Raw genomic sequence first — 65,556 nt, forward strand, 5'->3', positions numbered from 1 at the left:
AAAGTATCCAAAAGATGGACCTGGTACAGCCCAAATGGAGAATACCATAGCCAGACTGATTATATCATGGTTAGGAGGCGTTTCATGTGGAGTGTAAACACCGCAAAGACAAGAACTTCCAAAGAGCTGACGTAGGACGCGACCATGATTTAGTGATGATGTCTTTTCGGCTGCGTTTCAAGAAGATAAAAATGCAGGGCCCCACAAGGATTAAGTTTGATCTTGAGAAGCTCAAAGACCCTCAAGTTGCAGATGCCTTCCAAGCAATGATTGGTGGTAAATTTGCACCACTTATCTTGCTCGATGCAGATGACACAGAAGTGGACACACTAGTGAACTGAATTGACTGAATCAGCTGGTGAAATCTTAGGCAAACGCAGAGCAGTCAAAAGACCGTGGGTCACAACTAGCATACTGGATCTATGCGACGAACGAAGAGCACTGAAGAAGGGGAGACACGAAGCAACAGAAGGGGCAAGAAAGTACAGGGCAATTAACCAGGAAATTAAGAAGAGCAAAAAAAAGGCAAAAGAGTCTTGGATTGATGCACAGTGTCAAGACATTGAAGATCACATCAGGAAGAACGATACCAAGAAGGCATATCAGCTAGTTAAAACTCTAACTAGCACAAAACAAGGAAAAACCATCACCATACAGGACAAAGACGGGAATTGCCTCACTGAAACCAACGACATTCTAAACGGGTGGACAGAATACTGTGCGGAACTGTACAGCCACACAGTCGTAGGTGACCCTGAGGTGTTGACTGTCCCACAAGTTACCGACACTGACAAATACCCAATCTTGCGGGAGGAGGTCGAAGCAGCTGTAAAATCGCTCAAGAAGGGAAAATCTCCAGAGATAGACAATATCCCAGGGGAGCTGGTACAGGCGGGAGGAGATGCCGTGATAAGTGCCTTGCATAAAAATTTGCAATAAGATTTGGCAGAGAGGAGAGTGGCCCATACCATGGACCCAGTCTCTTATCATCACAGTGCAAGAACTACCGTACAATCAGCCTTATACTCCACCCAAGTAAAGTCCTGCTGAAGGTGCTCTTAAATAGGCTGAAGGCTCAGGCAGAATCAATCATCGCGGGAGAACAGGCAGGTTTCCGATCAGTTCGCAGTACGGCAGAACAGATCTTCAATCTCAGGATACTGTGCCAGAGGTACCTCCAACATCAACAAGGCCTGTACCACGTATTTATTGATTTCATGAAGGCGTTTGACAGTGTATGGCATAAGGCCCTTTGGTCTACTATGAGGCCTTATAACATCAACGCCAACCTAATCCAGGTCATTGCAAACCTCTACAACAAGGCCACTAGTGTATTCTACCTTAATGGTGACATAGGAGACTGGTTCAGAACTACAGTCGGAGTCAGACAAGGGTTTCTACTCTCACCAACTCTTTTCAGCATCTTTCTGGAGAGAATTATGACTGACGCTTTAGAAGATCAACAAGGAACAGTTAGCATTGGAGGGAGAACAATTACCAACTTAGGTTTTGCTGATGACATTGACGGCCTGGCAGGAAAGGAGGAGGAGCTAGCCTACCTGGTGGATCGCCTGAATAAGACCTCTGCAGCCTTTGGCATGGAAATCAGTGCGAATAGAAGACCAAACTGATGACCAATAACGCGAATGTTATCAGCACTGACATCAGAATCAACGGTGAAAAATTGGACAAGTTTAATAGCTTCAAGTATCTGGGCGCAGTCGTCACAGATCAGGGTTCCAGGCCCGAAGTACTGTCCAGAACTGCACAGACAACAGCAGCACTAGCGAGGCTGAAGACCATCTGGAGTGATAAGCGTATCTCTCTAAGCTCAAAGATCAGACTAATGCGCTCCCTAGTTATCTCTGTACTAATGTATGCCTGCGAAACCTGGACATTGGCAGCGGACATCCTGAAAAAATTGCAGGCCACTGAGATGAGATGCTTTCGGAAACTGCTTGGCATCTAATACAGAGATCACATCACTAACGATGCAATCAGAGACAGAATTAGGCAAGCCATTGGGCCCTATAATGATATCTTAACCACGGTAAAGAAACGCATGTTAAAGTGGTTTGGGCATGTATCAATATCATCAGGGCTTGCCAAGACGATTTTACAAGGAACAGTGCAAGGAGGGAGAAGGAGAACCGACAAAAGAAGCGTTGGGAAAACAACATCGCTGAGTGGACAGGGTTGAAGTTTTGCCATGCCGTAAGGGAAGCTGAAAACAAAATAAAATGGAGGGGGAGGGTTGCAACGTCAGGTGTAGGTGCAGGTGCACCTTCACAAATTTCAAATTGGCTTTTGCCAAATAACTGCACAGCAGAACACGTATTTGCACCCCGAACCTTGATAGCTAAGTACGTTCATAATCACAAGGAAAAGATGTATGCTTGCTTTGTGGGTTTCAAAAAAGCTTTTGACTAGATCTGGCATGTCGGGCTCCTGCATAAGTTACTGCAAATTAGTGTTAGTGGGTGTTTTCACAACTTGATTAAAAGCATTAATTTATTATTCATTCAAAATATTTCCCTGATTCAGATTGGCTAAAAGCACACGCATAGTTCCCCATAACCAGCTACTGATGATTCAAATTTGGAAGAATTTTGCGATTAATCAACCGATGACGTTAAAAGTGCAGCATTCTTGCAGGTTAATGCACCGTTAACCAAGAAGACCTGGGGACGAGGTTGAGTTGTTTTAGTTCTGAAAAAAAAAACTGTCCGACATTTCATTCGTTTCAAGAGTAAGAACTAGCCGAGATAATAGCTAAAAACATGGCAAGAACAACAAGAAGACAACTCGAAAGGCGACATCTGCTATTTGGAGAACGTTATTGCAGCTGAACAACCTTAAACGTGCGCTATCGAAGATGAACTTAACATCGATGGAAGTAAGCTTGTTTTAGCTATGTTTTTAAACTAGGAATTATTTTGAACGAATAATATAATAAAACAATTATCACATTCGGTTTTTGTATCATATGAAGAATTATCGAGATCTCGGAGGGTGCTATCCGCCGAATTCATTAATTGTTAAATATTTCAACTCTACAAGCGCAATCAAAATTTCCCAAAAGCAAACACGACCCTTCCGTTATCCAAGAGGTGTGCGGCAAGGCTGTATATTAAGTCCATTGCTTTTTAATCTTTATATAAACGACCTGCCTTCCGCATTTGAAAATACGTTATCTGATCCTTTTGCTTTGCCAAACGGTGCAAAATTAAATTTTCTTAAACAAGATTACAAAATTGCCTTCATTGATAAGCTGTCTTCCCACTGTTCTTCGTGGATGATGTAAAATCAACCTAAAGAAAACTAAGATCATGGTCTTTCAGAAACGTGCTAGGAAAAATGCTGAACTTCGCTTTCCACAGATGGTCAAATTGTTGATGTTGTACAAGAATACACTTATTTAGGAACTCGAATCTCCTCTTCAGGAAATTTCTGTGTCAGTCACCGCGCACGTGAAAATATCAAAGAAAAAGCCCTTCATGCCCTATTTAGCACGAGACGACATACGAATCTCAGCAAACTAAGAACATCTCTTGCTTGTAAAATATTTGATACGACAATCTCTTCTATTCTGACATATAATAGTGAAATTTGGGGCATGTATACCAAACCAGATTTTAAGACCTGGGACAGCTCACAAATCGAAAAGACACACCTCCAATTTTGCAAACGTTTTTTCAGAGGTAAGCAACAAGGCTTCTAATTTTGCTTGTAAAACTGAACTTGGTCGCTTACCTTTAAATATCACTATCAATCAAAAAATCCTTAAGTACATTGTATATATTAAGTCATCTTTCGTTGAGCAATCTTTTTTTAAAGCCATTTGATTTATACTGAAATGGTAAGAGTAGCTTTCGCTCTCCTTTGATGGAGATGTCAGAGTATTTCAACCTACCTGACTTCAACACTGATTTGTTCGATACCTTCACAGTAAAAAACTTCGTACGTTTAAAATAAGAATGTATACCATATTGGCAAAACACCCTTCACCACTCGCAAGACTAGAATTTTTCAGATCTTTTAAAGGCGATCATACCACTTTTAATTACTTAGCCGTAACGAGAAGAACAGCTGAGAGAAAGAAATTAGTAAAACTGCGAACAAGTAACCACAAACTAATGATAGAACTTAGTACATACAATCAAACTACCAGAGATAATAGGAATTGCCCTTTTTGTTGATCCAGTCAAATAGAAGACAAAATTGTCTTTCCTTTCAATTGTTCTAAATACTCATGGGCTTTGATTAGAAATAACTTTCACAATTAAGTTAAGATTCTGATTCCAAATATTACCAAGTTACCTGTGAACGGTTTGATCAATGAACTGATGAACACATCTAATTACCATATTAATTTACAATTCAGGAAATATATTTTATCTTGCTTTGACTTTCGCGAGGAATTATTAACAAAGTAGTATAATTGGCCAGTGATTAAATTTTAGTTCTTATTCTTAAAAATGATTATAAATAGCTTTTGCATTACTGTATGTACTTGTATGGTCCTGCAAATAAAGCTTGTTGTTGTTGTATCAGATATTTCCATCGCTTTCGTTTTGGGCTTAAGGGTGTGCCATTAAATAATCGATAAATCCTTTCAAATATGAATGACGCACAGCCAATTTTAAATTCAAAGAAACAGTGGTAAGCAACCTGATGAATTGCGAAAACAATTTGCTAGAAAATTTTTGCTAACAAGATCGATCCTGGACATAAGTGAACTGATGGAGGCTCAATATGGAAAATGGTTAGTATGATGTTATTTTGGTCTCCTGGCGGAATTGATAAAGAAGTTACCTTTATTATCGTGGATGTGAAGTATTTAATCCTAATTTGTAGTTTTTATTAATAGTTTGTAATTATATTTAGCTTAGTCAGGACTAGTTTTAATTAACAATTAATGAATGAGGCTGAGTAGCTTATGAAGAATTATGGACATCGAGGAGGGTGTTATCCGTCGAGGCCGTAGGCCGAGGCGGATAACACCCTCCGAGATCTCCATAATTCTTCATATGATACCAAAGCCGAATTCAATAATTGTTTTATTATTCATTCAAAATAATTCCTAGTTTAAAAACATGGCTAAAACATGCTTACCTCCATCGATCCATCGATGTTAAGTTCATCTTCGATAGTGCACCTTTAGGTTTGTGCAGCTCCGCAAATATTCTCCAAATAGCAGATGTCGCCCTTCGAGTTGTCTTCTTGCAGTTCTTGCCATGTTTTTAGCTATTTTTTCGCCTAGTTCTTACTCTTGAAACGAGTGAAGTGTCCGCCATATTTCAAGTTCACAAGAAAAACAACTCAACCTCGTCCCCAGGTCTTCTCGGTTAACGGTGCCTTAACCTGCGAAAACGCTGCATTTTTGACGTCATTTCCTCGTTAAACACAAAACTCTTCCACATTTGGTCATTAGTAACTGGTTATGGTGAATTAAAGGGTGCTTTTAGCCAATCAGAATCGGGAAAATATTTTGAATGAATAATAAGTATTTTTAACAAATTTTTATATTTCTTTTTTATATAGGGTCTTTAAGGATATCAGTTTTTGTAACCGTAGGAGTTACCCTAGCTAAATAAAAGTATCTTCTTCTTCTTCTTCTTCTTCTTCTTCTTCTTCTTCTTCTTCTTCTTCTTCTCTCGCATTTCTGACTAAACAATGCATGTCCAACGTTGCCTTGCACATCACCAATGAGTGACCGAAATAGATGGTAGCCAAATACGGAGTACTAGGGCACTCTATACTAATTTCATTGTCAGTTTCTTTTGTTGACTTGTATCTATTTGGCACCTTATTGTGTTACATACTGTTTCACGGGTTGAGGAAGAGTAAAGTCGCTCTATACCCTTAGTCGCAAAATTCAGGAACGCATTAACCTAAGCCAAATTTTTCGTGTTTTGCGCAGTGCGTGGAGTTCTCGATACGATAAACAAGCTAAAAAAAATTAAAAACACGACTGTGAGCCCAATTTGTCATCCGTGTTATCAATAGCTAATTAAATGGTAAACTAATAAAATTAGGGGAAAATTTCACTTGTGTTTTGTCCAAATTCTGATAATTTCCCTCGCCTAATTAGCGGATTAGACATCGAAAATATTGATATTATCGGAGTCCGGCTTTGGGTGAGTTCTGTTTGCTGGTATACCAAATAATTACAAATCTACTTTGGAATGAATTTGGCCACCGAATGGCCGTTTATTTGATCCAAGCATGTGTAAAGCTATGAAAATACAGACCGACAAGAAGATTATCCCAGCAAAGGTGAGGGTACACCTGCCATCCGGAAGAGTAAAGTGCACCAAAACGGAAGGATGAGGAGGGAAAAATGTTTTCTAACTTTATTGTCGCAGTGAACAGAGAGGCTAAATGCCTTGCTTTCGCCAACGTTGATTAGACACATTAAGCATAAACTTTTTTTTTCTTTTAAAAACAAATTCACTTATTTCAATAGACACACCATAGGATTTCATACATTAACGTAAATGTTAAAACTACATGTTTTGTCCATTGTTTTATTGACCCTGGGAGTAAGAAGAAATCAAGCAATGATCGATATCAGTTTAAATGGTAACAGGACATGGGGAGAGAGGTAATCTTAATTTGTAAGAATGCTTCCTTTGCATATTATACTTTTCAATAATCAAGAAGCGTCCATAGCTCGATGGTTGCACGTTTCACATTTTCATTCCTTAATTTTCCTTTTCTTCATGACATTTTTTCCATCCAGTCGAACAACGCCGGGAAATAACTGCTTCCTTTCAAACAAAGAGAGCATACACATTAACACATACTGTTCCTCCATTGTCTTCTTCGCTAAAATTCACCAAGTCCTCACCGTACCACAAGAGTAATTCCTGCTCTGAAGATATCCAGTTGGGAGTCGACAGAACTGACAAGATCAGCTCTGGCGAGACAGAGTTATATCCGGGAATCTTGTACCACTCTAAGGAAGGAATCGTGAGGAATTGTTTCGGTGGCAGAAGAATCCGATTGGCAGTGGTTGTTATGGTAACGCTGACTTGAGCCTGCATCTTGTCACCGCAGCCCCAGTAAGACCAATTAGAGGTGTGACGTGTATCACAGGACACGTATCCATACAGATGAACGAGCTTAATGGCAGCCAATCTACTCATTGGAACGTAGAATCTTCCGAAGTGGTTGTTTTTGGCCCCAAAACAAACTGGTGACGAATTCAGCTTGCGCCAGCGCACTGAAAGAAAATAGAGAAAAGAAATATTCACCGCTTATGCAAACAGGAAATTATGTTCCTTAAACCATTCAGTACACTGAATTGACAATAATAAACAATAGGAGTCCAAAGATGGAACCCTGAGGCATTTTAGAAGTAATGGCAAGCTCTTCAAAGGACTGAGAATTGATGCAGATCAGCTGTTTTCTTTCCGAGAAATAGTCCTTAAGCTTTGGAAGGCTTTCATGGCATACGTAATAATAATTTAATTTATTACTAATATAAATGTCGTGGTTAACTGTGTCAAAAGCCTTATTCAGGTCGATGAACATGGAACCCACGACTGGGCCCTTTTCGCATTCATGAGACTCTCATCAGCGAGAAGTGCGACAGCTGTCTCAGTTGAGAGCATTCTTCCAAACCCAAGTTGCATTTCGCGAGAGGGTGAAGGTAATTTTCGGAGGCTACTCCCCCAGGGAACTACTTAGTAAAGTTTTACCAAAGAGGAGCTGTCTAAGGATCCAACTCCTTACCCTTTTATATACCATTTTAAAAAGATATACCTCCCTTTAAGAAGTGGTACCACTCATAAACCCACTAACCAGACGTCTCCTTATGAGTTTTATTTAGCGTTGGAATTAAATTCTACAGCCATAAGGTGCGTCTGTTCAAAAAAATTTAAGCAAAGGCCCTTTAAATACAGTGGAACCTCAATTCCCTTGGGACCGACGCAAGTGACCCTTGAACAAAAATTTGTTGGAATAATTCTCATTCATCCATACAGTGTTGCCTGTTTACCGCAAAAAGCTACGACACTTATATTTACATAACCTAAGATGCACAAAATGTTATGAGAACATTACTTAGCTTAATGGAAGAAAATGAAATGGAATATACGGAGGCTGTCGAAGCTGCCGTCAGTAAGCGAAAATAACTTTTGAACAGTCTGTTTGACCTGAAAGATATTCCCAAAGACACATCGACTGAAGACGACAACTTAACATATGAGGCACCAAAGAGAAAGTTTTGCGTAAGTTTGAACACTTGATCAGTTGAAACATTTTTAAATAAGATCTGCAATGACTGACTTCATATGTTACTAAACGTCAGGAGCCAATTTCCATACTCAGTTGTAATATTGCGCTTAATAAAGTTGGGAAATTTCAGGTTGAGAAATGATGATCAATTACTTTGAACAGAAATTTGTTGGAATAATTCTTTCTCATCTGTTCAATGGTGAGGGCAATTTTGGGCAACCAATGTGCAACATTGCTGTGAGTCAATAGAGCTTTCCGGGCGAGACATCGACCAATTAACTGGTTAATTATACTCAGAGCCAGAGTAGTTTGCTAGCCCCTTTGCAGCTAACGCAGAGCAACTCTGAGTTATTAAAGAGTAGCTCCCAGCAACATTGAGTAAACAGAGAGTACTTTTGAGTTCTGTGAGTAGATCATGATCAGTCAATTGTATTTCGTTGAGTGCGCAGTGAATGTCGGGTGTGGGTGTGGTTTTTGTAGACTCTGAGGTTGATGTGACGATTGCTTATCTCTCAAATGCAGGTGAAGGTTGACAATACATGCTCAACCTCACACGCTGGCGGCTTTGTAAGAAAACGTCTTTGGTACGTGTTTTGACGTTAAAATGCACATACTTACTATCCGATGTTACTACTACAGGTTAGCCTCTTCGTACAAACACGTTTTGGGTACGTCTTTTTTTGACAAGATGTTTCAATGTGTATGAGGGGACATAAAATTCACTTCCACATAAATACGACTTGGGTTTCTTTTGTTAATAAAATGCTGGTAAATATCTTTCCACCAAAGTTCGCATGCGTACTTAAGTAAATATTCGCATAAGTTAACAGAAATTCTAGTCCCACATATGTGATGACAAGTGTTTAACGTCCTGTTGTAATGTGCATGCGTGCTCTCGTGAGGGTCCGTATGAGGGGACAGAAATTCTACTCCCACATGTGGGCGATTTGACAAGAGTTGACTAAAATAAGATCAAAAGAACTACATAATGAGTAACGGCCTACTAATCATCCTATGCTAATTAATGATACATGAGTCAGTCAACCACTTTTATAGTCATAGCAACTTTGTCCCGACCATTTCAGACCCTTTCCGAAGAGGTCCAGCCTTTTCCGAAGAAATTCCCACCCCTTCCACGCAACCAAGCGCGATTCCCACGCCACCTGATCACGTGACTCCACCTCCAAGAGCGATCTCACGCAACTCCACGCAACCAAACCGCTGACTGCAGGCTCATAAAAAACGCTGACCGCTGACCATTGTGTAACGCGGGCTTAAAACAAGAGAAAGCAGTTTGCGTTTAAGGGTAGCTTTACGATGATAGGTAATTAGCAGAGAATACCACTTCATGATACACATTACCATTAATTAACCCGTAGAATCAAACTCTATTCTGCGTAAATCAATCTGTCTATTCATTACCCAACAAAATAAATAATTATTCGGGAAATTGACGGATTACTTAGGCTATTCTTTTAACCTATTTTTATTTATGACATCACCGAAACGGTAGATCCACAAGATCTACCCTGATCCACCAGGCTCAGAACCTCGCTTTTAAAGACTACTCCTCCCGCCCCGTGTTTTGCTCACTCTTCTTTTACGGCTGGAATCAATCAAAGAAATGCTTGAAGTAGACTAAGCCGAGCAAAAAGAGTAAAAGAGTTTCTTCACGCACGGTCGATAGACTTTTGTGATCATTTTACTATCTGACTATCGTAAGACACTGAAGAATCCAAGAATTGACAGTAACACAATTCAACCAACCTGAGCCGGCTTCTCTCTTCACGCTGTTTTGCGAACCAAAACGGCAGCAATTTATCTTGGCTTTATCATTCTTCATTGCAGATCCTTCTTCAACGCTGTCTTCTACCTGTTGAGGGATTTTCTCGCCCAAAAGTGTGAAAACGCCAAAAGAAAGGTCAAACAGGAAGACTAAAGCCAACTTCATCGCTATATTGAAGATGCGAATCGTGTACGATCGAATAGCAACTGGTAGATCGGAATTCATAGACGCCTGTGACAGCTCTTTTTGATGCGGACGTCAACAAGTTTGCAATATGTCCAGAATTGCAGGTAGCACTGAGGAAGTGGCGAAAATGGTAAATTTAGCGACATTTTATCAAGAGTTTTCTAGATACTGTGAGTATTATCTTGACAAGAGGGACCGAATATGCAAGGGGGTGATGTACGGCGAAATTTGCAGAAGGCGGTTAGCTTCAATTACGCCAATCCTATGGTGACATTCAAAGAAGTAGGTACTAATCGGGTCAATGGTTCGTCAACAACGTCAAGCGCACCCTAAAATGCACCAAACTGATTGTGCCCATTGCTTCTTAACTGCCCTTATTTTTAGTGGTCAATTTAACTGTTGTAACACCCGAATACCTTTCCAATTAGACCTGTATGTCCGCTTGTAAGAAGGTTGTTATCGGACAAGTTAAACAGCCAATACAAATTAATAAACAAGTAAAACTAACGATACAATGCCTCGACTTTTCGGTCACCACATAAACGCCATTATTATACACTTAATGTCAGATCCCAAGGGAAACAGTTAGTTTTGTTTTCCCGAGAGGGAAAACAAAACTAACTGGTTTCCCGAGGGACCTGACATTAAGTGTTTTGTTATATTTCTAGACTTTCACCTCAACAGCAACAAAAGAATAACCAGAGCGAACCAAAATAGTCGACTCGGTAGTTATAACAACACAAATTTAATTCTCAAAACCACTGAATGAATGATTTACAAACTAAAGTCCTTTCCTTATATTATCTGCATCTTTTTCCTCTACTACTAGCTGTTGTTTTTCTTCTGGGAACTTCTGGGATAACTTTAAAAATCATTGCTTTTTTAGCTTTGGGCTTCGTGATTGTGTTGTTGTGTTCATTCACGATAAAGGAAAGTGGCAGGACCTGGCAGTGTTTTTCCCGCCTTCTGTCACGCCACTTTCCACCATGCTTTGATCACGTGCTGCAATGTATCACGATCGAGATACATTTGATTTTAGTCAAGGCCACGTGACCAAGAATCAACCAATGGCAGTCCCTGTTTAGTTGAGTGAAAGTCTAGGAATATAAGAACAAAGAATGAGTAATTCCCCAATTCAATGGCGCATAGATTTAACTGTCGGAGATCCTTTGGGTGGACAAGCGGTAGTCGTGATTGGTCGATGCTATTCAAGGCAACCTTCAAAGAGCCACAAGTGGAGCTTGTTCAACCAAACGATCCCAGAAATCGTTGCGCCGAAAGCTAGTACCCACTCCACCTATATTTTCTGGAATGGGGATAATGGCTGTGCTTCGAGAAGGGAACCCTGGAGTTAAATTGCCTTTAATAGGAACTTTCTGTCATTGAAATAAATAAAAAGAAATCTTATGTTTATTATTTTGTTTCATAGTTTATGGGTTATGGGGTGGTTTTCTTTGTTTTAATGAAAATTTTAAAGGAGTTCGAGTCATGTAAATTTACACAAGTTAATTTACGGTGTTGAAAAATATTCTTTCATTCCCCTACAATTTTCAGTTTCATGGTAAAGGTAGCTAAATTGCATCTCTTGAGGTCTCTTTTTACACAAAGAGAGGGTAGATATCAGCGCCTACTGTGCCTCCATTGTCTATAGGCTTTGATAGATTGTGCTAGCATAACTTTTGGGCAAAATGTTTTGGGGGCATTTAAATTTTCACTTATTTTCCGAAAAAACATCATTGCTAGCATAATTTGTACTTTTGACGAGTTTTGCAGTACGAAATTGCCATTTATTTATCAGAGTCTGACTGGGCCAACATGGTCAACACGCCCTCTAGAGAAAAAGCGAAAACGAACGCCAGAGTCAGCTTCATCGCTGCGTAAGCGACGTGAATCGTGCCACCAATCTAGGACCGTTGGGAAGAAAATTCAAAGAGGCTTCTCAGGGATAGTTCCAGGGGGTCCAAACTGTCAACTTGCCTTTCGCATGTTTTCTATCAAACTTCTGTAGCAAGCAAATACTTATGAATATGCATGCGACTAAGTATTATTTAATGGATTTTTGAGGTCAGGATTTTCAGGTTTCAGTTATGAACTATCAAATCAGATCATTGTATGACTACTGCAGGAGTAGCTCATGAAGTCAGTAGAGCGCTTGACTGCAGAGCGAGATCGGACGGTCGCGGGCTTGATTTCCAGGGCGTATCAATACCCAGGGTCTTAAAAAAACTGAGAAATGATGGTAGTTCAATTGCTGTGCAAACGGCAAGGCCTTTGCGTAGTGGCTCGGATGTACAAGTAAAATAGCCTAAGATGTGTCCTTATTTAGTCCAGGATTAGTACTTTCGTGCTAAATACATTAGCCCTCAAATTAAGTGCTTCTGTATGTACCGGTATGCAATCATTCAGTGGTAGCGAAAATAAGTATAAAAATAAAAATAAAACAGCAAACAGACACAAAATCAGCAAAAATTTGAAAGTCACCATAAAAAGCTTTCTTGAAAACGAGCCTTTTTCAAGAGTTTTACCAGTGACTATCGACTTTTCTTGTCATGATCCGATAGCCTGAGAGAGAGTGACAGCTTAGAAAAACTCTCCTTTTTCTCTTCTTCGACTCAAAGCCCCAGAGAGCCTAGTCGCAGGCTGAAGATCAGGTAGAGAGTTCCAAAGCATGCGGGGGAGAGAGGGGGGAAAGGAAGTAACATAACGTAGTAACGTAGGCCGCTACGATCGAGCGTCGTCAACAGCTCTCCAATTCATATTGTAGAATAACCAACAGGTTCCTTGAGGCCCATCGCGAATTCTTCACTGGGTCGTGAGCCTGGAGGAGGTCTAGTTAAGCCATGTGCTGCCTTATAAGAAAGCAGTAAAATCATAAAATTCAGATGCTTTTTATCTTAACAGGCAACCAATGCAAATTAATTGAAACCGATGTAATGTGAGCATATTTCATTGTCATACAAATACGTCTCACGGGCCACATGACGCTTTGGTGAACCAAGCTTACGATTTGTTAATGAACCAAGCTTACGATTTGTTAAAAAGAGACAGTTAAAGCACAGTAACTGTATGTGTAAAATGTCGTTATCCACAGTATCAAAATCTTGAGTTTTAAGATCTAGGAAATCAGCTCGATATTTTGTGAAGTTCAACAAAACAAACGCAAATTAAACCAAACTGGTGATCAGTTGAAAGTATTGAATTCATTTATTGCCAGCATAGACTATTTTCTTGAATGTTGTAGATCACAGATACTCCTTATATATAAATCGGTCGTAGTTCCATGTTCCTGCGCAGGCAGGAGCCTGTTGTACATTTAGCTACTATCTTTCATACACCAGAAAATCACTGGGGCGACTTATCTAAACGGTTTTGCAAAAATAAATCTATTCCAATGGATTTGAAATACTTTGGATGAGAACAAGGCTGATACGCTTTTAGGATTTGAACGATCTGACCTTTGGATTGTTGTTGTTGTTTGTCTTTCGAAAGTCGAAGATGGCTATAACGTCAGACTTTAGACTAGGGTGGAGGGTCCAAAGATGGCCAATAGCAATAGCAATATGAGCCAGGACGGCTCGGCCACACTGCATTAGACTTGAGTGTGTGGGTGCCGCAGTGGAGGTGGTCATTGCTCTAGCTTTGCGCAAGGCGAGTTTCTTCTGCGTCGCTCGGTTTTTTGCCTGCACGGGCCCCTTTGGTGACTTTGCTATGCCAAGTTGGACGGTCCTGGGCAAGTGACTCCCAAGTACTGAGGTCGAACGTCCAGATCAAGGCAGTTTTGGAAACTTTTTATCTGCCCTCTAACCAAGCACTTGCCCTGGAAACGCTCTCTATACAGAAGCTGCTTTAGTAGTCAAGTCGGCTGCAAGGCATGCTGGTGACATGGCCTATCCATTTAACCTGGGCTTTTTGTAGGAGGATGTGAACGCTGGGGATTGCGGCCCTTTCTAAGACCTCCGTGTCAGGACTTCTGTCCTTCCAACTTATGTGGAGAAGTTTGCGGAGGCAGCTAATGGTCTCGCAGGCGCTTAGGAGAGTGTTCAGTACTACTATACGGTAGACTCTTCAGCTTAATTGGGAGGCTGATGCCTTTCTGCTCCCAGACATTCTAAAGGAGTCTTCCGAAGGTTACGGGATGTTTGTCGTTTTCTGGGATACCGGGTCCCATTTCTTCCAATCGGACCCGAATAAGAACTAGGACTCGACTGCTTTTATTCGGACACGAACTTTAATCGGATCCTTATTGCATTCGGCCAGGTGCAGTCTGATACATGACTTCAGTTTTGGTGCTGTTGGTAAGGCTGATGTTGTCAAAGCCTTGAGTTAAGCAGTCCATTTCATGTAGTCAGCAGCAAACAAAAAGTCTCTGATGACGGTCTCTTTCACCTTTATGACATCCATCAGGCGTCTGAGGTTGAACAGCCCGCCTTCAGTCCAGTATCTGACCGGTATTCCGTTCTGGCGGTCACGGAAGGAATCAATCTGTGTGACCGAGAATATACATTGTAAAGAGTGCCGGAGCCAGAAAGCAGCCTTGTTTCGCGCCTTTCGTAATTAGAAAGGCCTCTGACTCGTCTCTGTCATCCAGAAATTTAACTATCATGCAATCGTGAAACTGTTGGACGATCGTTATGGACTTGCTGAGACAGCCAGAATTCTCCATTATTTTCCACAAGCCGTCTCTTCTCACCGTATCGAAGGCTTTGGTCAGATCAACGAAGGTCACAAAATGGTGGCTATTCTGCCTTTGGCATTTTTCCTGGAACTGGCGTGCAGCGAATATCATGTCGGCAGTTCCACATTCTGAGCGGAAACCACACTGGTTTTCTGGGAGGAGTCCCTGCTCAAAATGTTGAATGAAGCGGTTCAGCAGAACGAGGGCCAAGATTTTGCCAGCAAAAGACTGGCAGTTGCCTTTTTCAGTTGTAGATACGGGCAATGCTGGTATCTTTGAGCTGTTGTGGAACCTTTCCTTCATTCCACATAGATTGGAATACCTCTATCACTTTCTGCATCATGGTTGCGACACCTGCTTTGTACACTTTAGCGGGGATTGCGTCTGGTCCTGGCACTTTGCCAGGTGAGAGTTGTTTGATGGCCTTTTGGACTTCTCAAGGTGGGCAGCTTATCAAGGTGCTGATTGAACTCCACTTGAGGTAGGCGGGCAATGGTATCATCACTGATTTGAGCAGGGCGGTTAAGGACCTGATCAATATTTCAACCCGTTTCTCCAAGATCTTCTTCTTCTCAGTCAGCAGTTGAGTCCCATCTGTACCGAGGAGGGCGGGAGGAGGCAGTTGCTGTGGTCTTTACTAAACAGTCTTCAAGGCATCATGAAGCGCTTGCCGTAATGGATGTCTGCGTAGCTCTAGATTTTATTGGCCTTCTTGCCGTACCACGCGTCCTGCATCAAGCGGAGTTTCTTCTGCACTTTTTGTTTAGAGTTTGCAAAGGAACTTTCCTTGCTTTTGACGTGGAGTCATTCTGAAGTGCTCGGAACAGTTAATGTTTTTCGGACAGAGTACCTTTGTTACTCTCATGGAACCAGTCCTGATTTCTGCCAATTACTAGCCCGAGGTGTCAAGTGCTGTAAAATAGACTGCATTTCTGAAGGCTGCCCACCGCTCTTTAGATAAACACACAGTAGCTCAAAATAATGGCAGCCTGGATTGTTTTAGCAAAAGTCGGGCAAATTTTGGTAAAATATTCGTTCACATGCATTGGTCATTGGTTTGCAATATGGTCTGGGGATACAAGTGTTTCGTTAGAATATAATTTGACTGAGAGTGTCAGTCGAGCATCAAGCTGTTGATTGTTAACTCATGTGATCACCCGAGAATAATGATGTGAAAAATTTTAAAACTTTGAAGTGAAAAACTAAACTTTCCTTCCGCTCGTGGTTTGACGAGCGTTGGGACTCAGGCCACTTAAGGCATGACTACACCTAATTAAATAATCATATTTTGTAAATTGCTTATTTGACCTGTTTGCTTCCATTAGTGATCCTGAAAAGTGAACTGCAAATGTAGCTCAATGAAAAAAAAAACGAAAAACGTGATTTCAAATAACACGTAACATTGCTTCGTCATTGACGTCACAAAACACGTTCTCCGAAACGGGGAATTGTTGCAAACCTTAATCTTAGGAATTTTCACCACCAAAATGTCACATCCACCAGTGTAAATCGTTAATTCGCCTGGTACGATTGGAAATGTGACCCTTTTTCCGTTATTCACCTATTCCTATATGACGTAAACACTCATACAAGGCGAATTTTTCAGAAACTTTTTAACCCTTGGACGTACACGCAAAGTCATACCCCACAGTGGTACAAGGGGGGAATGAATGGAAACCCCCCTGGGTTTTTGACTGTTGCAATATTTTTAAACGATTTTGGCTTCAATGGAAAGCCTTTGATCTACTCTACAAGACGAGCTATATTTTATGAATAGTGGCGTTGCTGCAGGTCTGTGACGTCACCAAACATGGTCGCCATCTCGGATTTTGTACACTAGTTTTACTTTTTTTGGTATAAGAAGTTGAAAAAACATGCACTTTTACTCAAAATGGCTTGACCACCTGCTACTTATGACGTCATTTCTCGTAACCATAGTAACTTTCCATCACAAAACTTACACGAAGGATAAACGAACAGCTAAAGTAAACTTTTTGTGCTGATGATTTATCGTCCAGGAAAAAAGCAGAAAAACCTTAGGGAGGGTCGCAACCAACCCCCCCCCCCCCCCCCCGCTGTGCATCCGAGGGTTAATAGCCTCTAAAAAAATACCTAACAGAACTAGTTGCTCGTCCCGCTTTCATTATCATTTCCCCATTTTATAATAAATACTTTGACCGTTAATTTGCAATTATAAATCACGTGACAAAAATTTGAGCTTCTAAAATGTATCATACTGCTTAAGCCCTTAAGTTTCGTTAGTAGTCCAATTTTCATGATCAATGATAGAAGCAAACCGTTCAAAATAGCATTTTATCAAAATATGCATATTTACTAGATAGTCATGCCATAAGTGGCGTGAGGAGCATTTGACCTAGATCTATTCTGTGAACTACAAGTAGAGAGATGGAATAAATTGTTTTCCACTATTCAACAGACAGACCATGAGAGATAAAAAGAAGAGGGTAAATGATGTACGCACGGAGATCTTTTGTAGGAACAGCTTCATGAAGAATGTTTTCCAGACATTTTTCATTGCATGAAGTTTTCTAGGTGGAAATATCAGAACCTCCCTGGCTGATTCTGCGACGTGAAATTTAAGGAATGCTAAAATATTCTTTTATTCGGCCATTAGTCATGTCAAGTCCTCAGGAAAGAGACAACAATTGCATCTCTTCAGTCACACAAAAAGAGCATAGACATCAGCGCACACTGTTCCTCCGTTGTCTTCTTCGCTTGAATTCATCAAGTCTTCACCGTACCACACGCGTAATTCGTGGTTGTCCGCTATCCAGTAAGGAGTCGACATAACTGACAGAACAAGCTCCGGCGAGAGGGAGTTAAATCCCGGGATCTTGTGCCACTTTAATTTCTTCAATACTTTTTTATCACCGAGGAACTCGCTTGGCGGTAGTATATCCTGATTGGCTGAGGTTGTTATGACAACGTTAACTTGATTTTTTAACCCGCTCCGTGGATTCTCCCCACAACCCCAGTAGGACCACCATCGATTACCTGGAGTGTAACAGGACACGTAACCGTATAGATGAACCAATTTTATAGCGGCTAGCCTTCCAGGTGGAACGTGAAACCTGCCGAATTGATTATCTTTGGCTCCAAAACACACTGGCGCAACATTAACCTTTTGCCATGTAGCTGAAAGAGAGTTAAACAAAGAAATATTTACAGTCGAGATCACGCCTAAGCTTTTATTCTAACTTGACACTGACAGCAATATCAAGGACTCGGAGAGGGAAGGGGTACCTTAGGAATTTTTTGGCGGGAAAGTGTCACTGCAACTGCCAACAACTAAACTCCTTGAAAACCTGAAATACGCCTAATGATGGCACATGCCTATTGAATGTATAAACCATACATGGCAGTTACCCCTCCCCCCCGGGCCCGGGGATTACGGATGAGCTACTTATAAGTCACTCGGATATGAGATGTGTCTTATTTCAAATTACAATTACCGTCAGTTGTTTATTTTATTGTATCGAAGGAGAATTTGAGCAGATTTACAGTAGAACCCAGAGAACCCCTGTAACTCGAACTCAAGGGAAACGAAAAACGTTTCTATTTACTGAGGGTTATCGGGATTGATGGTATTCAATTTGCCATGTCAATAATAGCCTGCGTTGCAACCGGCCCACACACCTTCTAGAGTGAGGAACGTCTAGGGTGGTTGCTATGTCAATAATTAATTGATGATCACTGATTTTTTTTCAGCACTTCAGTGACCTTTAGTGTATAGTATCGTGCAAATTAAACTTATTTCATCAAAAACAGTAACATGCATGATTATACATTTTATGATAAAACGTGATCTGTTCATTTTACCAATTACAATCAAATGGATGTCAGTAAAACGCGGGGTCAGGGTGGGGGTCTATCTTTTTTAAAAGAATACTGTTTTAGGGTTAGGGTTAGGGTTGACACTAACCCTAACACTAACATAACCCTAATCCTAACCCAAACCCTAAAACAGCATTTTGTTTAAAAAAAGATAGACTCCGAGCCCGCGGTTTACTGACACCCCAGTCAAATTGCTGTTGTCTCAGTTATAATATTTTACCGATTATACAACAGGAGGGGCTAATGAGATGGCATCCGAGTAAAGTTACAAGAACCAGATTTCGAGTTATCGGGGTAAATTTTCGTGAAACTTTGATCAAGGGAAAATAAATTTTATTCGAGTTAGCGGGGATTTCTATTAGTTACCGTCGTTCTACTGTAATTTCAGGAGACTCCTGGTAGGAAATAAGGACAACAATCTAACTGCTTCAGTTTCATTGTTGTTTGTTGGTATTTCTTACAAATGACAAATTTTAGGATCGTAAGTTCACCCCATAAAAACACTGTACTGTTTTACAGTATTCGCACTGTAGTAGTATTACTAAGCCCGGGTCGTCTTTGACATAAAAAAATGAAATTACTCGCTAGCTCGAAGATATGACTAAATTTTAAAGTCTCGCAGCAAGAACAAATCTCTCGAGTATAAGCGTATCGACCGTAAAACTAATATATACATATTCTCCTCGCCAGGGTGTAACGGACAGCTGAGATTTGATTCAAGCAAAGTTTACTAGGAGAGACTCGCCCTTGTAAGGTTATCCGGATTTCGAGATCTGGGAAATATTTGTTCGTAGAATCTCGGCATCCTGGGCCTTGGAATCCAAAATTCAGCTCAAATTGCATCTTCCAAATGATAGTTGTTTAATCATGACAATTCTTTTCTAATATTATTTTAGGACTTTAATCTCTGGTCGCTTAAGAGAAGGTGGTCGCTTTATAGGTGGCCGCTTTATGGAGGTTCAATTGTAATTGTTTTCAATTATGATAATAAAATACTTGTTATTGTTAAAGTTTCATAAGAAATTGATTTTTTTTATGTGGCGCTGTACGTACTGTAAATGAAAAAAGCTTATAGCCTAATAAATTATCTTCAAAAAAGCAAATACCATAGACCTCTTCTCGGAAGAGGTCCCCTGTGGTTCGACTTCCGTAAACGAACGCCTCCCTTAAACGATCGCTTTATCATGGCATTTTGGGTGGGTTCGAGTATCCGTAGATCTAGTCGGCATCTTACTGAAATGTCCGGCTAAGGAAGCGTCTTGAAGGCGATAAACATTTGTGATAAATTTGATAAATCGACTATCTCGAGGCGGCCAAGAATCCGAGATTTATCAGGAGAACAGTTGTACCAACCTGCGCCGGTTTCTCTCTTCGTGTTTTCCACTGAATGAAAACGGTAATTTAACGAGTGATCATGATCATTATCCGGCTTAGACGCAGACCCCTTTCCAACGCGGTCTTCTTTCTGGGGAATATTTTCGGCCCACACTATCAACAGGCCCAGGGAAAAAACAAAAACAAAGGCCAAAAAATAATTCATAGCTGCGCAAACAACGCGGGCGACGTGAATTGTGCCACCAACGCAGGACTGGTGGACTATAAATTCAATGACGTGAGTCAAGGTTGGGGATCCAAGAATTTTTTATAAAACTCCCGCCCTTAATGTCGGATGCTCGGCAGGTATCGTGAAGTGGACGATAGAGAATTGACAGTTTAGATCAAAGGACCCAGAAAATCTGTACCATGTACAAAACCCACCATACAAAGATACTTGTTGAAAAACTATACCTTTCTCGTACAAAAGGGGGATCTCGAAGGGGTCTTCTGTGTAATAGAAAAGGAAGCTTGTGGGATGAGATCCAAATTTACAAAGGAAACACTCCTAAAAAATAATAGTTGTCTGCACGAGGGCTAGACCAGGGGCGTAGCCAGGATTTTATCAAAGGTACGCACAACTCACCAAATACCCCTGTTCCCCCTACGCCTGCCCCCCAATGTCCCCAAAGGGATTGTAAGCCTAAGCGTTTTTCTCTATTTCTCTAATTAATATGAGAAAATCTTTGTCGCCTTTTTGAGTTAATTGACTAAAGCACGTCAATCGCTTTTACAACTCAAGGCTACGTTTACAAACGCACATAGATGCGTGAATCCAAAACTTAAAATAAATAAACGTCCCGATTTTGGTCAAGTCTCTGGAAATTTTGAATCCAAAATCAAAAGTGAAATACTTCTTATCTACCTATTAATTCCCATTGTTTTGTAGAATAAACAATGGGCCATTTGCACGATTACGTCTTTTTACTACTAAGACCAGAATTCATTTCGTTTTTCCTTTCATATTTAAATTTGGTAATCCCAGTGAGGACTAATTAACAAAAGTCTTAATTTGCTCAAGAAAGCAATACCCTGAAGGATTCTGGTAGTAGTAGTAAAATGACGCCATCGTGCAAATGGCCTATTATTCTAACGAATCATGATACTTTCCTCTTTCGACCATAAGAGTTTGCGGTTAAACGAAAATGAAAGTGTCACGTTCATGAATATAGGGTGCTTTAAAAATATTGATGGCAAGGGTAGGAAATGCGTCCCTATTAAAACGAATTCGCGTTTTTCCAAACTTTTCTGCATTTATTCCAACTTGCTCAAAACGGCAAATGCAGGTAAATTTCACTGGAATTGAATCCTTGGGGACCGCACCTTGAACGGAGAAAGAAAAATTCATCTTCGTGTGTTTATTTCCATGTCCTCCAAACAACGACGCATGAAAAATTTCACGTCGTGGACACGGCAAAGAAATGTACCAAAAAGCGTGCTACACATGCAAAATTTGTTGTTTAACTTCTAAAACCTTGTCGTTGCTAAAGCCACCGAGCATTATCGATGTCTGTAAACTGTTGGGAATCTGAATGCGTTTCAGTTTAGTAAAAATGCCTACGAAATGCATGATCCCAATACTCTCAATAAAATACGCCCGGAATCCTGATTCCGAAGTACATGTATTTATGAATCCTCTAGTGTAACCGTAGCGCCTACGCGAACAAGGTAACTCAGACTTCTATTTGCAAATGTGTGATTCTTTTACCGCTATTTGTCACATTACTTTTAACCAAAGAAGCACCCTATACGTTGGAGTAATCGTGCCCCACTTCGTCTAGTGCGAAGACAGGCCGAAGTGAAAACAACGCGTTTACGATTTAAATCATGCTGCATAGCTTTTTACGCCCTGTGATGTAGCCTTGCTATTTGCACTTTTCCCGTCGTTTCTCTAAATTTCTGAAACACATTAATAACTAACAAAGAAAATACAAAGGAAATTTTGAACATTAAAATGTTTAATGAGTGTTTGGATATCAGATGAAAAACTGCTCGTCTTTGCATTGTTAATTTATCCGTTTAAAATCATTTTGTTTGAAAAGTATATCAAGTATGTGTCATAGTGTTTCATCACCAGATGAAACACCTCGAAGTTCGTGTAAATTACTCCGCTGGGCGTCATATTTTCAACTCTCTTCTCAATGTTTCATCTGGTGATGAAACACTCAGTCTCATGCTTGATATATTAAATATACGGTACCACTGAAGTTTCTGTCCACCAATGAATCACGTCTCTTTTCTGGAAGCCGACATTCTGGTGTAAAAAGAAAAATCAAACAGTCCGTTGTTAACTGAATTGAGTCGAACAGTGCTTTTCAAATAATTAACTTTTATCCATCTTATTCTTTGGTCCTTTTTACCATTGTTCACTTTTGTATCTTATTATTTTTTTACCCTCGACTTTTTCAGGTAATCACGTGCGTACCGTGCGTACAGATTGGTAGCTACGCCCCTGTAGGCATCCGCCTTCCAGGAAGAATCTGCTTTTGTGAATTAAACATACTCGACTTATGATGTTCCCCTCAAAATGCTAAAAAGCTTTCCATCCGACTGTTTAACGTGAACATGATAATTGATTTTTTTCCCAGTTTACAAACCTGTTTCATGCTGAATGTGGCAAAGATTTTACAACAAAAATGGCCAATTTCAAACAAATTGGTAACTTGAATCAACCCTTCGCGAGTTAGTTTTGCTGTTAGCCAAAATTTGTTTTTTGAAAACCTATTATGATCTTTTATCTCGCTCTCTTCTTTCCCTTTGCCTTTCTTTATCACAGCCATATCTGTGGCCCACTTTATCACCTTAACTTTCCTTTGCATGGAATTTTGACTGGCCAACTTTCCTGGAAAGTAAAGAGTAGTAGGAGAATAGCAAAATTGGCAGTGGACTTTTCCCCAAATGTTGACAGTTGTTTTTGTGTGTATCTGTCAGGACTGGTCAAAATATTGAACAATTATTGGACAAAGTTAAGCAAAATATCGTGATTTTTCAGTGGAGAGCAGAGCAGATCAATTATTTGCCGAAGCCTAAGGCATGCAAAGGCCAATAACTGGTCTGCGAGATATTTTGCGATAACCGACTTCGATAATTTTAGTTTTTGATCACTGAGGTTGTTTTTAATGAAGATCTTCGGGAAGTGTCAAGCGCGCTGGCTTACAGGAGTTATGACAGAGGTCGAATGGTTTCCTTCTCATTTTAGTTCGACCTTAAATTTTTAATACAGTCAACCGTTCCATAACAAAATTTATCATCTTGATAGCTTAAACGGTATACTGGATGGGTCTAGGAAGGAAAATATGCATAGGTCCCTTTGGACTTAAAGTGTGCTTTCCATAATGCCAAAATTTTCGGAAGTTTCAGGCGAGAAATACATGGAATCCTTTCGGTCAAAGTGGTCCACCTCCAGAGGTGGTCCTCTTTGACCGGTCGGTCCAATCCTACCGAAACTTGCCATTCCATTTCCAAAAATTCCCGTTTCCAGTCCTTCTTAGCTAACCAGTAATCACAATTTCGGTGGAAACGCAAATGGATCGCTTTGATTCGATTGGATACTGTTTCGATCGAACAATGTTCCATTTTCTCTTGATTGATAAATCCACTGGCTTCTGACTGTTTGGCAAAATGGAGGGCACCCAAAACGATGAAAGCGCTTTTTCAGAGTTTAAAGCAACACTTACTGTGTCAGTCTCATAATTGACGAGTTTATTGTCCCTGGGATGTAACAATTTACAAGATATACAGACACGAATGTATTGAAACACACAAGACAGAACGCATTTCCACAGGCGGTCGGTACTCGATTTGTTAAAAAACAGTCACTTCTTGAGGAAAAATAGCAGAGGATTAAGATTTACACATTTAAATACAAATTGTACAGATTAATAGGTAATATTCAACATTTTAAAAAAACACTTTTTTCTGAAACTTGGCTCTAACTACCTGACCTTGGTGAAAAAAAAAATATCATCAAAACCCTTTTTGTGGCCTTTTTCAACGTTACAAACTGATCTGACATCGGACAGGTAAGAAAAAAACGCTTGTTAGAAAGAATGTGAAGATTGCGGATAATCGTTTCTTCTTATAATTACGAAGGTAGAACGAGATTACGCAGTTTTCTTTTAAAATTACTTTGAAAGTGAAACAACGACTGCACATTTTAGACCTTTTTAAGACCACACAGTAGAAAAACAGTGAAATTAGAAACAAGCGCAAAAAACTGTACATCATTCTAACTCCACCCTACGCAGTATGAGTGAGTTTTGTCCGATACAAGTCTAATAGTTTTGAAGAGCAAACCCTTGAAAAGAGAATCAACTCGAATTATTACTGACGCTGCTCTATACAAATCCATTTTCGTCCATCACATCATGTTCATCATTATCATCGTCATCATCTTCATTATCACTATCTTCCTCCTCCTCCTCATCGTTGCCATTTTCGTTCGTTCGTGAATCGTCGTCGGCGTCGTCGTCGTATTCATCATCATCGTCGTCGGAATCCCGAGAGCCTCCCCTCTCCACTTGGCTTCTGTGAACAAGGGCACGTTCGTAAGCTTGCATGACGGATTTCCTCATGGAGGTCTTCCGACCTTCCTGCAACTTGCTTTCGTCTCGATCTTCTTGTTGTCCCAAAGGTTCGAGTTTGTGACGAGGTAGCCATTGCCTAAAGCGAAACAGGGAGAAAAGTTACATTAAACACAGTGAAAAAGTGACTTTGTATTTTACGGTAAAAGCTGACTACAAAACGGGAAACTGGTTTCCATAATTCCTCCTTTTCCCTTGGCAATTTTGCAGTCAAGCAAGGTCAAGCGTACCCGCCAGGATTCTATTAATGCATTATTTATGTAAAAGATGAATCCGTTAGTATAAGGTAGTTAAATATATTTTCAGATTCATTTCAGCACGCGTAAACTAATGGGCAGTAAATGCACACGCTAGGGAGTTAAGTTCATAACAGTTTTCACCCAATGTGACCGAATATTGAGAAAATGTACTCAAACATTCAATGCTCATTTCGCACGCAGGAATGCAGATTTGAATAGGCTGTTTCCGAGTTTCAAAAGTTTTCACTTTCAAAACGAGGCTAAGTGCACAACCTTTCTTGTGAAAATGAGTTTTATTTGCATGAGAATAAAAATCATTTTCATGTCAATGGCTTTGCACTTAGCTTGGCTTTGAAACAGAGGCTTAAGGCAACTTGGAACACTAGGTACAGAAACGACAAACAGATGCATTTTTCCAAAAAATCAATTCATTAATAGAATCTAAGGGGTACACTTGACCTGGTTTGACTGTAACCCTTTATTTCGTAATCCATAAGACGATCTTTATACTGCGATTTCTAATTACAAGAATCGTTGGTTTAATACAACCCTGAGCCAAAAGTGAACCACATCTCCTTAAAATCACTGTTTAATTGATAATACAGTTTATGAGAGTAACAGTTAAGCCAGGCCAAAATATGTTTTGATTTTTAAACCGTAGCTTATCATTTTTACTGTGCGAAATTTATACTTTAAGTGACTGGAACTTACCAAGTTCGTCTGTTGTCGAAAAACAGCACAAGGTAGAGATGTTCATCAGTGGACGCTCGCTCCTTCAACACATCCTCGGGTGGAACGGGAATCGGTACGCCGCGGTAAATGAAGCCTTTCTTGGTTCGCGGGTTGATAATCTAGAGTAAACAAGTAAAAGGGTAAATAATTCCAGAGGCTTAAAAAATTTATCCCTTTATGTTGTTGTATGCTAACTAGACTACACTAACCGGCATCTTTTCGTTTGAAAGGTCCGAGCGGGAATCAACATTATTGTGAAAAGATCAAAACACGGAGAAGGACGAATCTGGATTTGAATTTATACATCACACATATCGACCCTGTGACGTGCCTTTCCCCTCGAAATTTATTTGATTCATGATTAAAAAAAAAACTAAACAAACAAATCAACTAAATAATACAAGACCTGCACACATAAATGTGAATGTGGCACAGTGTTAACTAAAACACACGGTTATAAAGCTTGATTTCGATGTGATCTGTCACGGTCTGCGGTACAGTGCGACACGATCGACAGTTGTCTGCATCGCACGTATCCTAGACGATCTCAGACACAAAAGAAACATGTTCTCAGTGTTTTAGCGAACTCAGATATGCGACGTTTGATCGCACCAAAGAAAATGGCGCCGAGCAATTAACTGGGCAATAAATGACAAGTGTATTCACAGGAACGACAGTGTCGACGATAAGCCGCAAATAACATCCCAAACAAACGCTTCCAATGGAAACGTCGCGACACTCAACTCAACTCTTTCGATCACCCAGACCAGGTGGCGCAGACCACTGAAGGCGCCGAGCCTAATGTTACCCTCTGTCTGCGAAGTGACGCAGACCGCTCACCAATCGTGTCCCTTACGGGTTATTAGGAATCAAGGGGTCGAATTCACGAAGAGCTTTGGGAATACGCAAAAACGACTTTAAGTCGAATCTCGTCCTCGAAGTCGCCCTCTCCTTGAATCTAAGGGAGTCTATTATTTTCTATTCTAACAAAGTTTAGTTTCGATCATTTCGCATTTCAGTAAAAACAGAGCTGAAACTTACCAGGGCGGGGTAAGACGGATATCCCCGACATTTTGCCCACACCAAATCCAACGGCTGCATGGGAGGCAGATCCGCTATGTCTGAATCCGAAGTCATTTTCCTAGGTCTGGGCGCCGCTTTCTTCCGCCGCCTCCCGTCCACTGGTCCGTTAATGGCCCGATTCTCAGCCGAACTGTTCTCGGTGTCGGTCGTGCTGAGTTCGTCTTCCGACAACGTAGACAGCTTCCGGCAGTGTTCTCGAGACGCGCGCGTGCCATTCATTCTGATATCACTGATATCTGACTCGGAACCACTAGTGTAAGAACGGTATGAACGCTGCCGTAAGCCATTGGTAAACGCGAAATGATTATTCATTCGATCTGAGGGAGTATCGAACATAGGCAACGTAGCGTCCTCAATCAGCTTGCCCAGCTCTGTTTTGTAGGTCTTCTTCGGGACGTAACAAGTATCATTAGTACCTAAACTGTCCCCGCGAGGACGCTTCTGTGGTTTGTTGTTCTCTTTAGGTGCTGGCTGATGCCTGTCCTCGAATACTGCATCTTCATGAGCATCAGCGTCTCTAAGACTATCTGTGCGAAGATTCTCTGTCACGTGCGCCTCCGTGCTCACGTGCTCTTGATCAAACGTTCGATCGGAGTCAGACGTTTTCAGCGCGTGGTTGGGTGTATTTAAAATGTCTAGCGGGAACTTGTCGGCTCCTGCTGATAGATTACGTCTGGCTCTGTACCTTCCCTTGTTAAAGAGGATACCGCTTCGCCTGCTAGTGCCCGGGCTTGGGTTAGCAATAGCTCTGCTGTTTAGCAGACTCTCCCCTGATAAGCGATGATCCTCAGTGTCTAATGACTTGGCTGTATTAGGACCATTTAGCGTTTCATTTTCATCAATGGGTCGAAACTTCTTGGGCGGTTGTTCACTTTCTACTGGTGACAGACAAGACTCGCTTAGGATGGACCCATCCACGCCACCAACTACAAAGACAGTTTAAAAATAAATAAACAAATAAATAAAATAAAATGTGTTGTAATTGGAAAACACTACATGTAGCTCTTTCATAGTGCCAAAATTGTGAACAATGACAACAACAAAAAAGCACGCTATAAGATCATTCAGTTCTGCGCAAAAAAGGGGCAATGAACGAAGTCTAATACAGAAATTGAATGACTTATGGTAGGCGTTTGCCGGAAACAACTACGAAGCGAATTCCAGTCCTGGCAGAGGGCAGGATGTTTGTCACATGAACCTCGCTATATGGCCCTGATCTTGTAGCTCGCTGGAGTTTCCTTCAGCTTAGGCAGTGATAGCGCATTTGGGAGATCATAGGATTCTATTCCAGACGGAAAAACTCATTTTTTCCCACAGCCACCTGTTGATTCAGTTTAATTTTTAACTTTTTATTGTGTAGTCGTAATTTATGCAGGGCCCCTTTTGATACCAGCCAATGGCTGACAGGGCCATCCTGCCTAAATAAAGTTAACTTGACTTGACATTTTAAAAACATCATTCTCACACAAACAAAATATTTCAGGTTTTTTTTAAATGTATTTACAGGTAGAGTGTATGAAAAGCTTGTAACATTTAAGACATTATCTATGACAGTGAAATTTGCTTACCACTAGATTCTGAAAGTTGTCTTTTTTCTTGGTTTAGTTTTCTTCTAATGAGCGCGATCTCTTTACGTAACATTCTAACTCGAGTAGCTCTTACACCTTTCAGATGAAAACAATAGAATATTTTATCAAGCTTGAAAGACACGAGGGACATTACACATAGGACTATCACTATTGGTGTGTTTAATTAACAGTATTCTGGGATAAGAAAGCACAGCAAACTTGTCAAACATATCTTCCACCAAGAGTTCTTGAACACCATAAAATTCCAAAAACAAGGGCATCCATGTTTAAGCCCCCCAAACTTGTAACGCAAAAAACCCTCCATTAAATCGCCCCTCCAAATATAAGCCCCCCCCCCCCACGGGGTAGGGGGCAGGGGCAGGGCTTGTACTTGGAAATTGCCCTCAAATACAAAGTAAAAGAACGCAAAACAAAACAAAAACGGTAAATTTCCTTCCAGCCATAAGGCTAGCCCAATCGATCTTCCAAATATAAGTCCCTCAAAAAGGGCTTTAACAAATATAAGCCCCACGGCTTATTTTCGGAATTTTACAGTACTATATGTGAGCCATGTCTTCAAATTTTACTTCACAATTCATGTAACTGTCTGTGTTCCAAAGCAAACCATAGGATACATCTGAATGCAACCTACATACTTAAATGGCCAAAAACACTAACAGTTAATGTACCTCCATGTTTGATGGCTTGAGTCATGTCCAGTTTTTCCTGCAAATCTTTCAACTGTTCTTCTAATGTCATTTCTTTTCTCTGCTGTTCAGTCAAGATAAAGTCTTGAACAAACAGAAAAAGACACAATCAGCATCATTGACATCCACCACCACTCAGGACACAAAATTACTTGCAAGCCAGTTCAAACACTTACTTATAATGTTATTTATAAAAAAAGACAAAAAAAGGTGGGAAAGAAAGCAGGTGAGAGGTAGAAAAAATTGAGGGGGCAGTGTCAGTTTTTCAATCACAGGATATCGTGATATGTCTTAACGCATAATTGCCTGGCCGCGGTTGTTCAAACGTTGGATAGCACAATCCACCGGATAAATCACTATCCAGTGGATAAGTATTAAAGAAATCAATTACGCTGTCCACTAGATAGTGATTTATCCGGTGGATAGCGCTATCCAACGTTAGAACAACCGGGGCCAGAACTTCAAAAGCTGTAATTTTGGCACCAGGATCAAAAGCCATCATGGTGCTTGACTAATAAACAATGTAATGAACAATGTATTGAATTTTTCTCTTTGCCAGATGCTGATCACAAAACAGATAAAGTTTTTCAACACAGTAGTGAGTAGGTTAAAGTTCCTGTAGGCATCTCACCTTCTTCAGTAGGTTCTCTGTCAGCAAGAGTTGGTGGTTCCTCCGTATGTAGCCCTGTAACTGGGTCTATACCTGCACGTTCCACCTGCCTCCTGGCTGCACGCACAATAGGACGCCCCTGGTCTCTTAGCTTCAGTGCTGCCCGGTAGTAAACAGTATCTGGAGCATTATATGTCATGCAATTACCGATGATCAGGTTAAAATCACGTTCAAACTGCTCCATTGCCGTGTAGTGGTTTTCTTCAATACGCTTAGACATTGTTGAGAAATCCATGGGCTCCTCAATAACCTCAAGGTAATCTGTTACCTGTAAAAAGAACTTTTACATTTAACCCAAGAAAATTAATTTAATGTTAATTTCTATTTTCAGCTTTAAGGTAATTATGACATGCACTTAGATTATATTGGTTGAGGTCCCACAAGCAGACTAAACAAGTGTGTCAGGCTGTGTCAAGTGTGACCGGGTACTTTTTCAGTTTTAGTGTCAGTGTCTGTTACTTACAGGTAGGTTATGAGGCAAAATCAAAAACTAACAATGATGTTTACAACTTTACAAGTACGATCTATCTGGTGTCTATCTAAATCCACTTGAGATGGACCAATCTTGGCTTCCTAGAATGACAAGCACATTTTGGGATAAGGTCATTAGTACGAAAAAGATTTACCCCTGTGGTAACAGTCACTGCACAATTTTTGTGAAGTTGCTCAAAAGAACCCTGAGAACCAGGTTGCTAAGCATTTCTTCTAACCAGTGTCATGGCCTGGAATAAACCTAAACTCAGTGTTGACTTCTTCATGCTCGTTGACGCCTTAAAGTCAGTGCTAGAATAATTCTTTGACAGAGAAGAAATTGATTGAACACAAGATGGCCATATAAAGTCATCTACCATACATTAAGTATTAGAATTAGAATAAAAAAATTAACCAGCAAGAATGTGTTGATCAGGCATCTTGTTGTTGGTCTACTTTTTCACACGAAATAGCAATTTGATGCTTGATAAGTTGTGAAGCTGTTATTTCCAAAATTGCTGTTAACGAGCAAGTGGGACCACAGCTATTGTGACACTGCTGTTACAATGTTGTAAACTTGTGTGGATGCTCTAAACAGCGCTGTAACAGCACAGTTAAATACTAGTGGGACCTCAACTATTGTTGAGAAAAACAATAAAAGAATGATTAATAATATTACAATCCATTAATGAATAAATTGACAACAAATCCATGTATATGTAGGTAAATATAAACATTTTTACAAGTAAAATAATGTCATAACAAGATCAGACAGTTTTCACTGTTTCCCATTGTCTACATGTGTAAAAATGTATGAAGATCAGCAAGAAAAAAATTAATACGCCTGAAAGAATGAGTCTAAAGCAATCATGTAACATGAAAAAATAAAGTATTTTGCAACTAGCTAATCTGCCAGGCCCCAGCCAATAACAAAACCACTGTCACTCTATACTCAAGCTAAGACTGACCAACCTCAATTTTGTTTCACAATTCCAATACATAACCAACAGAAAAGATTACCGGAATTAATAAAACAGTCACTAACACAAATTTTCCTGCTCCTTTTACAAATTATTCTTTAGGGAAATGTATGTAGATCAGTCTGGAGAATTTGTTAGTGGATATTAGGGCTTAAAGGGTGAGAGAGATATTTCTTAAATGCAGACAACTAGACCAAAAACTAGACCAAAACTGTCACTTATGTAAAAGAAGTCTTTGATCATGTTACCTCCTCAGTGTCCACAGGTTCAGCAAAAATTTCTCCTGGATCCTTAGTGATCAGAAGGTCAAGGGTTTTCCTGAGCACAATGTTCAGTGGCTGCAACTGCAGATCAACCACATGCTGTTTTACCTTTACCTGAACAAGACACACAATAATGATTAAAATTCAGTCCTTGTTTCCAAAAAATATTATTTCATTACATTGCTACAAACATTTCAGGAATACACAGGGTTGCAAATAATTTTTTGCATGCCATACGTACTCTCATAAACTAAAAAGTTGATGCATGACATGTATCACTCAAAAACATCTTTGCTTAAACTTTGTCTGTTAAGATTCCAACAGAAAATCAGATGACTGACTGTTACTTGCAGCTCTGTATGTAGCTTTTTATATATGAAATGAAAAATTTTCTTTTACACAGATGCTTGCCTGTTCTCGCTTGAGCTTCTCCCTCTTTCTGATCAACTCCACTAACAGCCTAGCTCTTTCTAGGTCATGACGGAGACGCTGCCAGAAATGTAGTTGCTCTTTCATTGCCTTGATTCTTTGTGACCGCTCACTAGACTGTAAAAAAAATACATAAACTGCTCAAATTACAGATGTTTGAATAAAACCAGAAAAGTACACACTATATAACTACTGAAATACCATTATTTTTTATTAAGAGTACTTATGTCATAATGATGGTAATAACAAAACTAGCATTTTCTCACATTCTCTTACAATACAATTCTATACCTATTTTAAACCCGACTGAAAAAATGCTTCTTTTGTGTAAAAAAAAAAAAAAAAGAAAAAAAGAAACAAAAATTACAAAATCAAAGAAGCTGCAAACATAAGAGAAAATGTTCTTTCGAGGTAAATGCCACGTTTGCCCACAAAGCATTTTGTTACTATAACTTGTAAGAGATTTTGTTTCAAGGACGTTAGTTGACAAAGCCTTCATATCTGAATTCAAATTTTGTGCTAACCCTGGGTTATCTTAACCCAGCTTTGAACAACCCGGCCCAGGTGCCCAGCAAAGGAATTCTATAAAAAAGCTAAGATTCCCTACTCATCCAAGAGTAAAAGTAAGGCACCAGGGACACTGGGCACTAGCACAGCCCTGTTTCAAGAATGCTTAGAGCTATCAGCAAGGAAGAGAGTTTAGGTTCTTTTCTTACCTCATCAGCACCAGCTTTCTGGCTTTGATGACTTGCCTGGAGTCTTCTTATCAGTGGGACACCATTCCTTGATTGGCGCTTAAGCATCCAGTAACTCTGAAGGCTCTGGATGAATTGTGCTTTACGAGCCATTGCTACACGACCCACAATCTTACTAAGCCTGTTACAAAAAGGATACTATAGTTAATAAAGATGTGGTTGGGGAAGGCCTCTCTAATTGATGACAACTACTTCCCGTTACAGAGGCCAAATGACACTTTTGTTTATTCTCTTTGTTTTCTGTTTTGAAAAAAAATTATAAAAAGTACATGTGCAGCGGTAGTTCTGAGACAAATGAAATAAAATTTGAACAACAGTTGCAGATGACATACACAGATGATGAAAACGATCAAGGAGTTAAACTAAAATATTATAACCTGAACCCCTTCTCAAACAAACATGTTTAATAGGCATAAAAAGTAGGACCAAGCTATGTTAAGGTTCCAATTGTTCAGTCACAAGCTCACGAAAGTTATTTAGCCCTTTGAAATAATGTAGCTGAGTACAAAAAAAACCCCGGTGGTATAAATCCCAGGAAGAGTACAAATTAAAGGGAGGAAACTCTGTATAAGGTCTTTGTTAATGATGACTTTTTTAACCTTGCACTATACAAGACACAACAGCAACAACAGCATTTTTGTGGCCCTACAATTATTGCAGGCTTGACCGAATTATATATGCAATTGCTTGTTTGCTCACTAAATAATGTCCTATTTTAGAACACATCCTCTACAGTGGCAACAGTAAAGTTCCTAAAGTAACGACCCCTTGACCTTGAAGAATTTTTACCTCTGACCTTCTGCAACCAGATCAGTACTTGATCAGTCCAGAATAAGGCAACATCTCTAGTTAACACAATCACATTTACAATCACTTTACAAATTTGATAATTGAATTGCTCCAAATTTTAACACATACATCTGGAAATTAAGGTGCAAGGTCATCACCAGTTAGAGAAAATTTGCAGGTACTAAAACAATGACTTTATCCCTTCATAATTAAAATTAGAGATGTGAAGCAGATAAGTTAAACATACTAACCTGGCATTTTTTTCTAAATTGACAATTTAATCACTACAATTTATACTTTTCTTTTTCTTAGAAATATAAATATAGACCAAAAGAAATAGAATTAAATTGTAATTATTTCACCTCATTACCTTTCCTACTTTGCACACAAAAACAATTACACCATAAGTGAATCAAATTAAATCTGAATTTAACCAAGCATTATTACAAGCATGGCCCTTTTTATAATAATCAGTTGCTAGGCAACATTTCTACACAGGCCAAATGCTTCGAAGTTATAGTCATTTAAGAATTAGCAAAAAACTGATTAAGGCCAGTACATTACTTGTCCATTCAACACCCATGGTAGTTAACAGTGTTACGCAAAGAAAGTGGACTTCTCAAAAATTTCTCACCAAAGTCTTTGAAAATAGTTACTTGTGTTGAGAGCCTACCAAGTGGTTATTCAAAGGTCTCAGCACCTTTCAAATACAGTACCATGACAATTTTACATTGGCAGTTAAGTGGAAATGGGTTTAACAGTCCTGTTAAAATGACTTTGTTTTGCAGTGGTCACCCTAGGCTTCACAAAATGTTCATGCCACAGGTTTTCTTTTACAAAATTTTACCTCCTGGGAGACAAATAATCAAGCCATGATGAGATCTGGGGGTGCAAGGGTTGCAGTTCTGTCTTCTTTAAGCATAAAGAATTAAACTGTCATAAATCAGGAAAAGTGACCAAACAATCAACTGAAGGTGTCAAAAATGCCACCTTTAACTAGAATTTGACAAGTCCAGGCTTTCAAAAGTCACAATAACAGCTGCTTTCTAATAAAACCACTTAAGTTGCATAAAACAAATGTTAAATCAGACTTTCATGCAAACATTCTACAAATGCCTTACCTGTGCGCTGGAATAAATGGAATGTTCACAATCGGCACTCCAGTTGTTTTCTTCTCTGCCAAAAGTTTTCTGAATTTCTTGATGCTTCGTTTTGATTTAGCTGATTTTGCTGCCTTACTGAGTCCTTTGGCTGGTGTCTTGCTTGGAGTCTTGCTCTTAGAGACATTACCCTTCTCCTTCACTTCATCCTCGCTTTGTTCCTCTTCCTTCCCAGCTTCAGAGTCAGAGGGTGTGTGGACATCACAGAAAGCAGTTTTGCGCACCGTAAGCTGGCCATTTTCTCCTTTTATAGGTTCTATTTTCATGTACAAACCAGCTTGCTGTGCACAAGTAACATGAAATGCTGTATAGCAGTTTGTTTTGAAACACTGGATGCATGCACCGTGCCGCCGCTTACATATGTAACATGTGAGTTTCCACCTTGCCTGAGGAATATTCTCAATTGAGTCAATTGGTTCCAAAAACACAGTGTTTGCAAAGCACACCTCTGGAATCCAAAGCGCACATACCACATGAGCCCATTTCCCAGTGTCAGTCTGTTTAAAAGCACCAGTCTTGTTTGGGCACAAGACACAGTCTACTGCCCTTGATGGAGATTGCAGACAGCGTCGACACAGCCACTGCCCCTCAGGAATATATGGCACTCCATAACACTCCTGATGCACAGCCAAGTTACACATGTCACAAAACAGGATTGCGTTACTATTTTGGCATTCACCGTCGTTACAAATACAACACACTGCATCTTCATCTATGTACTGGTTTGGATCACAATTTGTCTGGCTCTCGAAGAATGATTCTTTCTCAAGTCGATCCATAAGAGTCTCAAACACTTCTTGAGAAACCGGCGCAATTCCCTCACTTTTCCGCTTTTCGTTTATGGTGTCCAGCCACACGTAGTCTTCTTCGTCCATGTCATATTCGACCATTTCGTCCAATTCTTCAGTGGTCTGCTCGATAAATCGAAAATAAGCGCTTGGCCTAGGAGGTGCATCTGGCAGTCTAAACCCTGGTTCCTCAGTTTCGCTAAACTCCGCTAACGGCAAACTCGATTTGTTTTCGCCGGTTTCAGAAGTTTTGTTGTCATTTCCCTTTGTATCGGTGAGCGGTTTGATCATCATTGTCTCAAACGCAAAGGTTTCTTCAGGTTTTTGTGGAGGTTCCGGCGTGGAATTAGTAGTTTCATCCTCGTCTAGAATATCCAGTTGATCGTTTATGTGAATTCTTTGAGGCAAACCTTCGATTTCGACCTCAACAATTTTCTGCGCTTGAGCGTATGTTAGAGTCTCTCGTGGCACGGTTACCTTTGGAGGCGATGGTGGTGGTTTTTTGTTTTTAACACTTTTTCTTCCACGACCCTTTCCCTTCTTACTTTTAGAAGAAGTCGGTGTAGATCCTGTGGCTTCCATGCCATCATGTTTAAAAACACGCAGATGATATTCAATTCCACTGTAACTCTTGTAAATCTTTTGACACAAAGGACATTCATATGGCGGTTTAGTCGCCCGAAGATTGTCGATAAGTTCTCTCACATTTACTATCATGGTTAATTCGTTTCTGGTATCAGAACATTCTTCATCGAGATTAAAATATAAACACACAGTCCTTGGGAATTTGAATTATTCTTCCGTAAATGGCGATGCCGCGGAATGCTCTTGTAAAGAAAGCTGCGTTTATCTTCAGTAACTTTGAGAACCGTACGAGTGAGGTCCTAGCCCGCAAGAATGCGATTACCTGTCTTAAAGAAGAACTTGCCTTCGTTCACGTACAAAATCCATTTATTTTGAAGCCAGACGAAGCCAACGATTTTTTTCATCCAGCAATACGAAGCACTGCGACCACACCAAGAGTCGTTAAAATGGCGACATCGAACACGACAGCGTTCGTTCCGCAATGATTTTCGCTTTGCGGTAATGTCACTGAAAATTAAAACGAAAAAAAACCTTTGTGAATAAAAATGTCTTTCTCAGTCTCCCGAAACACTAACCTCTAAGGCAGATCCACGAACCCCTTTCGTTTTTAAAGTGATTGTTCTCATGCCAAAGCGTAAACGGCCACGAACAAAATACGGTTCTCCGAACAATGGCCTGCCGATAATGGACGGCGCTCAGGTTAACTTCAGTTTATAAATTACTCCAGATTCAGTGGACGCAAAACCACCTTAAACCACTTCCTGCCCTTCTTTTCGAATTATAAGAAGAACCGCTTGGTATTACTCTAAATTGTTCGTGGGTAGTGGATCTGCTACGTCTTCAGGCGAGTTGTTTCTTGTCCGTTGAAAGGACTCACCTTCAAGTTGACCCTTTTACTTCGCCGCCAACGAAGTGCAAACAAAGGAACGCATTCAGAGCACGAATTCGCCAAGTTTTGGGAAAACTCTTAGCGAGATACCTACTCAGTGGCTCAAGGATGACTATTCCTAGACCTTCTCTTATTCGACGCTTTCTTCAGACTTACGAGGAAGCCGGAAACCTTGAACTTATCGCAGGGTGGTGAAATTCGTTTCGAAGAAGATGGCGCCAGTTACTCTCGTGGACAAGCTTCGCCCCTGATTATTTTCCGCCACGCAGCGACTCCCCCGCAGATTATGTAACTTTTAATTTTGGCAGCGTCGAAAACATATGGGGACCTGTTTTTGTCGAAAACATATATTTATGGCTAAAAAATAGCATACATAATGTTGAAAGCCTAGAACAATAGCTGTTTTTAGGCGAACAAAATTTGACCGGTTACCTCTCCAAATGAGCGTGTTATTGACCACTATGCATTTGCGTTTGTGCAATGGCAAATCGATACCCCGTTTTGTATTTATTAATCAGTGAAAATTATTTTTGACTTTCATCGTTAATTACAAGTAGCTAAAAAAAGGCCTTTGACCGCTGTTTTTCGTTTCTGTTTTATGAAGGTCGCAAGTTGAAACAATCTTTGGAATCTTACTGTATCGATTTTTAAAACAAGCTCTAAAAGTAAAAAAATATCATACACTGCGGTAAAGTCGAGTCAGTGCGTGAGAAAGGTAAGGGGTTTTACTAATAAAGTCACGTTATTTCTTGATTCTAACACATGATCATCATGCATAGCGGTATGTTAACAGTATGGAAACTACAGCTGACTAAAAAAAATCCAGTCTCTTTAAACTAAGTGACCTGAGATGCGATAAAAAATGTTATTTTTATCGACTTTGAAATTTGTCAATTTCCATTTCAGAGAACGCCTGTGTACGTGCCAATTTATTGCCACTTCGTCGTGTACACTCAACCGTAAATGCACAATATTATTTCCATGAAGAAGTTGTTTCCTGTTCAAAGATCCCAAAAAGGTAGTTAATTTCCTTCTGATGGAATAATTTGACTGTCAGCTGGTTAGCAAAAATAGCTATAAAAACGTATTGGAGAATCACAAAACGCTTTTTATCATGTACCATGTAAATAAAAAGCGGTGCGAGCATAGTTAAATACCAGTCATTCACTAAAAAAGGACAATTCGATTATTTCGAATAAATTCCTTTTTAAATCTTTCCAAAGAAATTGCTTGGTAAAAAACAAACAAACAAACAACTAAACAACAACAACAACAACAAACAACACCATTCGGCGAAAAACCCTGGGCCAGAAGCGCCTCGTTTTCTTCTTGATACTTAGCAAAAGAAGACATTTCTAACGATAAAAAATTAGAAAAAAAATCTAACAACAACAACAACAGCAGCAGGCAGGAGTCACTCTTTCATGAGAACACTTTGCCAGCAGTGCTCTTGTGAGCCTACTTAAGAGAGCGCTGCCCCTACGCCTGATGACTAGTTGAAAGTAGGGGAATCCCCCGGACTCAAAAAGGCGCCGTCAAGTACATCAGTTGATCCTGCCGCCAGTGAGATTTATCAGAAAGTTCGCTGCGAATGACTGATTCGCCCGATACAATTTCTTAGCATTAAGGATTCGATTTTACAGATTACAGTTACTCAACGTAGTAAACTCAATATGAGTTTATCCAAGCAGCCCGGAACTGCCTCAAGTCACTAATAGAATAGATAGCTTGTTGCTAGGTAACAGTCGGGACACTGCATAAAAGAATTGATACGATTGGAGTAGAGCTCGTAGTCACTAAGACCATTTTGCTAGCTGGTGGCTGCTCTAGCCAGATATTTAAACGTCGAAATCTTTTGATTCGTCGACGAAAGTGACAACCACTTCGCACGTCTTATATTTATTTATTGCTTGCTATGCCGGACCGGCTGTGAAATGAAAACCCGCCAAGTTTCATGAATCAGTATGATGTCATTCTAACCGATCAATAACCACGCACATGAGAACAGGAAAAAGCTCTTGCATGCATCGTGACACGGACCAAAAATGTGAAAATATTTCAAATAATTTTTGTAAGATGGAATTCACTCAATCTTGACGAAATGAAAAATTTGGGGATTTAACCGCAGATCTTAGATTGTCAATTTATCAATTTTTCAGCTTTTTGTCGCTGAGAAAATACTCCCAGGACACTTCGTATAATGGTCTATATGGGGAGGTTCCGCCCAAAAGCGGAACATTTTCAGGCCTCAGCATGTACTAAATGGTCGGAATTCCATGAGTTGGAAATTTGGAAGACCAGCCATACTCCGCTTCAAGTGAAAAAAAAAATGTTTGATTTTCTTCAGAAAAAGGGATGCACTGTTCTTTTGTAGGTTACTAACGGGGTATAATCGTGTGCGGCGTTTTACTTGTTTAAGTCTGTTGAAAATAGGGTCTAAAAGAGTAAGGGGTTGGACCTCTAGGCGGAGTCTCTCCGGTTCTGCCGGTTGAGTAATCCCTCAATCCCGCCTCTACCATCTGGGGTTTTCATAGGCAACACGAGTTTCCCGTAAGCCGGGTGAAGAAATCAAAGTTGGATGATACCTGACGGTATTTTCATTTTAAAATTCTTCTCTTTTGGAAAGAAGATGAGTTAAGCAGACTGCACGAGAAGAATCTAAGATTTATGGAGCAACTCAATTCTCAAACTACCGACGACCCTTAGGTTGCAAACTGACGTAAGGGCGATTCTTTAAAGAGCATGCAGGGTTCCACAGTGGTTTATAGGGTAGGGAAAGTGCTAAGAATCTGAGGGACTGTTTACAAAGGAGGTGGGGGACCCCAGGTAGGTGACATAACCCGCTTACGTGAGGTAACCCGCCCGTCCAAATAATCTCATTTTAATTTGATCACGTTTACATGATAGAGCGGTTTTCACTTGACTGTCGTAAAACCAAAACCAAAGTAAATACACTAGCCAACCAAAGGGCGTAGTAAAACCAAAACCAAAACCAATCCCTTTCGATAGTCAAGTGAAAACCGCTCTAGCTGGGGTGACCCAACGCATGTTACCTCACCTATCTGGGGTCCCCCACCTCCATGTAAACAGGCTCTTAGGGGGATTGGTAAGGAGTCATGTTACCACGATAAAGTAAAATAAAAATAATTTAAGTTTTGTATGCCCCGAAGCAAGGGTGGCCAACAATGCAATGATGAGAGAACTCGCATCCCTCCCTCGGGGACTGGGTTAAGTCTCGGCGTCCAACAACCCCGACAGGTTCTGGTTTCCCTTCCTCTTTCAAAACTGTGAGGATTCCTTGGATTACAGAACATCCTTTTTTTGCGTAACAACTGTGAACACAGATAGCTGGTATCATGTCTTTTATTTAATTTTGTTAATTTGATAGTTACCAGTACATTGTAACACAAAATATCTAAAATCAGAAGACGTTATTATTTGATTTCACGTTTGACACTGTTTAGTACTGGCTTAAAAACCGACCCGTACAATGACCAAACAGGATTATTAAATTAAAGACAAGAAGAACTCTGAAGAATCGCAAAATACCTTTGATACTGAGATCATAATCAGACGATTTAAAACACAGATACGACTTTCATTAGTGAACCAACTGTCTTGTTTCATCATTTAAAATATAGTAACCGAACAATTGGGTTCAAACGGAAAAGGTGGAGAGATCGAAAGTTTGAAAAAGTCGCTCTTTTCTCGCAAGATCATCGGAATTCTTGTCGGGTGGTGTCTTCAGGAATCTTCAAAAGTTGAAGGATCTCCGTTAAAGAGACGTTTTTATTTAACAATTCACGAGGAAATTATTCTCCGCTAATTTAGCCCAACACCAGGCATTAAGAAAGCATTTTATCCTACAGCAGACAGTACAACTTCGCTAACGACTGCATCGTCGCTGCGAACGGTGATATTCATGGTAACTCCCTGGTCAAACGCCAACCGAGCCCGGACCAGGACATCGTGTCCCCCACGGAATACCCCCGCAAGGAGGAGGGCGTGGGAGTTTTTATCCGGGTTCACTTTATCGGATCGTTCACAAGGCTGCATACCTAAGTACTCTATAATCTGCTTGACGGCCTCTGCAAAGAAACGAGCGGAAACAGTGTTTGATCAGTGGCCACAACTATGATACACTCTTTTATAATAATAAAAAAAATGTTGTTTCTCCAGCCCAGCCTGAAATTTCTTATTGTTTTGGCGATTTCAGGCTGAAAATATTATTGTATTATTCTTAAATTTTATTTTAAAAAAGAAAGCTATCACGAGACTTTTTGCAGTTTAGTTCATTTCTTTTGTGCTTTAAACTGCACGTATGTTTAACATGTACCGTTCATCGAACTGTTACTGCATTGAACTTTTTCAATTATATTCTTAAAATTTCGCAAATTTCAGTCTCGATATTAGCATAAAATATATTCTTATAACAAAAGAGACCACCGGAAGAGTATCAGTTTTAAAAGGACATAGGAGGTCAATTCAGTAACCAGCGTGTAATTTCTCATTACAGTATACTATTATTGCTTAATCAAACATAACAGTAATGACAGTGAAGAAAATGATCAACAAAGACCAACTCCATACAAATTCTCATTACACATACCATTAGTAATTATTGGAGAACAGTGATATTAAGCACTCAATACCAATTCCCCTGGGTAAGAGGCATTCTACCCCTGTTAACGACTACGCGGACGGGAAAGGGTGTACCTAAAAGTCTTTATTTAAGGCTGTCACTAAGATTTAAGTTGCAAGGTATGTGTAATTAGTAGGCGGGAAATTGAAGAGCTAGAAATTTCTTTATGTTCTATTTTCCTAGAGTTTTCTCCCAGGGGCCGCGAATGGTGCTCATAGTAGCCTTGGGAAATACCCGGCCCCCCAGCCCCCCGGCCCTTAGTAACAGCCCTGTCAAATTTGTTTCTTCCGGGTCACGCAATGATGAGTAACAAAAGAGAAAGAAAAACGTCACAACGGAAAGCACCCTTACCTTCGAGGCTGTTCATCTGAGTAAGCGCATATGTGTCCTGCATTTCATAATCGTCCCCAATTTCCTCCCAGGACGCAAGAAAGTTGGTTTTGTGCACACGAGACACGTGATCGGCGACAAGAACGTCTACGTCTTCAAGCTGGCAAGAAGAAGAACAATGAAATGGAATTTGATGTTAGTACAAGCATTACTACAAACAAGGACAGCTAGGTTTACTCCTCTAGTGCGGCCGCAACCAGAATGGCTTATACCTGATCTATTTTGCCCTGAATGAAACAAAGTATTCCCCATTTTTCGGCCCTTCTCTAGACTGGACAACAGAAAGAATCCCTATTATAATTGTGCTTTATTTCAAGCAATATTTATTGCGCTTCTGATGCTTTCCAATTACGGGCGAAAACGTTTCGATTTCTTTACGTTCCCAATCTTAACTCTTTAAGGCCCAAGAGTGACCAACATCATATTTCTCTTAACAACAGCAATACACAATTAAAAGAAAAGTTTATGAGAATAAATAAAATGGTCACCTAGCCTAAGGGAAAATGCTTTAATCTTTAAACAAATTCTCTCAACTAATTCTGTAAGGAAATGTATTAAGATCAGTTTGGAGAATTTGTATGTGGATCATGGGGCTTAAAGGGTTAATTCGATCACTTACCACATATTCATCTTCATAGCCTTCGTCATCAGGTTCACCAGTGCTGGGATCACAATCCTTCACCACAAATTTCAGCGTGTTCGTAAACGTACAAGTAACTAAAAAAAGAAAAAGAAAATGGAGGAAAATAAATACACAAACATCAGTGATCATGGAATCGAACTTGAACTGAGATGCTTCTGAGAAAGCTACGCCTTACTGATAAGTTCTAAAAATGAAAAGAACGCACAAGCTAAAGTAGGCATTGTCGCAAAAAGCAGACGACTAGCAGTTCACGTAAATTAGAGTTCCACTGACGATCTAGTGCTACAGCTGCTGTTGTTTTGCGGCACAAGAAACATTTTTTTGTTGTTATTTGTTCTATTGCTCTCTCTCTCAAGGATTGACAGCTTTACATGCGAAATCTTGCAGAGCTGCATTTTAGCCTTTACAATGTCGTTTGATATCATATGACGCCGAGGCAAATTTCCTTTACGAAAACGGTCGCTGCCATTTTTAAGAAACTGACACTGACTTGTTATTGAGAGTGTTGCTATTAAAAAGAGAGAAGATCGCAACTCAAGGTCGAACCCAGACCTTTCGTATCCTAATCTCTCTCCCTTACCACTACACTACCACACCGACCTGCCAAAATTCCGACTGAAAATTTTAGTAACCCTTTCCATAACTTTAAACGTTCATTCTAATTGAGCTTCAACGTCGCTCTTTCTCCGACTATTCAAAAATGTATTATTTGCCTTATTGTAATCGAGAGAATATATTACATCTATCACGAATAAAGGCTTGGTTTCCAGTGGTGGCATTGACCGTTCAAAATGGTAACGACCGCTTACGAAAGGGAAATAGGCGACGCCGAGCAAAAGTTCGGCTTACTGGATGCGGCTTTCTGGCGATCTGATCATAATCAGCCTCACTCAATAATTGTTTATTATTTGTAATAAAGGCTGTCACCTAAAGCATAAAGGCTTAGTAGCATTATGTGACGCCAGGACGCTAATGCGACCAAATTTTCACGGCCCAGTGATGTGTACTAAGGCACTGAGTGTTACTGTACTGAATAGTTTTCGCAAAGCGTTGGTGTTATGAAGGATATTGTGTGCGCAAACCTGACGAGCCATCTTCAGGTAGTTTGACGAGCGTGTAAGTGGTCCCTGGCGTGTTGTAGGGTAGCGAGGCGCGGGGTACATAGCACACCACTTCAAACTCGGATTCCGAAGGTTCCATCTCCACCTGGACATTCTCCAGTATCTGGTCATTCAATGTGTTGGTACAGTCGAACTGAAATGTTGCGAAATAAAACGTACCGTAAATCATTACACCATCCACGTGGTCATACCAACGAACGTATTAGCACTAGAAATAATAATGAGCTTACGCCACAAGGCGACAGAAAGAAGAGGACGGTAAAACGTTCGTGTGTGACAAACGTGACCGGGTTAGCTATTACTTCCGTGTTTTGTCGTGATTTTTCCTTACGAATTCTGTGTTCTGTTCTTTTACAAAAAAGAGTTGTTTAAAGCAAGGTGACGTTTGGTGGAAAATGTTTTCAAAAACACAATTATTGTCACGCTTGTCACACAAGGTTTGCTATAATGTTGCGTAAGTTCATTATTCGACCGAGTCTAGATCCTAAGCTCTCTCTCTTTTGGCAAGTTGGTGATATCATTCACCCCTGCAGAATGTGCGGGGATACCAGATAAGTGTCCCAAGATCCATTCACTAACAAAGGTTGGCCTATACATCTTACCTCAATCTTTATCAGGAATGCATTCTACTACGTAGAACGCAATGAATCAAGGATTGCTTGACTCGGGATACTGGTCGCTAAATAGGACTGTGTCTTAGGCTCCGAACGTTCAATTTGACATTTATACGTCTTACGAATGGATGGCTAATGGGCCATTTCCGAAACTATAAAAACCCTCAGCTGCAAAATCCGACCAAGTCCAACCCTTTCACATGAATATAATTTAGAGTTATTCTGGTGATAATAAAACATGTCTTAAAATGAATTATTTCATATATACTTCACAAAACATGTTTTATTATATCAAAGGCTCGCAATTATGTACCCTCCATCTAGGCTTGGGGCAAACCAATATTGCTTATCCCCGTGCTACAGAATAAATCAGTTTCCCCTATATTTGATACACAGAAGTTTTACAGTCCTCTGCGACCTGCGGCCCTGACGCATAAACATCCCAAAAGGCGCAAAATAATTTATAGCATGCGTCCCGTAGGACGCAAAGATCGATCGATCGATCTGAACATGTGTTTTTGCGGAAATATCCGGCCCATTCGCGTAATTTCTGTGGCAGTTATTATGGGCGTTGTAAAACAATGCACATTTCTTTTAGCCCTTGCTGTGCTTTAAAATAGAAGAACCTTAAGGTGATTCCCTGGTTTTGCACTGCGCATCTCTTACTGCGCATAACTAGATGGCCTCCGTAAAAAAGAGCATGTGAAGTAACATTATTAAAATGAAGTTGACCGAAGAGAAACGCTATTGCAATTTTTGCTTGCGGTTGTTTCTTGCCGAGGTGAGACTCAATGTGGTGGGAATGCGCATAATGTAAGCAGTACGCGGGTTGCTGAGTTCGACTTCCTCAGAGAGAACCTTGATAGTGGATGTTTAATTTGTAATTATTCACTGTGATTTTCATTTAAACGCTTTCTTTATCAAATTGTGTCCTAAATGTGGTATCTCGATGTAAATTCTGTGAAAACGGAGTTTTTAATACTTTCTTCCCCTTTTCGCATACATTCTATTTTGAAACTCGCCCCAGTCCTCTCTCAAAAATCAAGGAAAATGCATTTGGTGCGCACTTTCTGCAGCTCTACCGTAAAAACGAGTACGGTGATCCCCATTTTTTATTTCATGATTTTAATAAGGACAGTGCTTCCTTTCAGTGAGAAAAAAATTGGCACAAATCTATGTTCAGTTTTTCAGCAATTTTACTAAATTGTACGGATTGAGCTATCACGTGTCGAATAGCGCGTGTCCAATTTAATTCTACTTTGGAGCGTAAAGTAAAAACAAGGGCATTAAAAGGCATTTTTCTGATACGTAACTGGATAAACAATACATTAAAATCAAATTCTTTGCGATAGCAGATACATCATTGAAAAAATCTTTCCTTTTTTGTCCAGTTTTGGGCTGCGGGCGGTTTTTGTCAAAGGGTCCAAAATAGCCGTATTTGTCAGCATTGTGACGTCAAAACGAGCACGGTGACCCCGACTTTTTATTACCTTTTTATCATCTTCTTGACTTGTTACATTAGTGTACCAAGTTTCATCTACAATCTATGTTAGGTTCTTTTACTAGGGAATCACCTTAATTTTATTTCAGTTTTAATTTCAGCGTACTGTAATACAGAATTTTGGAGTCTGTCTTCAGATTAACTGTTTGGTTACATAAAGGTCCAAGCATTTTCAATTTCGAACACGTTTTTTAACTAGGACCCATTGGTTCTGGACTAGGACTCGTGACTTACCAGGACTCACTTAACCTGTTTGCAACAAAATCACTGCAGTGAACTAACCTGAAAGACAATGTGATCATTGAAGACATGTTTGACACAGTTAACCACATATTCTGTCTCTGACTCTGTTAGCTCCACCGGCTTAGGTGAAGACCGGAACAGGGCACCCAGCTTAGAGAACTGAGGAATCGCCGCAAGTTGTTCTGGATAAACAGCAAAACAATCGTTATGATTCTATTCAAACCTTTCGCCCCTGGCCTAAAGAGCATTATGAAGACAAGTGAGAAGACAACAATTCTACCTCGTCCGTCTATATACGTCCTTGTTTGGTGTAATCATTCAAATCAGTACTTTCACACCATGCTATTTACTATACTACTTTATTCAGTGTGTAGTTGCGTCTGTGGACAAACTTGTACGGTGTAACCTTTCAAATGAAACCCTGTATTCAGGAATACTTTCACTTGGTCCAACTTAATATATCCATTCAGTGTGTAATAGCGTCTGTGGACAAACTCGTATGATGTACTTACTCATTCAAATGAAACCTCCTGTGTATTCAGGAGTACTCTCACACTCTAATAGTTTTTATTATTTTTAAAGGGATACTAGCAAGTAGTATGGAAGAACACAAACAAATAAACCAACAGACAAAACTTTACACAAACGGAAAAATGTTCCAGTTGTGCTAATAAAAACTTTGCACATACACTGAAAACTATTTTACGATGACCTTTGGTTACTCAAGAACGCAAGGAAAAGGATTGTAGCGGGGAAAAATTAGGGCAACTTGATGAAGATCTCTCATTGTATTTCCGAAAACTTGCCAAAAGTAACACTTTTTCTGTAAAGCATTCGCTTAAAATCTTCGTCGTAGCATTGTAGGAACAATTCGTGTAATAGTAAAGCTGCCAATTTTAAGAAAACGGAGTGAACAAACGAAATTTGGTAATTTCTCGAATTTGTGATCTTTGGTTCTCACTTACCAGCATATACATCTTGTCTTGTGGCCGCCACGGGAGCCGCAGCTTTAGTGGGAGCAGACGGAGTCTCAATAGCTGAATATCAGGGAAATAAACAAACAAACAAAATCAACTCACTACATTCACTCTCAGTGGCGGATCCAGGGGAGGGTCCCAGGGGGAACAGGACCCCTTCCCCCCATCTCAAGGTCTAGATGACCGCCCCCTACCCTACCCCCTATCTGAAGGTCTGGATGACCGCCCCCTACCCTACCCCCTATCTGAAGGTCTGGATGACCGCCCCCTACCCTCCCCCCCATCTCGAGGTCTGGATGACCGCCCCCTACCCTCCCCCCCATCTCAAGGTCTAGATGACCGCCCCCTACCCTACCCCCTATCTGAAGGTCTGGATGACCGCCCCCTACCCTACCCCCTATCTGAAGATCTGGATGACCGCCCCCTACCCTCCCCCCATCTCAAGGTCTGGATGACCGCCCCCTACCCTCCCCCCCATCTCAAGGTCTGGATGACCGCCCCCTACCCTACCCCCTATCTGAAGGTCTGGATCCACCACTGCTGACTGTGGTTTGCAGACCTTGCATGTTAAGCTGCTCCTAATTAACCTTCCATGCACCTAAATGCCAAGTTAGCAAAGTTAGCCAAACTTATAGCTTAGCAGCATTGTCTGGTTCAAATCACAGGACTCGAGTTTTGAGGTGAGCTTTTTTCACAGATTCAGCGGTCTACAGTCCTTTATCGGTGGTGTTTAGCATTTTAACTAGCCAAATGTTTCTCACTCACCCCATCCCTCTCCTTATTTTTTCCTTCCATCAACCCTTTTTATAGCCTCAATATCCACATACTATCCACATACAAATTCTCCAAACTGGTCTCTATACATTTCCATAAAGAATAATTAGAGAGAATTTGGTAGAAGATCAAAGCACTTTCCCTTGAGTGACAGAAGCATGGAATGGAGAATCGTGGTTTTACTGCACTGAGTTGCCACACATGGCAGAATTAATAGAGATGTTTACTTCAAAAGTTCACAATTTAATTTAGGTTTTCTCTCAAAAAAAGTAAACAATATGTGCTTTTGCAATGGGCAGGGTATTCCAATCTCACCTGCTTTTCCTGGTTTAACCACCTGGTCCTGCATAGGCGTGGTTGCCAAGGGTACTGTCTTCAGGTCAAATGGTGCAGTGTGAGAGGAATCCTTCACATATGCATACAGAGCTCTCTCCAAACCCACAATGGACACCTGAAGACCTAGAAAAGTGCAAAGAAACAAATATCAGCTTCTATTCAACAAAGTGACCAGCATCTTATTTCCCATTCCAGAAGCTATTAAGCCCCGTGCAAACGGACGCAACATTGTTGACCAACAACTCCCTACATTGTTGGATGTCACAAGTTTTGTCCGTTTGCACACCCTGTTGCAAGTTGTTGGATGTTGTTGCGTGTTGTTGCGCAAAGTTTGAAACCGGTCAAACTTTTCAGCCAACAACTCCCAACATTTCTTTTGTTCCGTGATCGCCGAAGCGTAGCGCAACAATGTTGGATCCGTTTGCACAGCTCTTCCAACATTGTTGGGGCCACGCACGCTCATTGCGCATGGTTTACAAACACTTATGGGTTATATCCTTCCCACGATGCACTGCAGGTCCCAACATTGTTGGGAGTTGTTGCATCCGTTTGCACATCACTGCCAACACGCACGCAACAACTCCCAACATTGTTGGCGCAACAATGTTGGGAGTTGTTGCGTCCGTTTGCACGCAGCCTAAGGGAAAAGGGCACAAGCTTTCTATGAAAAGATTTCTGGGATTGTATGGGTGGACAAGCGTTACTTATGATTGGTTAATAGTTGCCTTGAATACCATCGACCAATCATAACTAACGCTTGTCCACCAAAACGATCCCTGAAATCACTGTTCCCAAAGCTTGTACCAATTCTCCTTAAGGGCTCTGAAGTGGAGAATTCCACTAGATAATGCGATTGCCTAATCAGACTGAACAAAGAAAAATGATTATCAAGATAAAGGGTGGCTGTTAACCCAACCGCCACAAGAAAATTTGTCCATAAACGCCTTAAGAAGTTAGTCGAGCCGTTCTTTAGTCACTATCTGGCCAAAAAGAAGCAAAACTGCCTAAAACACAGTTCATAAGTCTAGAACAAAGCTGCCTTCCTTTCCCTGACGCTAAATATCGGATTTCGAAGTATGTTCAGAAAACAAGACACGGTTACCACAGCCAGCGGTTTCTGAAATGCCGTGACTTTTTCATGCAAATGTAAAATTTCCCTAACCAACTGAATCAACAATTTCACAAATTAGTCCTGATCGTGGACTCAACCCTCCCTTGAAAGGCATCCTCTCCTCCGATTTATCTATGCTTTCAGCAAGTCAGATGCAGTGCACATGGATTGATAGCTCCTTAACATGACGCGCAAAAAGGATTGATTTCTTTGAAAAACCCAGCTTGTCGTTCAATGTCATAAACAACATTCTACCAAAAAACCTGATTCATGTCAAAATAATGTACAAAAGAATTATTTTAAAATGTTAGAAAACAAAAACAGTAGAGGAAAAGAATAAATTAATAATTATGTTATATTAAATTTCACTTTTCAGTGACTTCTTTCAAAGACATTCATTTTTCTTCAAAGTGAAATTCCCTGACTTATCCCTGACCTTGAAGAAATTTTCCACCCTGACCTTTCCTGACTTGTGGCAACCATGCAAGATTTATTAACCGTGAGCAAGATAGCGAACGAACAACTTGGAGTACCCAAAAGCTAAAAATCCCTCTTTTCAGAAAAGCCTCCGGGCAGGGAACCTTTTATTACAGGACTGTTAAGCTTTGGAAAAATTTAGAACCTTTTCTTAAATTAAGCCAATCTGTTAAAAATTTAAAACGTTATTTAAGGAGCCAGCTTTTCGGTAATTTTGTAAATACTTCTTAGTTACGTTTAAAAACATTGTAATTACTAGTAATTAGCTAGAACTGTATTTATAATTATAGTATTAAGTTGAGTGTTGTAATTGGTTATTATAAATAATGTAATGCTTTTCACTAATCATTGTTCCTGAAAAGCCCCTTTAGGGAGGTAACAATAAAGTATGTATGTATGTATGTACTTCTTTGGGTTTAAAGGTGAAACTATCCTCTCTTCTTGCTTTCTCTCCTTCCTGCTTCTTTTGCTTTTCTTACCCGGTCTTAATATCACCACAAGAAATTAAATATGCAGATTAAATATACATGCTGCTATTATGGTTATCAACACATTGGTCATCTTCCCTAAATTTTGGAATAAAAACTCTATTTTCTCAGGAACCTTCTTCTTAAAATTAAGTTGATTAGTGAGAACTTTAATAAACCAACCATTCAAAATGTAGCCAGATGACAAAGCTTTTTCTTTCTCCTTGAGAATATTCACATAAAATGTGGCCCTGTCTCTCACTTCATCGTCAGTATCTAAAAGACACCTAAGACAGAAGTACAATAGCATGAAAAGGCTTCACCCTTTAAGTCCTAATAGTGACCAAGATCAATTTTCTCCCAACCATATCCATACACTGTCAAGAGATAAGTTATGAGAATTAATAAAATGATCACCTGAGAGAAAATGCCCTGATCTATCATCAAATTCTCTCAACTAATTCCTTAAGGAAATGTATGGAGATCAGTTTGGAGAATTTGTATGTGGATACTGGGGCTTAAAGGGTTAAAGGGGCTATGCTCTTATCTCACATGATTTGCTATCACTTTTTTAATAGCTACAACATTTTTTGCAGCAATTGAATTTTGATTTCTTTATTTAAGAATATATTCAGACATTAAAACTATTTCTATGGATGGCAAGAATGAACATAAATTGAAACTTGAAAAATTGGGGCCAATGTTTTCCTCATAAGAGAATCAACAACACATTTGATAAAACAAGCTGGTCAATGGCCGACTAGTGTGGCACTTGATACACTAACGCTTATAGGCCCAGGAGTGTCAACATCAAAAACAGTTTTAGTGAGATAAGTTGAAAATACAGGTATGCTAGAAAACAAGTCACTGAGTCAACATAATTGTCATTACTAAACAAAGTCAAACTAAGTGGAGAAAGTAAAAACACTAACCTTGACAGCAGGACTAAGATACTGGAGCACAGGCTATCACAGTGAGCTCCAAACTTGGCAAGAGATGTCACGGCGGCTAAAAAAGAGAATTGTGTTACATTTAGGCACAGAGTGTACAAAACAAAGTAAAATAAACCGAGTTAAAGGTGAAAGTAGACTTGCAGCAATTTCAGGTCAAACCAAAGCATTCACTATAAAACAACAATAACGACAACAACAATCTTTATTGACTCACACTTCAACAAATGGCAATGGCAAGGAGAGTCATCATTAATATTGGAGCTTAGGGGTAGAGGAACCTTGAGGTTTCTGAATTAATCCCTTAAATCTGTTAAGAATCATTTCGAATAAAAAAGGAGCAGCATGGAAGAGAAACCGAACAAGGTTTTATTTTCAATCATTTTGCCATTAATGAGAGCGTTTCTATCACAATATTGTTTGAGCGTTGTTTTGCATTAACTTTTTTACTTCTTAGGCAAAAGGAAATCTGCTGAGTTCTTGCAAAAAGAAATGGCGTTTGGCAATCCCGACCCAAATTTGAACAGTTCTGATTTAGCTAAATATATTTTTGGCAAAGTTAAAGTTGAGGCAATGAAGCATGGGTCAACTGTGGACCATCTGTTAGGTTTCCCAGTGCATGTGCACGGTTGATATGTGGGATTTTCAAATGAATGATCATATTTTGAGTACATAGCAAGTCACTCTGATCTTTGTAGCACATAGAACATATCTAGCAATACACTTGATGATGCAATCTTGCATGATCAACAAACAACAACTAATTTCTAACCAGCTCTGACTGCAGCATTCTCCAGGATGACTCTGTTGTAGATGAAGCGGATGTACTTGGATGGGTTCTGGCTGCGAGGTCCTTCCCGTCCTAGGAGATGCAGGATTTTAGTGGCAAGGACTGTATGTTCACAGTCTTCAATGAACTCACACAGATGGCCTAATCCTGTATAATGATAAAAAGAAACATTAAACATTTAAAAAAAAATTATTGCAGTTACCCTGAATGTGGTTGTCAGGCAAAGAATAGCCCTTCTTAGGGACAATAGAGAGAGGGAGGGGAAAATTATTTTGAATGTACCTGCTTCTTTGGCTTCTGTATTCTCCTCAATGATGGTGATGATTGTATCAACAATGGCTTTCTTGTAGTCAAATCCACCCTGAAACAACATTACAATGATATTATCATATCAGTGTCACTATAATTACCCTGTATGTGAACTTCATGGGACCTTATTGGTACTTAATTTCACGTTTTTTGATTTGTCCTAATAAACCTGATGAAGACTGGTATAGGCCAGTCAAAATATTGTTTGATCAGTCCTTACAGATGTCTTTTTGACAATAATTTATACCAATAAAAATGCATATTAATTTTACTGCAAAAAATATGTATGATTAGGCAACAAAATTATCTCATCTAATGTTAACAATGTAAAAGCGAAGTATTAATAAAGGCTAAAGGTTAAGAGGAAAAGAAGATAACAATACTTAGAAAAATAATAAACCAATCATAAACCATTTTACTGACCTCATCTCTGAGCATTGAAGACAAGAAGTTCATCATCACATGGTGTTTTCTGGGAAACTTCAGACACAAGGACCTGCAAAAATCAAAGATATTTTGAACCACTTTAGCTGTAAGTAAATGAAATCAAAGGAAGGTGGCGTGACCTGTTGGCCAAAAGTTGACCTTCATTAATTTGAAAGCTAACCTGATTGCATCAACCACAACAATCTTGAACTCATCAGAGATCTCTGACATGAAGGATGAGATCTGCTTCATAAGACGATCTACACTGCTCTCATTGCCAGTCTGCAGTGCAAAAGAATACACAAATTCTTCAATAACATTCCAGTCCCTCTTAATCTTTTCTGTAATTATAGTATACATGCACAGGTTTGTCACTAATATTTTATGTTTTTGGATTTATAGTTCAACTTCCATAATTTGGTGTCTTTAAAGAACTACATAATGTAGGTAACTTTGGTATTCGTATTAACTCTGCTTTGTGTTACTTCATTAAATTTATTGAAACAAACAGCTTAATTGGTTTCTTTTGTACTGCAATGAACACCACGACCACATTTTTTGCATGTTTTTTCTTGAACACGATGCAGAAAAGGGTGAAAAAAATACAGGATCATGTTTTTCTATTGAATCAAAGGCCAGATGCAAATATTTATGCATGTCTAAGGAAAAAATAGTGCAGACAAATTTTCCACTCAGCAGAGTTTTCAACCAAGCTCTTCATTATTTATTTATTGTTTATTAACTGGGAGGGAATTGGGCAGCTTAGGATGTTCTTTTGGGCTTATTTTCTTTTTGTTTCCTACTATATATAGTAGCTAGGAGTCATACTGTTAATGTAGTAGCCAGGGCAAATCCCTGACCTCTAGCCCTAAGTGACAGCACTGATTACTGCTGGACAACCTGGATAAGGACGTTTTCTTTGCTTGTTATTCACAGAATTAACAGGTTTACATGATTTTTGGTGGCTCTAATAAATTATCAGTCTTTTATCAGGTGTACAACAATGCATGAAGAAAAAAACTAACCTTCAGGAGTGTGGTAATTGCCAGGGTAGCGATGCTACGGTTAACATCTGTGATCAAATTTTCAAGATCCAAGTTGCAGGTTGTAACAGACATGGGCTGTGTCATAGCAACTTTGTTCAAGGTGCGAACAGCAGCAAACCTCAGCGTAGGGCGTGGTGAACTAAGGAAAAGTTGTAACACTGTGGAAAGCAATCAAAAAATATATAATTATTTGGGTCATAAAGTACGTGTACATTTAATTTTTGTAACTTAAGTTAAGACCGCATTATGACATGAAGTGCTACAAAATCATGGGAATACGTCCAACGATTACATGCAAGCCCAACCTGTTCTAACATGTATAGTATATCTGCTGGTAACAATTTATCATAAACAACTTTGTAACACACTAACCAGAAATTGCAGGGCACAAATCCCGTGACTTGAGGTTCTTTAGGTTTACCAGTGCTCGGGCAGCTTCGTAGATCACCATCTGTAAATGCAACATGGTAATAATAATAAATTCTTTCTTTTTTCTGCAAACAAAAATTGTCTTTCTCATTATTCTAGGAAGTTGTTCAAATCAATATGCCTTGTAATTTTTATTGCAGTGTAAGAAAAAGGATAAAGATGTCGAAACACATTTCAGTCAGTGGATGGCACTTAGCAAGCTACTTTAAACCAAAATCTCCTGATAAGGGGTGAGTATGTTAATGTGACCTTGTTACAAGACCATTTGAAATTCTTACATTTTCCACAATGAGTTTGGAAGTTACATGCATCTTTTAACTTGGCACTATATAATGGAGAATAAAAGAATGAAAGAAGGATGGAATATGGATTACCTCACTCTTGTGCCTCAGGCAGCTTTCTAAGAAATCATAAAGAGGGCTATCCGCACTGAAACAACAGAACAAAACAAAACATCAAAAAATGCACAAACCTTCGAGAGAAACAGTTATCATAAGAGTGCATTCTTCTTTAATAATCTGTTTGCTTCCTTTACAGTGGGCCTTTGATAGTGATGCAATAATATTTCCCATGCTGTTTCTTTTGTCCATTGAAAAAAAATAAACTACTAAATAAAAAAGAACTGAACTGCCATTCACTATGCTTTTACCCTGTAAAACCCTAAGAACTGCCATAAAACAAACTCACTTTTAAGATATCCCTCCACCAACCTCCAACAGAAAAAATAATGTACTTGCACAATGAATAGCAGTAATATTTGTATAATAGTCTTGTACTCACACTTCAGGCTCCTCATCAAGATACTTGGATGCAATCCGGATCTACAACAAATAAATACACCAAAGACAATAGATTTTTTCCTATATTTGTTGTCACCTTCGTAAACTATTCTGGTCAAGTAATATGGCAGTAAATTCAAAACTAATACAGAAAAACCTCCAGTGAGCTGTGTTTGACAAGTAAAATGTGTCCAAAAGTGCTGTATCCAAACTTTCAACTGGTTCTGACATGTAGTACATTGCACTTGTAATTTCACTGATGAAGGGCTAGGGCTGAGATGTTTGGAAAACAACTCCATAGAAAACATGGCACTTTTGTTCATCTTTTAAATTTCAATGAACATTTCCTTGAATTAGTTTGTTTATAATTATTGCACGTACCAGCATGCAGACAGCATAAGGTGATCTCAGAGACTGTTTGATGTACTTGAATATGAGTTTAGATACAGCCAAGCGATCAGTCTTCTTCACATGGTACAAGAGACCAAGAGCATGGTACTACAGATGGAAAGGCAGAAAAGATAAAAAGTATTACAAAAGTATTACAAACAATGAAAATTTTTGCTGAAGTCAAAGAATCCTTTAGTTTAAATTAAAGACTGGAATTGCAAATTTTTCAGATCCCCTGGGCTTAAATTGTTACAAAGTTCTAGAAAAAAGGAGTCTTACTGTAGAGTAAACATTGCATGGCCACTTGGAGATAATTATGAATTTTTCCCTCTTGTCTTCAAAAAACTTCACTCAATAGAAATTTTGTATCTCCATAAAACCTTGTAATAATATCCCCTACAAATTACATACACTTTAAAAGTGATTATCGGCAGAGTATTCATGCCATCTCCCTACCTGAACCATAGTGTTATCACTGGACACAGCCTCCTGTGCTTCATTTACCCAGCGTTTCACCACATCATAGTTTGGCTTCATCAGATGCTATGAGAATAATAATGAACTACATCAGACAGTGAAAAGTTAAAGCAACTTTAACTTTCTGCTTTTATCACCCCTGATACTCTAGCGTTACTGCGTATCCTGATGTTACACACTGGTCTTGATACAGCCCTAGAGTATAATGGTGTGCGTATGTGTATCACCTGTTCCCACTAACAGAAGGAAATGCCTGTAACATTAGATAGTGCAATGCTGAGTTCTGAGATTAGAGTAAGGACTGAATGCTACCATTTTGGGGGGATAATATGAGTACTGATCAGCAGTTGGAGTTCAAAGGAGTTGAATTCTTAGTTACGAATAGATCACTGACAATACAAGAGTGTGGCTGTGATGCTGAGACATGTTACAAATAAGCAAGAACACTAGATTTTACTAAGCATAAAAATTAGCACATGTGAACTTCGACTTTTAATCAGGCCACTTCCTCAGTTAGCCAGAGGTCATTGTTAAGGTGCAAAACAGCATGTGGCCCTATCAAAATAACTGGTTTTTGCCTCACTTCCACTCCTTTCTATCACAACTGTACCCACTTGAACAGAAACACTCACCAGTGCTGAGACCAAGGATGCACTTGACACACTGGCATTTTTGTCCACAATTGCTTGTTTCAGATATCGTTCAATACCTTGCAACATGGTGCTCTACAAGTTACCAAAGGAAGGACAATGTATATGAATATTACCAGAAGCTTCAATTTTAATGTGGCTAAATGTAATTTATGAAAAGTTAACCTCAAACCAATGCTGGTCATCAGCAGTGCTCTGTTTTAAATATTATTAAAGCTACTTAAGGCTGGTTTTCACTAGCGAAGGAGTGGGAGTTGGAGTTGTAATCAGATGTGTAGAACTTTACGATCTAGTGAAAACAGTGTTCTGATTCTTCTGATTCCACTTACGACTTCGTCGTTTACGATAAAGTGAAAACTGGGTCATCAGAGTCACAAGCAGAAGCAGAAGAACTAAACCAATGACAAAGCTTGGGAATTAGAAAAATGTGCATTGTGATTGGTTTATTGTTACCACTTCTGCTTCCACATCCAACAATCAGGTTTTCACTAGATGATGTTGATCATAAGCGGAACGGAAGTGACAGAGATGTGAGCAGAGTCAGAAGAAAATGGAAATGTTCTGATTCTTCTGACTCGGATTCTGTTGCGCTTATGACTCTGTTTACAACTCCAACTCTGTCGCTAGTGAAAACCAGCCTTTAAAGCTACACAAAAAGGAGACAAGCGGAAACAAGGATTTGAGATCACACCTAGGACTGCATATAGGTACATGTACCTCTTGCACAGAAGGCCACAAACTAACTGACTGTGCCTATGCCTATTGTGCAGAGCTATACAAGTATTGAGGGAAATTTTGAATTAAGTTGTAACAATGTTTTATTTGTATTAACTTACGTCAGTTATTTTACAAAGGGCCCTTATGGCACTGGCACGATACAATTCCTCCTAAAATGGGACAAAAATTTTTCTACTGTTAGAAAATAATAAATTATTGTAACCAACTTCAAACTGCCTCAAACTGACAAGCAAATATTCACTGTAAGTATGACAACAACAACAACAACTCGTTTTAACGCAAAATGTTACCTTTCCAGTCATATCCTTTGTCAAGCTGTAGAAAAATACAACTTTCAGTAAAACATAAAGTTGAGAGAATAAAGAAAAAAGTGAGGTGCTAGTGTCTTTCAGAAGGTTACGTAGACTGACACAGTAGGAAAAACAATGTAATGATTCTATGGCAGAGTAAGTCTTGACATTACTATAAAACTATGTACATTTACATGTATACCCATATATCTAAAACAATTTACAACTGAACTGAAGCTCATGTGTTCAGGCAGGTTGTATTTGTTGCAGGCCAAATTTGATTTAAGGTTACAATGTAATTTTGATTTAACCCAGGTTGATTCACAATTTCCTTTGTCTCTAGGGGAGAGACAAAGGAAATTGAAAATCAACCTAGGTTACAAATAAAACCTGAAATCAAATTTGACCTATAACATACATGCATTCAACAAGAACAAATAATTTTTGGTCCACGTAAAAAAGCCTTATAATAATAAAGGGTTGTTACAGAAAATAAAATCAATCATTAATTTAATCGATATGTGCCCCAGACAGTATAAGCTACTGGACAATTTTTGGGGCGTGCTTATTGACTTCAGCACACATGAACTCAAAACACTGTCGAACCTCCACTAACAGCCAACTATCCACAATGGCCACCTCTCTACAACAGCCACTTTTTTTAGGGGGAGGGGGGGGGGGGGGCAGTCCATCCATTGACTCTTCTTTAAGCCTCGTCACAACAGCCTCCTCTATTTTCTATTCAATGCCGACATTCTTCTGTCTCCAAGGAGGCTGTTTTAGAGAGGTTCAATTGCATTTAGGCAAAACAACATCCCAATGTAAACAAACCATGTGGTGCTTTTTAATAGTAACTCTGTTGGGTCAACTTATAATGTTGAGATCCATTACCTGCTTGTTACAATAATAACATCCTCAGCAATGTTTGCTAATTCTTTGATTGCCAAGTACACCATTCTACGCAGCATCACCTAATTGAAACACAATTTATTATTACATTACACCTGTAAGCATCCTAAGTTTTTCTTTCTACAGTAAATAATTTCTGGGGTCAATTTTATAAAACTTCTACACTTGTAAATAACACTTGTAAACGTTTTATTAAATTGACATCTGTCTTTTAGTTGTAGTGCTAAAATCAAATTTTATCATGAAAACCTTTTCTTGTTTTCTGGCAAATATGGAAAGATTAAACATTATTTTATCTTGTTACTGAGGCCATGATCTATCTTTTTTAGAAAATTGCTGTTTCAATTATCGACTTTTCCCTCCAAGATAACTTTGTTACCTACTTTTCTTGGACACCAACAAAAATGAAATTTTTCACAGTTTTATTGCAAGAAAAGGGGTTACAATATCACAGGTTTTATTAGTACTTAAGTAAATACTCCAAAATAAACAAGTAACTTCTAGGGCCCACTTCTCAAAAGTTCCGGTAACTTTTCGGGCTCATAATCAAAATACACTATTTAAATCAAAATAATAATAATTATGAGAATAAAAGTAAAGGCCCTATCTAACAAATTAGTGCATTTTTTTTCTTGTTGTTAACTGATATTTTTTATCACAAATTATCTAGAAAACTATTGAAACCTTGATCTTGAATGCAGGGCTGTCATTAAGAGGCAGGGGAAAGGGATTTTCCCCGCCTGCTGTGAACATTGCCCCCAGCTATTTTCAGAGGAAAATATAAGAAAAATAGAACCAAAAGAAATCCCTAACAGTTTTACTCCCTGCCTACTTGTTGTATTTACCTGGTATCCTTATTGAATGTCAACAACAACAGATTTCTTAGCCTGTAAATTTTCGGGACTTTTGAGAAATGGGCCCAGTCCTTTTTCTGCCCGCCCAGGCTGTTCCATCAACCCTGGAGTTAATATAGGACTAACTGGGCATTACTGTTATGACATGAAGGGCAATCAAGTACATCTCTCCCTTTTATGAAAGAGCTTTTACAAACGCAACTTACATCTTTCGACTGAAACAGCTTAGTCATAGCAAAGAAAGCTTCTGTAGCTTCTGTTGTACCAAGATGCTGTCCCTGAGAGTAAATCAATAACAACTCTTAGGAGACACTTACAGTTACATAATGTTATACATTCTCAGATACGAGTTTTAATAAAGGAAATTCAGGTTAGAATGGTTTCAATCTAGCCTGGTTTGGAAGAGGTCCCAAGTGGATCAATTCTCTTACAAGACCATGGTTCATGAGCAACCAGAAAATCTTTACATTTCAGGTGGTCGCTTGTGGGATTAGACTGCCTTAAAAATATTTCCCGTGTTCTTGTGAATTTCACAGGATTCTGCGGATTTACCTGAATTTCATGGGTCTGCAACCACATGAAATATCAGAAGCCCTGTTAAAATGATAGTCTGTGGTATTTAACCAGTTCAGTCATCAGAAGAGTGATACATGTGTATTTGTATCCGACATGGAGAAGGATAATTTTGTAGGACACAGGCTAATTTTCTTGCAACATTATCTGATGACCAGCAGTTATTTGTAGGTCTGCTAATATTCAAATAAATTAAGCTTAATTTTTAATTTACAAGTACAATCATGGAAGTATCTGTATAAAATTATTGCCCCGGGACTTGAGTTTATTTAAAGGTAAACGACAATCGTTCAGAGAAACGAATCATAACCACCCAAGGTCGCACCTTAGCTTTAAATTTGATGAATGCAAACTGGAAAGTTAAACAAAATTTAAACGTTTTGATTTAACATGAAATTCACCAACCTGATTGAGGACGTACAGAATCTTGGTGAGAATATGGATGCATTTTCGTGGATTAATCGGAGTTTCGTTGAACGTGCGAGCCTATTCAAAGTAAAAAATTCTCAAGCATATATTACCACTCAAAAATAGTTAAAACTCCTCAATTTATTCAGCATTAAATAGTTATGATCAAGCTTTAAGCTCACCTCTTGTAAAACTGCACTCTTGTCAAGGTTTTGAAACGGGTTCGATTGAGGTCCTAACAGTAGAGAACTTCGCGTTACCCTCATTTTATTCGCGCAGAAAAGACAAGAATTTAAAAAACAAATTCCTTACCGTCTTCCTCGTCTTTCTTGTCTCGCCGTAAATACTGCATTTTTTCTCCCAAAACCGAACAATTTCGCCAAAATGGTGATCTTCAAAATGGAGACGTGGCACGACAAAGCAGGACGGGAAGTCATCGTGGGCTCATCTTTGAACAGAGAATGCTTTCTAGTTTTCAGTCCTCTCTCCTCCGGAGAGCAGGCGTTTGTACCATGTACTTAAACTTTCCGTGAAAGTTATGTGATTTTTTTCTTCAAAAAACGATTAGTGGGTCATGTCTTGAACAAAATAACAGTGATTTTGTTGTTCAAACCTGCACCATTTTCTTAAAATGAGCAAGTTCGTAGTTGGTCACGTGACCAAAATGTGATTTTTGAAATTGTGAATTAACTCTTTCTGAACACAAATTTTGCTCTTAAAGGGCAACTCTCGGGAAAATTACCCCGTTTTTTAAGTTCTCTATGGTTTCCTAATTGCATGTAATATCTCTCTTTGATGAAATTTTCGATATATCTGCGAAACTTATTTTTTTATAATTTTTCGAAAACTCGATTTTTGCTGCCATTTTGAAAACATTCTGATTTCAGATTAGTCACGTGATTTTACGTCACACGTGTGGAACACGGATTGCCAAGTGAAGATTATAAGAGGAAAACGCACCAAATTTCTCTTGCAAATAAAGGAGAAATAGAGCCTCTACTGTCATATTAACGTTCAGGAAAAGCATTTCGATGATGGTTCCAATTTTTTCAATTTACACGGGCATCAGATGCGGGTGATTTAGACTTTTTTCTGCATTTTTTTTGTTAGGGTATTTTTGAAGTCGCGTGAGACATTTATCAACCCGAGGTCAATAAATGTAAACAGCTAAGTTCCTAATCTGCTACGTATAATACAAAGAACATCTTTCCTACAGCAGATTTAAAATTCTGATACAACCATTAATGTTACCTGATGGGTGTTGATGCCCTTCATTCCTCGAAAACGACTTAATTTATTCCCGGGAAATACTCGCATCTTTGAAGAGAACTGCTTCACAGACCGCCGTACCGGCCTGATTCTACACCGCTTTTGTGTTTTCACATTAGTGTGTTGTTCTCTTGTCTGAAATCTGCAGATTCCATCCATTTACCTTTGCTTCTAAACACGCGAAATAAAACTCACTTCTCGCCGAAAATTGCGATTTTATGATCATCATTTTGAATGCAGTTATTCGAGATGTGCTCTCGATATTGTAGCGTCATTCCATTGCAAAACCTGCACACACGCTAAAATTACATGTAATTAGCCTTTTAAGGATAGAAAGAAATGAAAACAGTTCAAAAAAAGTTGATTAAAACAGCATTGCTTCATTATCTTTAATGGTACTTTGTACCCGTCCTACCCGCGAACATTATAAAACTGCCTTGATTTCACGGGTGTCACGCTTCTTTTGGAATACTTTCCATTGGGACTTCTCACAAGAAAGGAAAAAAGAAATTATTAACCCCTTTTTAAATCCCCGACGCGGTACTTATGGAAAATTCCAAGGAGAAAAATGCGATCCATAACGGGAGCGAAAACTAGAAGAAAGAACTAGGCAAGGTTCACTCCTGCAGTATGAACCTTTTTATTGAAGGTTATGGCTCAAGCACCATAACCTTCAATAAACCTTCATGGTTCATATGCGTACATGATCTCGCACATATGGAACCAGTTGCCATCTACTGTAAAAAACGCACCTAATGCATCATCCTTTCGGAGACTTTTAACTAAGTTAAATTTTATCGGCTGTCAATGCAGCAATTGCCTTTGACCCGATTTATTTTTATAGATAAATGTTATATATATATATATTTTAATTTAATTAGTCGCTATTGAGATATTAATTATTTAATTTTTCTTTTATATTGTCAAACACTTTTATCATGAGCCCGTGGCTCGGGGGATTGGGAGACCACCCCCTGTGTATCTGACATTAAATAAATTATCTTATCTTATCTTATCTTATCTTATCTATCTAACCGAAAGTATTTGCTGGCTATTAAGAAAATTCAAGGGCTTTAAAAAACTACATGTTGAACCTGCAACTGACTACCCCTGCACTACTTGCTGCATCCCAAGAGAGGCCCAACAGAGATGAGGCAATGGGTTCTTTCCTTAGCAGATAAAATCTTTCCAGCCTTGTCAACTAAAGAAGGACTACTATGCCCTGCAATGTTTTGATTCTAAGCTAGGTCACTATGCAATTAGTGACTTAGACTGACCATGCACTGTATGGTCCACTTAAACTGTGACCGGTTTCCTTTATTATTATTGCCTTATCAATTAAAATATGCAAGATGGAAACAATCCATTTGTGAATTCTAATTTAAAAATGAGGATTTCTCATTATAACCTAAAGATATACAGCAATGAACAATAAAATATCATTTTATTATTAAGATATAAAGTTTCAACTTGCACATTATTTCCCAGTTAACAATCACACCTGTTGGAAAAAAAGGGTGACATGTTATTAGTCAAACACTAATCCACCATTATTATTCACAAGCTGTGAGCAAATAGTCAAGAAGAATTGTGTATTTCCCACATGCTGACACCATTGGACTTTAAAAGACCATGCAGTCTTATAGATTTTTTAGTTCCAACAATTATTGTTGACATTGTTAGCTGGGTAGCAACCATTTAAATGGCAACAAAGTTGCTCTAGCCCAGTCTTCCAGTGGTGAATGAGAAAATTGCATCATATTTTATATACAGTAGGGTTATTTGCAATACATCGTATATTTATTCATCTGCACAATGGAATCCTGTGAACTCCATCTCATCCTCCAACCTTTCAGGCTCCTGGAAATGAGGTCGTATGCACTTAAATGCACAGGAATCAAGGACGGTAATGTAACTCCTATGTCCCTGCCAAGGGAGCCCCAGTATCACCTTACCAATTGCCTGTGGGCAATGTGCGTGCTTTTTTTATGGTCTGATTCTTCATATGCCGAGGCACCATACTGCTGCTTGTATTGCCATGCAGCTCGTAACACCCAGTAATTCAAACAAACTGCCTGGAATCCTGGGTGTTCCACTATGCTCCTCCATATTTTCAACTTCAACTGCCTCCAAATATTTACGTTTTACAACAGCCACCTCTTGGAAGCAGATATTTTCCCCCCATCCAATAGAAGTTATTTTCTTTAGTCATAAATACTGAATGTTGGTTAATGAAGGGCAACAGAATAAGTGTTGAATATTGACCTTTTCATTCTGCACCCAGAAAATTATCAAACTGCCATAAGCCAAGACAGAGAATATTATTTCAATTTTGAGCTTATTCACTCTTTAACGTTTATAGCTTCATCATACTATCTCCTGCCCATAACCACAAAATAGTTTCAAATATGTACACGTTTTCAATACTGGGTGCATTAGGCACAGAAGTTCCTGCAGTTATATCTCATCAAATGCAATATTATTGTAGTTAACACAACCATTGTTATGCTCCAGACAAAAACTTAAGCGAATACGACATGTCCCAACCTCGAAAATCATATACTGGGGAGCAGAAACGTTTTATGCGAGCAGTTAGTTCACATGGGTATGGAGGTGTATCTCATCCCAACTTTAAATTCTCTTCATCATAACATAAGGATACACAGAAGCTAGAATAATAACTTCTGAACCAAATTCATTGACAGAGCAAACACAGTAAAAGCAAGCGAACGACTTGTAGGAAAACAACTGTACAGCGCCTTCCAATTATTATGTATAACAATCTCTATAACAACAAAAGAGACAAATTTTAAAGTGCAAGCACTCCACGAGTCGAGCATGAGCGGCTGTCAAGGTGCAAAGATATGGAAATTTATTGGCGTTGCAGTCAACGAATTACGAGAGCGTAGTTATTGCTTCCGATATAAATCACTGCTTCTTGTAAAACCAGGATTAAAGCCCAGATTATCATTTCCAGTAGTCGTTAGAAGGGGAAGCTACGCTTTCGACTACATGTACATATGAAAACAATGATCTAAAATTATGAACGCTCAGTATACAAAAACAAAATGCGTGTTTTAATTAGTCCTTTTCCTTTTACAATTTGAAGCATTCATAGCATTGATGAAATCAAGCGATTTGCGGATCGCACTGTACACAAGAATTGTTCAAAACCATCTAGGCACTCACCATTCTTCACTATCGAGATCGCTGCGGGCGAGTGGTAGGCTCCATGTTTTCTGGCGACGCACGAACTTCATCAGCTTCGGACAGGGCGGATAAAGGTTGGGCGGTGAAACGAGTGCGTCCGAGCAAAAAGGTGTGATGCAGTGGACTGGGACTCTGCTTAGAAATGTCGCTTGTTTTCGACTTCGGTCAGGGCTTGCGATGTGGTTTGTACATTAGACACTGCCGCTGTCACTGAATTTAGCGGCTTGATTTGTTTTCTTGCACTTCTTCCTCGTTCCTTTGTGCTGGTACGCTGTCTCTGAGAGGCAAATGTTGCTATTTTTTGTGGGAGGTTTAGTTGGAGTAGACAAACATCGCTTTCAAAGGGTTTCTTTTATTACTTCCACGACTCTACCACTGAATTATATTTTCGTTCTGCTACTCGCCAATGTCGATGTTATTTCAAAAACAAAAACATCTAAGTACTGTCTAAAAAACGAAGGAAAATCTCATCCATGTCCTCCATGGCAAAACTAAAAGACAGCAGATCGTGTTTCATAACTTGATGACGTGTATTTTATAAATGCGTGCAGCTCGTGCAAGGTGAAATTATGCTAATTTCAATCACCATCATCCTTCTTTTTAATTTTGAAAAAAAACATCTCATACGTCTTTCTGTTTCTTCGAAACTTCAAAATTAGTTTTCCCTCAGTTTTTACTGTTTACCTTGTTTTGTTTTAGAGAGAAAAACGGAGAAAAAACCTTACAACTGACCTCAATAAATTTTGTTTACATGCGGTTGCCGGATTTGCAAAGCATTGCGCGAATCGCCATGGCACGTTGCACCCGAGAAGCAAAGTTTGAAGAAATATAACGCCACTATATCAATATATATCAATCTAATTTTTTGTTATGTTATACAAAATTTATCCCCCTTTAACATATGTAAAAATTGAGGTTAAGAAGTGTTAAGCTTTTGCAAACGAAACGGCGA

The 65,556-nt window shown here is 39.3% G+C and overlaps 4 protein-coding genes across 6 annotated transcripts; all 4 read right to left on the minus strand.

The window, feature by feature from the left end:
- Positions 1 to 6,476: 6,476 nt before the first annotated feature.
- Positions 6,477 to 10,205, minus strand: LOC140923759 (uncharacterized). The gene is made up of 2 exons (XM_073373832.1): positions 10,012 to 10,205; positions 6,477 to 7,228 (listed from the first exon to the last, which is right to left on the minus strand). The coding sequence occupies exons 1-2, from the start codon at positions 10,193 to 10,195 to the stop codon at positions 6,777 to 6,779; spliced, it is 636 nt and encodes a 211-aa protein (XP_073229933.1). The 5' UTR covers positions 10,196 to 10,205; the 3' UTR covers positions 6,477 to 6,776.
- A 7,343-nt stretch (positions 10,206 to 17,548) lies between these two features.
- Positions 17,549 to 20,391, minus strand: LOC140923756 (uncharacterized). The gene is made up of 2 exons (XM_073373831.1): positions 20,100 to 20,391; positions 17,549 to 18,047 (listed from the first exon to the last, which is right to left on the minus strand). The coding sequence occupies exons 1-2, from the start codon at positions 20,284 to 20,286 to the stop codon at positions 17,572 to 17,574; spliced, it is 663 nt and encodes a 220-aa protein (XP_073229932.1). The 5' UTR covers positions 20,287 to 20,391; the 3' UTR covers positions 17,549 to 17,571.
- A 3,410-nt stretch (positions 20,392 to 23,801) lies between these two features.
- LOC140923751 (peregrin-like) lies at positions 23,802 to 37,052 on the minus strand. 3 transcript variants are annotated; one of them, XM_073373825.1, is made up of 11 exons: positions 36,800 to 37,052; positions 34,511 to 36,429; positions 32,562 to 32,721; positions 31,828 to 31,962; positions 31,402 to 31,530; positions 29,664 to 29,970; positions 29,015 to 29,116; positions 28,326 to 28,421; positions 26,716 to 27,683; positions 25,654 to 25,793; positions 23,802 to 24,782 (listed from the first exon to the last, which is right to left on the minus strand). In XM_073373825.1, the coding sequence occupies exons 2-11, from the start codon at positions 36,052 to 36,054 to the stop codon at positions 24,458 to 24,460; spliced, it is 3,906 nt and encodes a 1,301-aa protein (XP_073229926.1). In that variant the 5' UTR covers positions 36,055 to 36,429; positions 36,800 to 37,052; the 3' UTR covers positions 23,802 to 24,457. The 3 variants fall into 3 exon arrangements, with proteins under 3 accessions (XP_073229926.1, XP_073229924.1, XP_073229925.1); XM_073373823.1 differs by having other exon boundaries at positions 31,816 to 31,962; XM_073373824.1 differs by having other exon boundaries at positions 31,816 to 31,962; positions 36,906 to 37,049.
- Positions 37,053 to 40,156: 3,104 nt separating this feature from the next.
- LOC140923752 (coatomer subunit gamma-2-like) lies at positions 40,157 to 60,568 on the minus strand. The gene is made up of 27 exons (XM_073373826.1): positions 60,438 to 60,568; positions 60,308 to 60,360; positions 60,123 to 60,203; positions 59,351 to 59,422; positions 58,273 to 58,352; positions 57,382 to 57,406; positions 57,190 to 57,240; positions 56,336 to 56,428; positions 55,683 to 55,769; positions 55,218 to 55,334; positions 54,838 to 54,878; positions 54,432 to 54,486; positions 54,001 to 54,079; positions 53,608 to 53,786; positions 52,764 to 52,864; positions 52,580 to 52,652; positions 52,130 to 52,208; positions 51,830 to 51,994; positions 51,040 to 51,115; positions 50,291 to 50,394; positions 48,032 to 48,175; positions 46,931 to 47,002; positions 46,005 to 46,147; positions 43,569 to 43,740; positions 42,463 to 42,560; positions 41,805 to 41,943; positions 40,157 to 40,899 (listed from the first exon to the last, which is right to left on the minus strand). Exons 1-27 carry the CDS (start codon positions 60,475 to 60,477, stop codon positions 40,670 to 40,672), a joined length of 2,649 nt encoding a protein of 882 aa, XP_073229927.1. The 5' UTR covers positions 60,478 to 60,568; the 3' UTR covers positions 40,157 to 40,669.
- Positions 60,569 to 65,556: the final 4,988 nt, after the last annotated feature.

The sequence above is a fragment of the Porites lutea genome, chromosome 13 (genome assembly GCF_958299795.1).
Source record: "Porites lutea chromosome 13, jaPorLute2.1, whole genome shotgun sequence".
Lineage (NCBI taxonomy): Eukaryota > Metazoa > Cnidaria > Anthozoa > Scleractinia > Poritidae > Porites > Porites lutea.

Coding starts and splice junctions, on each gene's coding strand:
- LOC140923759 (XM_073373832.1), bottom strand. CDS start 10,195: ATGAAGTTGGCTTTAGTCTTCCTGTTTGACCTTTCTTTTGGCGTTTTC. Junction 7,229..10,011: donor GAAGAGAGAAGCCGGCTCAG/GTTGGTTGAATT, acceptor ATTTTCTTTCAG/TGCGCTGGCGCAAGCTGAAT.
- LOC140923756 (XM_073373831.1), bottom strand. CDS start 20,286: ATGAATTATTTTTTGGCCTTTGTTTTTGTTTTTTCCCTGGGCCTGTTG. Junction 18,048..20,099: donor GAAGAGAGAAACCGGCGCAG/GTTGGTACAACT, acceptor ACTCTCTTTCAG/CTACATGGCAAAAGGTTAAT.
- LOC140923751 (XM_073373823.1), bottom strand. CDS start 36,054: ATGATAGTAAATGTGAGAGAACTTATCGACAATCTTCGGGCGACTAAA. Junction 32,722..34,510: donor CCATTTATTCCAGCGCACAG/GTAAGGCATTTG, acceptor TTTTTGTAACAG/GCTTAGTAAGATTGTGGGTC. Junction 31,963..32,561: donor AGAAAGCTGGTGCTGATGAG/GTAAGAAAAGAA, acceptor TTTTTTTTACAG/TCTAGTGAGCGGTCACAAAG.
- LOC140923752 (XM_073373826.1), bottom strand. CDS start 60,477: ATGCAGTATTTACGGCGAGACAAGAAAGACGAGGAAGACG. Junction 60,361..60,437: donor CAAGAAAGACGAGGAAGACG/GTAAGGAATTTG, acceptor CTCTACTGTTAG/GACCTCAATCGAACCCGTTT. Junction 54,487..54,837: donor CTTGATGAGGAGCCTGAAGT/GTGAGTACAAGA, acceptor CTGTTGTTTCAG/TGCGGATAGCCCTCTTTATG.